Genomic DNA, 72,089 nt, shown 5'->3' with positions numbered 1-72,089 from the left:
TAACAAAGTTTGCCCAAAGGATAGTTTTTTTTAACTAAGGATTGATCAGCTAGTGGATGCCACTTCGAATCATAAACTCCTCAATTTTATGGATGCTTTCTCAGAATATAATCAGATCAGAATGGCTCTCAAAGATGAAGAAAATATGGCTTTTGTCACCAAAAGAGATTTGTACTGTTATAAAATGATGCCTTTTGATCTTAAAATATAGGTGCGACATACTAACATCTCGTCAACAAGATCTTCAAGCACCAGATCGATCAAAATATGAAGAATTATGTTGATGATATGCTGATGAAGAGCACCAAGAAAGATTGGCACATCACCGACCTGGAGGAAGCATTTGGAAAGCTCAGGATGTTGGGATGCGCAGGGGTTTCATGCATGCATTTCAAAAATTTTACAGTAAAAAATATTAGATTAAACTATTTAATCTATAAATATATGTATAAAATCTAATCTTAAAACTTCTACAAACAGATCTATGACATGAATTTATATGCATAAAAATTTGAATCTAAAATAACAAGCATGTGAACCAAAAACAGCATTTAACAATAGATCTAATCTACTACTATCAGGATTTCGAACCCAATATCTGAGCATAAGTAGTCGAACTCCATAATCGAGAATGTAAATCCGAAAGTCCTCTCTGATCACTCACAACCATACAAATATCCGAACTCTATGGATGGTCCACACGAAGCCCTCACGGGAGTGCTAGCTTGCGTAGTCAGCTTCTGATGGCGGATCTGACTTGAACTCTTTCAATCACCTCGGATCTTTTCGATGTTGAAGATGGATCAGAGGAGGATACTAGATGGTGGAGAAAAAGTAAATGAAGACTTTCTTCTCTTTAGTTTTCTCTCATCCAAAAATTCTAGAACAATTCTAAGTCTCTCACCCGAGAGGAGATCGGTCTCTTCCTTTGTTCATGCTAAAGAAGATAGAAGCTCACCCAAACCTCATACCCCATGAAAGGTATTCAGCCCTTCTTTCCCTCAGCAATCTCATGGTGAAAACCTCAGATTTTTTGACATACAAAAAAGAAGGCTTTTTATGGTTGTTGCACACATAGGATTAGATAAGATAAGGACTGGAGTTTGTTGTAATTCAAACTATTTTAAAATTCAATTTAACTCTAACATTTTCTCACTTTTATTTGAATTAAAGAGGGACCTACTAGAGGATTTTGGGCATGAAAAACATCTGGCAGCTCCTCCTTTTTGTCGCACAAAATAGGCTCCTTCATAAGGCATCGATGAGTGGGATGATAGGGATAGGTTTTAGAGTTTAAATTCAGACCTTTTGAATTCAATTTAAAATAAGTCTAATCCACTCCAAAGCGGGCAACAAAAAGGGTTTAGCTTCAAGTTTTCTCATGCATAAATTGATTTTATGCGATGAGAAAAAGGGTGTGTCTTTCTGGGTGGCGCAAGGGAGAGAGTCCCATTCATTTGGGACTCTAAGATTTAACCAATTAGATTTCTTTCAAACCCAATCCAATTAGATTCAAATAAAATATGATGAACCTAATCTAATTAGGCTCCAATAATCTCAATTAAATCTGATCAAATCAGTAAATTAATTGAGTCATAGATCCGATCAAATTAGGATCATTTCTCCCTTATCGATTAGGTCATCTCATAACCTAATGAGACCTGACCTAATTGAATCCAATTCAATGAGACTTGATCCAAACTTTAATGCTCAATTAAATTGAGTTAATTAATGATTTAATTATTAATTAATCTTTTATTAATGATAGAGTCTCAGTCCAGTAGAACTTTTCACCAGAGTCTCTGTCTAGTGGGACTCTTCCACAGAGTCCCCATCTAGTGGGACTCTTCATGAGAGTCTCAGTCCAGTGGAACTCTTCAGATTAGCTATATGATCGAAGAAAACTTTTTAATGTGTGTAATTTCATAAGTTCAAACCTAAGCTGGTAGCACAGGAATATATTTCTGTACCAATCAGAGCAACCATCTAGTAATGGTACCCGACGTTCGGATAGGCCGAATGTATGTAAAGCAACACTCAAGAACCTACTTGAATATAGTTACCATATAATTTATTTCTTTGACCCTTGATGCTAGGATGACTTAGAGTTTAAACTATCAACTTTTAATAGTACATCCATTATGTGTCTCAATCTAATAAATCCTGTAACTCCTCACAAGGATTGCCATGTCCATGGTTTTACTAAATTGAAACACAAAGCATTCTCTCCAATCTTTTGGAGTGATCAATTTTATTTTGACTCATACACCAACTTCATAAGTACTTGACTGTGCCCAAAAACCTTCCGATCCTAAATTAAAAATTTAGATAGTCTGGCACCAAAGCACAGTGAGTTGCTTGCAAATCACCGTGGTGATTTCAGGTCGGAGGGATATTTATACCCATATCCTTTCGGAGTGACTCTTGACAGCAGAGTACTTCAGAGTTGGTCATGTTCAGTGAAATATACTCTTATATTTCACTTGCATGCCATACCAGCATCTCCATACTCCTTGGTTAAGAGAACAACCAACCAATATGGCACATAACAACCTACACTTGATATGTCTATCATCCTAGTAATAGCATATCATTGGGACGTGAACTCATTTAAGGACTAAATGATAAAATCTCCTTTATTGATTTAAAATAGTCCTAAAGACTTTCATCATAACACAGAAGTTTGATATAGAAGATGTATAAGCTTATAATGAAAAATTATCAAATAAATATTTTATTAATTAATTCATATACAATTATATCAATTAGCACAACTATCAACAAACTGATAATTGATTTTGAAATATATTTTTTAACAACTCCCACTTTTACTAAAGCCAATCGGTACCGTATTGTATATCCATCTTTATTTTGTGATCTTCGAACTCCTTTATCATTAGGACTTTAGTGAATGGGTCGGTCAGATTCTCTTTTTCACTGATTTTCTGAAGGTCGACGTCACCTTGATCCACGATCTCTCAGACAAGGTGGTAGCGACACAGAATATGCTTCGTCCGCTGATGTAGGTGACGAAACGGAGATCCTGAGAAATAAGTATTTGTCTGCCTGATGCGGTACTCTACCAAATCGCCTTAAGGATGTTTGTATATTGGGCTTCAGGTTTGATTTTATCAAATTCGATTCAGACTCAATCATTGGTGTCGATTCTTCTACCTATCGAACTTCATTAAGCTTAACTTTAGAGGTACTTATTCCTTCACTAAGGAACTCTTTTTTTAAAAAGTGTGTCTTACTGCTAACAAATACTTTTTGTTCAACAGAAAGATAAAAGTAATATCTTCTCATTTTTTTGAGGTACCCTATAAAATTACACTTATCAGACCTAGGTCCAAGCTTGTCTGTTTGTAATCGTTTGACATAAGCCGAATACCCCCAAAAGATAAGTGAGGTTCCGCCTACGCCCTGACCATATCTCATATAGTGTTTTACTAACTAACTTGCTCGGAACATTATTGAGTACAAAACATACTGTCTCAAGTGCATATCCCTAAAAAAAGATCGATAGACTTACAAATCCCATTATGGATCGAATCATGTCCAACAAGATTCGATTCTTCTTTTCTGAGACACCATTATACTATGGTATCCCTAAAGGAGTCCATTGTGAAAGAATCCCATTCTCTCCAAGATATGTCAGAAATTCACTGAAAAGGTATTTACCTCCTCGATCAGATCGAAGAGTCTTAATACTTTTTTCAATTTGTTTCTCTACTTTATTACAAAATCGTTCGAATATTTCAAATGATTCGGACTTGTGTTTCATCAAATAGACATACACATACCTAGATAGGTCATCTATGAATGTAATGAAATAGCTATATTCTCTTCTAGCACCAATGTTCATAGGTCCATAAACATCACTATGTATTAGACCTAGAATTTTACTAGCTCGTTCATCTTTTTCAATAAAAGGTGACTTAGTCATCTTCCCAAGAAGATAAGACTCATAGGTTGGCAATGATTCACAGTCATTGATATTGAGGATACCCTCTTGTGCTAACATATTTATCTTGCTCTTATTAATATGACCAAGCCTGCAATATCAAAGGTAGGCATCTGTGACATTATCTAGCTTTGGATATTTATTTGGAGTGTACATTATACTCAGAGGCTGTGATAAAACATAAATGCTATTTCTTAATTGTCCTCGTATTATTGTAACAACATTCATAATGATATCATAATAATCATTATTTATTGATAAACTATAATCATCTTTGGACAAAAGGCCAACAGAGATTATATTCATCAAGAAAGATGGATAATAGTGACAATCACTCTAAATGATACTATTAGATTTGAAAACAAGCTCGATGACTCTTAAAGTCGGGATTGAAACTTGACTTCCATCTCACACATTCAAGAATCTCTCGCTGTTTTCAAATTTTTTACTAACTTGAAATTCTTACAATGAATTGCATATATAAACTGAACTTTCGATATCCAATATTAAGATAGTAGTGTCACATATAGAGAAATTACAAGATGTTATTATATTAGTATCTTGACCAGCAACTAATTGCTTATTTCTCTTTAGCCTATTTGGATTATAGTCTGCTTGACTCAGTTCAGTCCTAAACTTTTTAGCTAGATTGGGCTCATGACCAATGTTCAACTTCTGATACTGGCTATCAAAGTTGGGTCCAATAAGCTCATCACTATCAAATAGTGAGTGGAGCGACAAATTGCTAACCATTTCAGAAAAAAAAAGAAAAATACAGACCTAATTAATATATGAATTAAATAAGTCTAAAGACATAGACTTTAGTCTAAAGATTATTTCACTATTTTATACGAATTGTTAGTCTTTACCTTCAATTCGAGAAATTACTTTAATTCTTTAATGGGTACTAGAATCCACACAGACTGCATTTATGGATAAGTTCTCAACCAATTATTTCTCTAAATAATTTTTAGTAATTAATTTTATCTCAGATTTTATTTCAGCAGGTGATGGGCCTCCACTAAAAGTTCTGGTTAGGTTCAATTATTAACATGAATTTACTCAGTGATTCTAACTAATGAATAATCGGATCCGAGTATGGCTCGACCAATCCAACCATTCATCACATAATACAACAGAGTCATCATATGATGAATAATAATTTCATCATTCAGAGAAACACCAGACAGATGGTGCCTGTAATGTCAATCAGAAATGATGGATCTATTATCATTCATCTTAATGAGAGGTTATGATCTAGTTATCACCATAATTAGTTCATTTTATGGATCTAATAATTTAGAAGATTTGGTTAACATAATTTAACAGAATTAAATACATAGACCAGCTAATTTTAATCCTCCCACTGACTTCACTAAGTCAGATCAGAGTGGACTAAAAATAAATCGATCCAACTAACAAGTTATCAATCCTCCCACTGACTTCATCAAGTCATATCAAAGATAAAAATAAGTCAAACTAAGGGCATCTAAATCAGTCGAACTAATTTTCTAGTAAACATGGGTCAATCCTAATCATTAAGCGATCTGATCAAAACTTGATTCACTATGTTGGCCAGATAAGTGAGATTAGTGGGAGGAATATGCCATTAACTCGTCATAGACTCAATCTATGAGAGTAGCTCTCAATTAATGACCATCGATCAAGACTGTCAAACTTACCTTAGACACTAACTGATTAATTAGTTTCAATTAGATCTACTTATGGATTTAGGTTCGACCGCTGAACTCAAGATCAAAGTCCATTTGAGTCTAATCAAAGATATGGACTCGATCAACTACAGCTATTGTATTGGCTCTAAAAAAATTTTGATTTAATCTAATTTCTTTTCTTAGTCTATTTGATCTTTGATTCTAACCCTAGGTCTAACCCAATTAGGAGGACCTGATTAAGCAAACCCATAAACCCATCACCCATATTTTATGCGAATGATATTAGATCTTTAATTCATAATTTTAGATCTAATTTGTTCAACTTAATTCTCAATTAAGTTTGGGATTGTGGGTAGAGATTCGATGTTTGAAAATAATTTTAAATTTTATAAAATATTTTTATAATTAATTTTTATGCATGATTATTTAGATCTGAAACTTGAATCGGCTCATCTTGGATTGAGCTGACTCATCACAATAGATCGATTAAGTTTCGAGACTTAGTTAACTCATTGATGATGAATTATTAATCATAATTCTTAGTCTGTTTCATTGAGTCAACTCAACAGAAATTGAGCTGACTAACCAAGATCCTGAGTCAACCCAAATAATACTAAGTCGACTCAATAGGCGAACTACAATAATTATATTAATTTTAGATCAAAATAATTCTACATAAACAGTAATAAAATAAATCATAAATTATTTTAGAACTATTTTATTTATGATTATGGATTTTATTTGCAAAGATTAGATGCTAATACTTTCATACAATGTATTATATACACAATCTTAAGATTTTACAGAAAAGTATTCTTTTTGCATTCATTTTTATGGGATATAGTTACAATGACATCCTTACACATCATAAGAAGATCCAATTGAATAAAAAAAAAAGAGATCTAATCTCTATTATCTTCTATGATCGGACGGCTTGGTGACAAACCGATCCGATTACTTTGCTACTCAGATCATCTAATCTAAATAATTTAGATCTAACCTAAATTATTTCAGATCTGATTATTATATTTTGATTATATCAAAATTAGATAATAATCATCAAAAATAAATTTCACATGCTTCAATTTAAAATCAGATTCTATAAGGATCAGAATAAACTAGGACAATCTTTATACTGTAAAGGATAAATCTTATAGCAGGACAACCTTATATCAGTTTACGCAATCAGATCTATAACTAATTTTAGATCTAAATATCATATATCAGATTTAATCTAAATTAAATTATAGATCTAAATACATATAATATCATGTCATAACGAACCATGGCTCTGATACCACTGTTGGGATGCGTAGAAATTTCATACATGCATTTCAAAAATTTTACAATAAAAAATATTAGATTAAATATTTAATCTACAAATACATGCATAAGATCTAATCTTAATTTTTTTTATAAATAAATTTATGATATGAATTTATATGCATAAAAATCTGAATCTAAAATAACAAGCATGTGAACCAAAAATCAGCATTTAGTAATAGATCTAATCTACTACTATTAGGGTTTCGAACCCAATATCTCAGCATGGGTAGTCAAATTCCATGATCGAAAATGTGAATCTGATAATCCTCTCTGGTCGCTCGTAGTCGCACAAGTATTTGACTTCTACGGATGGTCCACACGAAGCCCTCGGACTGATCAACCCTTCGCGGGAGTGTTAGCTCGCGCAGTCGACTTCTGATGATGAATCTGACTTGAACTCTTTCTTCGATCACCTCAAATTTTTTCGATATCGAAGATGGATCAAAAGAGGATATTGAATGATGGAGAAAAAGTAGATGAAGACTCTTTTCTCTTTGATTTTTTTTCTTCCAAAAATCCTAGAATAATTCTAGGTCTCTCACCCGAGAGGAGATGGATCTCCTCCTTTGTTCACGTCAAAGAAGATAGAAACCCACCCAAACCTCACACCTCAAGAAAGATATTCAGCCCCTCTTTCCCTCAGCAATCTCATGGTGAAAACCTCAGATATTTTTGGTGCACAAAAAGGAAGGCTTTTTATGGTTGTCGCACATATGGGATTAGATAGGATAAGGGCTGGAGTTTGTTGTAATTCAAATCATTTTAAAATTTAATTTAACTCTAATTTTTTTTTATTTTTATTTGACTTAAAGAGAGACCTACTAGAAGATTTTGGGCATGGAAAACATATGGGAGCTTCTCCCTTTTGTTGCACAAAACAGGCTCCTTCATAAGGCACCGGCAAGTGGGATGATAGGGATAGGTCTTTGAGTTTAAATTCAAATCTTTTGAATTCATTTTAAAACAAACCTAATCTACTCCAAAGAGGGCAACAAAAAAGAGTTTAGCTTCAAATTTTCTCATACACAAACTGGTTTTGTGCGATGAGAAAAAGGATGAGTCTTTCTGGGTGGCGCAAGGAAGAGAGTCCCATTCATTTGGGACTTTAGGATTTAACTAATTGAATTTATTTCAAACCCAATCCAATTAGATTCAAATAAAATATAATAAATTTAATCTAATTAGGCTCCAATAATCTCAATTAAATTTGATCAAATCTATAAATTAATTGAGCCATAGATCCGATCAAATCAGGATCATTTCTTCCTTATTGATTAGGTCATCTCATAACCTAATGAGATCTGATCTGATTGAATCTAATTCAATCAGACTTGATTCAGATTTTAATGCTCAATCAAATTGAGTTAAATAGTGATCTAATCACTAATTAATCCTTCATTAATAATAGAGTCTCAGTTCAGTGAGACTCTTCATCAGAGTTCTCATCCAGTGGGATTCTTCACGAGAGTCCTAGTCCAGTGAGACTCTTCAGATTTGCCATCTGATTGGAGAGAAACTTCTAATGTGTGTGACCTTATAGGTTCGAACCTAAGTCGGTAGCACAGGAATAGATTTCTATACCAATTGAAGCAATCATCTAGCAATGGTACTCGACGTCTGGATAGGCCGAATGTATACAAAGCAATGCTCAAGAACCTACTTGGATATAGTTACCATATAATTTATCTCTTTGACCCTTGATGCTAGGATGACTTAGAGTTTAAACTGTCAACTCTTAATAGTACATCTATTATGTGTCTCAACCTAATAAATCTTGTGACTCCTCATAAAGATTGTCCTGACTAAGATCTTACTAAATTGAAATACAAAGCATTCTCTTCAATCCTTTGGAGTGGTCAATTCCATCTTGACTCACACACCAACTTTACAAATACTTGATTGTGCTCAAAAACCTTTCAATCTTGAATTAAAATTTTAGATAGTCTGGCATCAAAGCACAGTGAGTTACTTGTAAGTTACCGTGGTAATCTCAGATCGGAGGGACAGTTATACCCATATCCCTTCAAAGTGACTCTTAACAGCAGAGTACTCCAAAATTGATCATGTTCAGTGAAATATACTCTTACATTTTACTTGCATGCCATACCAGCATCTCCATGCTCTTTGGTTAAGAGGACAACCAATCTATATGGCACACAACGACCTATACTTGATATGTCTATCATCCTAGTAATAGCATATCATTTGGTCGTAAATTCATTTAAGGACTAAACGATAACTCCTCGTTTATCGATTTAAAATAGTCTTAAAGATTTTCATCATAACACAGAAGTTCGATATAGAAGATATACAATCTTATGATGAAAAATTATCAAATAAATATTTTATTAATTAATTTATATATAATTATATTAATTAGCACAACCATCAACAGGCTGACGATTGGCTTTGGGATATATTTTTCAACACAGAAAACACCAGATGAAGTTGAATCCGAACAAATGTGCTTTCGAAGTAACCTCGAATAATTTTTTTGATTTTCTTATAAATCAGAGAGGAATAGAAATCAATCTTGAGAAGATCCATGCATTATTAGAGATGAAATGTCTGACCACCATCAGAGAAATCTAACAGCTCATAGGATGAGTTGCAACCCTCAGTCGATTCATCTTTAGATCGGTTGAAAGGTATCTCACATTCTTCAAGACATTGAGGCAGATTGAAAATTTTAGCTGGACAGAAGAATGTCAAACTACCTTTGAAGATCTAAAAAAATATCTCAGCTCTGCACCATTTCTCTCAAAGTCGGTTGAAGGTGACGAGTTGTACATGTATATATCTATTTCATCAAATACTGTTTGCTCGATCCTCATCTAAGAAGATGGGTATTCGAAGGTTGATCTATTATACAAGCAAATTATTGCGGGATGTCGAGATCCGATACAAAAAAATTGAAAAGATGATATATGCTCTGATCATATCAGCTCGACGACTTCGTCTGTATTTTCAAGCTCATACAGTTATGGTGCTGACTGACTAGCCGTTGAGGTCGGTATTGCAGCGAGTCAATACATCAGGTCGGATTGCTAAATGGGCCATAGAGCACAGCGAGTTTGATATTCAGTACCAACCTCGATCTACAATAAAAGGCCAAGTGTTAGCTGATTTTATTGTGGAGTGCACTATTCCTGATGATGGATCAACTTCAAAAAATCTTAAAAATCTTGATGACAATGATTCGTTCTAGGTTCTACATGTGGATGGAGCTTCAAATTCTCAAGAAAATGGTGCTGAGTTGATTCTGACAAGTCCTGAGGGGTTTATTATCGAGCAAGTCTTGAGATTCAACTTCAACACTTTCAATGATGGTGCTGAATATGAAGCCCTAACTGTGGGGTTAAGGATGGCAAAAAAACTCGAAGTTAAAAAGTTAAAGATTTTTACCGACTCATAGCTTATGATCGGATAGGTACGAGATCAATTCGAAGCTAAAAACTCTGTGATGGCTCGATATTTGCAGAATATAAAGGAACTGTTGAAAAATTTTGAGGAGTTAGAAGTCCTATAAATTCTAAGATCAAAGAATGTTCGAGCTGATGCCTTATCACATGTTGCTATATCAAGATTTTCGAAACTTAATGAGAAAGTCCTGAATGAGTAGTTGGAGAAATCGAGTATTGAAGTCCTCCTTATTTTTTTGGTCGGCCATAAACCGAGCTGGATCGATCTACTTGTGGATTATATAACTAAAAAAATTTTATCTGAATGATCCCATCAAGGTCTGAAGCTTTAAAAGGCAAACTCCCGGTATGTTCTCCAAAGAGATCAAGTATACAAAAGATCTTATTCACTCTCTTTATTTCAGTGCCATCGAAAGCTGATTATGTACTTTGGAAGGCACATGAAGGAATATGTGAAAATCATCTGGGAGACATATTACTTGCTTATAAAGTGATTTGATAAGACTATTATTGGTCAACTATTCAAAAAGATGCAACCGACCTCATCAATAAATATGATCAGTGTCAAAGGTATGCTAATATCCAACATCTGTCTACTGTCGAACTCATTTTCATTACTGCACCATGGCTCTTTGCAATTTGGCAGATGGATATACTGGGACTTTTTCCAGTGGAAGCGAGTCAAAAAATTTTTTGATGGTTACTATTGATAACTTCGCTAAGTGGGTGGAGACAGAGCCTCTGGCTCAAATCATTGAGAGAAAGATGTAGGATTTCGCATAAAAATAAATAATATGCCGATTTGGTTTACTTTAGATAATTATTACTGATAATGATTGACAGTTTGATAATCTCAAGTTCAAAGAATTCTATTTCAAATTTCATATTGATCATCGGCTTACTTCTATTGGGCATCCACAGTCGAATAGTGAGGCTGAAGTCACGAATAGGACTATCCTTCAAGAGTTAAAGACTAGGCTTGCAGAGGCAAAGAGGTTATGAGCTGAAGAACTTTATAGTATTCTATGGGCTTACAGAACTATGTATCAAATTTCTATTGAAGAAACTCTTTTTAAACTCACTTACGGAGCCGAAGCTGTGATTCCAGTTGAGATTGGCCTATCATTCGATAGAGTCAGAAATTTTCATGAGACGATGAATTTTGATCGATTGAGAATCGATCTAGATCTTTTTAAATAGATAAGAAAGCAAGCCCATACCAGAATGGCAGCTTATAAGCAAAGAATTGTTAAGTACTATAATGCTCGAGTAAAACTGAAGTCATTTTGAAAAGGTGATTTCATCTTGAGAAAAGCTGAAGTTTCTAAGCCGGATAAACGAGGCAAGCTAGCTCCAAACTAAGAAGGACCTTATCAAATCTCTGATGTTATTCACCCAGAAGCCTATAGAATTGAAAATCTGGATGGATCTTGTATTTCTCGCACTTGAAATTCTGAAAATTTCAAGAAATACTATCAATAAAAATGCTCCAAGGAGCTCATCTTTGTATGTCATATGAGAATTGAAAATTCGATTTCCAAATCGATAAAGCCCTGAAGGGTCAGAAGGGAGATGAGATCTTTTGATCTATGAAAATTTGATCTCTGGATTGATAAAGTCCCAAAGAGTCGGGAAGAAGATGAGATCTCTCGATCTGTGAAAATCCGATCTCTGAATTGATAAAGTCCCGAAAGACCAGAAGGGAGATGAGATCTTCTGATCTGTGAAAATTCGATCTTTTGATTGATAAAGCCCCAAAGTGCCGGGAAGGAGATGAGATCTCTCGATCTGTGAAAATCCGATCTCCGAATTGGTAAAGTCCCGAAGGGTTGAGAAGAAGATGAGATCTTTCAATCTGTGAAAATCCGATCTCTAGATTGGTAAAGCCCCAAAGGGCCAGAAAGGAGATGAGATCTTTCAATCTATGAAAATTTAATCTCTAGATTGATAAAGCCCTGAAGGATCGGAAAGGAGATGAGATCTCCCGATCTACAAAAATTTGATCTCTAAATTGGTAAAGCTCCAAAGGATCGAGAAGGAGATAAGATCTCTCAATTTATGAAAATCCGATCTCCGGATTGATAAAGCCCCGAAGAGTTGAAAAGGAGATGAGATCTTTCGATCTATAAAAATTCAATCTCCAAATTGGTAAAGCCCCGAAAGATTGGAAAAGAGATAAGATCTCCCGATCTATGAAAATTCGATCTCTAGATTGGTAAAGCCCCGAAAGACCAAAAAGGGGAAAAGATCTCCCGATCTACAAAAAATTGATCTCTAGATCGATAAAGCCCCGAAGGGCCAAGAAAGAGATAAGATCTTTCAATCTATGAAAATTTGATCTCCGGATTGGTAAAACCCTAAAGGATCGAAAAAGGAAAGATCTCCCAATCTACAATAATCCGATCTCCAGATCCGTGAAGCTCTGAAAGGCTAGGAAGGAGATAAGATCTTCCGATCTATGAAAATCTGATCTCTGAATTATTAAAGTCCCAAAAGGCTGGAAAAGAGGATCTCCTGATCTATAAAAATCTGATCTCCAGATCGATAAAGCCCCAAAGGGTCGGAAAGGAGAAAAGATCTTCTGATCTATGAAAATCTGATCTCCGAACTAGTAAAGCCCTGAAGGGTCGAAAAAGAGGATCTCTTGATATACAAAAATCCAATCTTCGAATCAGTAAAGCCTCAAAGGGCCGGAAAGGAGTTAAGATCTTCTGATCTATGAAAATCCGATCTTCAGATCAGTAAAGCCCCGCAAGGCTGGATCGGAGACAAAATCTCCCGATCTATAAAAATCCAATCTCTAGTTCGAGGTTATCTTATAAAAAAATATCGATCTTAAGATCAAGACTTTCTTATTGAGAATATCGATCTTTGAATCAATGTTATCTTGGAATTCTATTAAGAAATCGATCTCCGAATCCAGATTATCTTGAACTTCTATTGAAAATCTACGGATCTCTAGATCTTATTACATTGAAAGTCTAACCTGTTTAACACTGCATTGGATAAAGCTACAATCTTGCAAGATATGTGTAGTTTTTTTGCCTTGAAAAGTTATGGAAATTGCTAAGTAATAGGAATGTACATATCGGACCATGACACATTGGGAAATATTTCCTTCATTACTATGAGAGAAGAATGTAAAAGAAAGGACCCACATCGGGTCATTACAGCTCAAAAAAGAAAAAAGACCCATAATGGGTCGTTGTTGACTAAAAGGACCCATACCAGGTCAATACATTCCAAAAAAGAAGTAAGTCACAAGATAACAATGGGAGCCTCAGAGCTCTTTGGATCTATTTCTTCTTTAGTTTGTTTCGGCTCCTTGATGACCTCAGTAGTTGTATGGGGCTCCACAGATACCACCTTGGTTATAGGGGCTTTGGCTAGAGGCACCGTAGTGATGGCTACTGCAACGATGATCTCGATATTCTTCACCATAGTCTCCTATCGATCTATCATCATGGTCGATTCCTTGAGTGTTTCAATAGGCAGTTCGGGCTCTCCTTGTATGCCCATATCAATAGCAATTTTTGGTGTCACCTTAGAGATATTGACTTTGGGATACAGCTTCTTGATCAGATTTCGGTATTGATAGAACCCGTAGTTGTACACCCCCTCAAAACTCTCGATTACCTCCTCCTTGAACTCTTTGGAGGCCTCATACAACTTCACTGCCTTCGTCACTTTATCCTGTTCCTTCTTAACCTATCTCTTCAGGGCTTCTATGACCTTTTCGTGAGCCTCATTGGCCTTAATTGTCTTCTGCAGCCTCGGCTTCAATTCTTTATTCTTTTTAACCCATATATGTAGGTCGAAGATTTTTATTTTTTGTTCATTAATCTTTCATTGAAGATTCAGGAGATTCTGGTTCTTTTCCTTCAATAATGTCAGCTTCTCTTCGAGCTGAATTTTGAGTCCTTCAGTGCGTTCAGATTCCTTCTCAGCTTTTTTTTTAGCAGCCTTCTTCTTCTCTTGGAGGATTATCAAGTTGGCATCCATGGCCTCCTTATTTTTTAGCAAATAGGCCATATTTTCATACATAACCTGAAAGTCGACAGTGACCTACAGGATGAAAATTTAGATCGGTCACTTATCGATGCAAAAAACAGAGAGAGAAGCAGAAGAAGAAAAAAAAAGGATACTTACATGCATAAGATGCTCTCAGTCATGATTTCTGATCTCCTCCAATTTGTTCTTTCGAGATGTTTCCAGATTGACTATCGGTAGCACTGAATCGAGAAGATCGTGACCTAACTGACATCGCTCTAGAAGTGACATCTGCCCCACAATATCTCCCTCAGCTGAGGTCGACAGGGCTACAACAATAGTTGCCTTGTGACCTGACTCCTTGGGAGGATGTGTAGGTCGAAAATCATCCTTTTTCCTCGCCTCGATTGGTTGGCAAGGTGGAGGCTTAATTGATAGACCCAGGGAGTACTCTGTGGACCCCAAAAAGTGTCGCTTCTCTCCAAGGTGGCGGGAGAAGGAGTGGCTGATGTAGATTAGAATGATACCTGGATAAGAGGATCTGCACCTTTAGCCTTCTTCGATGCAGAAGCAGCAGCAGATAGCTTTGGTTGTTTCTTCCTCTTCTGATCCTTCAATCTGCTTGGATTGAACCTCATTTCTGCATAAGACAGTTATATATTTCAGAAAAATAAAAATACAGGAGAAAAGAAAAAGCTGGAAGTAAAGTTCATCGGCCTTATCCCAATGAGAGTATAGGCTAATACCGATATCGTACAATGCCTAATCATTTACCAGCTTGGATAGCTTGGGCACCTTGATGGTAATTAGGGCTGAGTGAGCCTCCTCATCTCCGAGGAGGATTTCATAATTAGAGTTCCACTTGGTGTTTGGACACCCCCATGAAGTCCCAAAATCCCATGGAATGGGAGCTCGGACCAAAAAAAAAAAGACTTTTCCAACCATGAATGGAGGAAGGAAGGGTAGGGCCAACTTATAGTTTTTTTGTACTGAGAAGTACCACCAGCCCTTCTCACACAGGTATCTTTTCAAAACAACTAGCAATCTGAATAGAGAGATCCTAAGTTCTATGTGTTGGAGGCTACATATTATTATGAATATTACTATTATCCTAATGGCATTCGGGGTCACTTGAGTGGGATGAATCCTGCAAAAATCAAAAGCATTGCAGAAAAATGGGTGCAATGAAATCGAAATCTAGATTGGAGGGCTTCATCATAGAAGGCTATGCAACCTTCTGAAGGTTCGAAAACCCAACCTTCTGGGTCTGGCGCCAACATTTCGTGTTCATCGAGTATGTCGTATTTTTTTTGAAGATTCATTAGATTCTCTTCAGTCAAAATAGATCTCTCTGTTTTTGGACCAAGGTAATCCAGAAGACCATGTACATGTTTCAGACTTTCCTCATCTACAGGATTAGTATCAGGGTTTTTCTGAGGAAGATTTTCTAATTCAAAAGCTAATAAGGGCTGGGTCGATCAAATCTGTGTGTCATTTACGACCTCCTTTTCCTTTCTATCTCTAGCAGATATTTTTTTTCTAAAAGATTTTTTAAAAAAAAGATAAAAAGGAGGAATATGATGAGAACTAAAAAAGGGCTATTCGGAGGCTAAAAAAAAAATAGATGAGAAAAAGATCAATACCTAAAGCCAATGGATGAAATCTCTCCCAGAGATGAGAAATAAACTCTTCTTCTTTGTCTCCGATGAGCTTCCTACTTCTCCGACGGTCATTGAACATGGAAGAACTCTTAGAAACAATCCGACAGCACCTCCATAAAAAAGCAGCAAAAATGAACAGTTGCTAGGGGGCAAAAGTCTTTTGAAGGCGAATCAACGGTTCAAATGAACTGATCCCATTATTAATCTGTGACATTTGGCACCGATCCAACGATCTTGTCAGGAGGTGGTTCGATGCACCTTCACCAGATTTGGCTACATCAGATCGATGCACTATTATATTGATTGGCCAATCAGGTGCTGACAAATGGTGCACATCTATCCAATATTTTTTGAAATGATTTTTTAGGCAATCATGATGGAAAGATCTGGCGAATCATTTTCTAAAAGGTTAGGTCTCTTCATTTTCTGTCAAATAATTAATTTTGATATTATCGAGATAAGGTGCATTTATATCAGGCAGCAAGATCTCCAGATCGGTAAAGCCCCACCGATCTCCAAATTGGTAAAGCCTCAAAGGGAACAGGTAAAAATTCGATCTTCAGACTGGTAAAGCCCCGAAGGGCATAGGCAAAAATTTGATCTTCAAATCGATAAAGCCTTGAAGGGCACAAATAAAAATTCGATCTTTAGATCAATAAAGCCCCAAAGGAAACAGGCAAACATCCGATCTTCATATCGATAAAGACTCAAAGGGCACAGGTAAACTCCAATCTTCAGATCGGTAAAGCTCTTCAAGGCATAGATAAAAATTTGATCTTCAAATCAGACATTTTTACTTTCCATTTTCGATCTAATAACTACCACTTCAGATATAAAAAGTGGAAGATAAAGTGTTGGTGCACTAAACCGATCCTACGTCACGTGACATCATCGTATGAGTTCAAGAAATTATCGATCTCAAAGTATCGAATATCACAATATATTAAGTTCAAATTGCTAACAAGTGGTGAGGTCGGATTATTATCGACCTCGATCAAAGTACATCCGTGCTTCTTAAAATTGGGACATCAGGAGACTCAAGCGATAATAACCGATCTCCTTTATCTCACCTGGGTATTTAACTGAGGTCAACTGCTACAGTATTGATAGCAATCGTCCTATGGAAGTCTTCCGCGATCTCTACAACTAAGTTATAGCTGGCCACGACCTTATACATAGTTGGCCACAATCTCGTGTATAGTCGGCAAATACAACTAAGTATGGCTTCATTTCTAGTTAGTATGTACAACTGTACTCTAGCTCACATACAGATGGCTCTAATTGCCTAACAAATTCTTCTAACGGTCTAACAAACTTTGTAACAGTCTCATCAGCCTCTCTATAAATAGAAGGCCAGGGATCCTCTAGAAGTAAGTTTACAATTTCAAAATTCGGAGGAGACTCTACCGATAGAGAACTTTATTAGTTCTTGAATAAGAACTATAGTTCCTGCTTAGTCTCCTCTAGTTCCACCCTCTTCTTATGCTCTACTACTCTTTTCCACTTTTTGTTTTTGAGGCTCTATCGGAGGGTCAAGAACCAAAAGATCCCCATCCGATTTCTTGGCTTGTCTTGCAAGTTCTCTTGAAGGCACTTCAGGTTGGACTACGACCTACTCCAGCTCGATTTCTTCTGATCTACCCCATTCTTGAATTTTTGAGCCTCGCAGCAATAATGTGTTTATTAGTTTTTCTTTATGGCATGGATATTGTTAGTGCTAGATAAGCTCAAATGATTTTTGACTCCTCGCATTCTAAAAAGCTCCATGGTGATAATAGAAGTTGTATTATCATGCACCTATTAAATAAGAAGCAAAAGATCTGCATCTCATACACTATCTCTAGCCTCATGACCATCATCACGTCATAAAGCACCATAAAAATCAATCTATATGTATAATATATCAATCAAATGATCTAGTAGAGTTGCTTACCAAAAAAAAAAAAATGATCTAGTAGAGTCCAATGAGGATACCCAAAAAAAAGAAAAAATCAAGAAAATTAGAAAAGAAGTCTTGGGCACCTAACCAAAGTTCTCAATCTGCGCCACAGTAGTCCTTGCCGCACCTCAATAATAGATCCTCAATAATAGAGCTTCATGTAGCACAAATAATTTTCATCCTCAGAGAAATTTCTATGCACTTATCGACAAGAACCAGCTCACAAGTGTTAGCTAGATTCAAATTGCCAAAATAAGAAGAATAAATATTTTCTTCGAAAACCAAAAATATCCTGGTACGGGTTGGAAATCAACCATAAGATAGACGTAGCCGTGACCCAAACAGCACCTCGGCAGTTGACCCCCCCGTCCCTTCCAGATTTAGCAGAGGCAGCCTCATTTGGTGGGGAAGAAGGAAAGAAGAAAGCTATGTCACCAGTGGAAGCTTGGACGCATGGATCAGTACAGGAGGAAGAAAAGGTGGTACCACAGCACATGGCTGCCAGTTCTCCTTTACCTCTTTGTAGGGGGAGCAGCAGAATCCCAGGTCTTGATCACTTGCTTCCACACTTGGTGGTAATGAATTAGCACTACACCATTCCTCCCTTTCTATTTTCCCTCATTTGTTTCCCATTTGCATTCTCGTTCCTGTTTACTAAACTCGTCTTGAACGTCCCTAAGAACAGTTAGAATCTCCCATGAATTGCTTAGAGTAACGTCGTAAAAGGGTAGAGGAGATTGGGTGGTTTGATGAGATCATTTGCATGGGGAACCTAACACCTTGTCCTTCGTTTTGTTGCCGTTTTACGTCTAGTGCTCCCACATTCAGCACTTCATGCACATAATTGGGCCAGTTCTCAGTATAGTCATGCCTACTTTTGTACACAATATACCCATTTTATACATGCTTATGTATGGATTAGAGATTAAACATAAAACTTATAATCACTAAGAAAAGGGAAAATGAAATTCTTAGTCGTCAACAGGTTTATTGGAAAAAGAAAAAAGCAAGAAAAATTATTCAACAAGAATGAAACAATGATGGCCAATTCAACAAGAAGCTTCATTACATGGTTTAGTCTAGTTTTATTTTTTAATTAATTTCTGAAAGGAAAAAGAAATGAAAATATCACAAAAGGGGTCCCAAAGTTTTAAGGCCTCCTTTTATAACATATTCACGTAGAGAATATATGAGATCAATTATTGCCATATCTCCCACGTATCAACGTGGGGCCTATGGAGGCTTTCCCTCTCACATCTTATAGACAAGCATCCTTTACTTCAGTGTTGCTAGTAATGGCAAGAGGTTTTACGCATTTACCTCCCTTGTTTCCATTTGGCAAGGTGAGCTTGGCAGGTGCCAAAATGACCATTGCAAAGGAATAGATTAAGTTGTCTACAAATTGCTGCATTTCTTCTTTCTCCTCCTACTGACCAAGTTCCATTCTCGGCCAGTGGGTGGCAGACTCCACTCATGGAGGCTGCTGGGTCCCAGGCTACGGTGTTATCTGCATGGCCATTGTATGAATTCGATGCACATTCTACTGCACCAGCCGCCAATGTGTTTTTATCGTCATTCTTCCACCTCAATTCTATGTCCTCCCACTCCATTAGCAAGGATTTGGTTCTCGCTGCACCACGACAGCGGACGGGCTTCCATGGGTTCAACCAGGAGGAGGGTTCTTCTGGTCGAGGACGTCGAGATCAATAGGGTAAAAAGCACTAGAATCTTATGATTTTGTTTTGGATATTGTAGTCATGGAGATAAATTATATGTACATATCTAATGGATATATTGAATAAGAGAATGTGCGCAGCCTCTGCGTGCACTGATCTTCGGCTAAGCATTTTGCTAGAGGTCTTTTTCTTTAAAATTTTTAATTTGGTGTTAATTGTCAGGTAACAGCTCTTGCTGTTAGTTTGGGCTTTGGTATTTTGTGGGTTGGTACCATTTTGTTTTTTGGAACCTTAAATATTTTTGCATTTTCTGACTCTTTGTTCTATATAAGTATCTGAGGAGTAACATACATATTGTGAATCAAGTTCAGGTGGTGGTGAGGAGGCTCGTGAGTGAACTTAACGTGATGTTGGAGGAGGCAGAGAATGGCAAAATAGCAGTGGACTTCATCAAGCAAGGCAGAACATATGACCTTATCTTCATGGATAAGGAAATGCCTGTTATGAATGGCCTTGAGGTAATTTAGTTGATGCAAATTTCACAGACAAAATTTGCATTGCTAGTTTGTAAGTTTTTCATTGCTCCTTTCCAAGCATCCTTCTCCTTTTATGAAGTGTAGATAAACTATTTGCATGTGTATGTATACCTTTTAACTAGAAGGTGCTTATGTACTTATTTATCGCTCCAAAGTTTGAAATGCTGTTTTTATCCCTTTAAAAACCCTGATAAGCGCTAGTTCCCCTCTGTTAATCAGAAACATGCATAATTGTCTTGAAAATGTGAAGATTGCGTACTCCTATGATTCAATGACATCCACCGGATAAGAAATAGATTTACAATATAATTTATTACAGTCAAGCGTACATGGCTCAGTATCTATTCCCGTGTGAGGTATTGCCTGCTTTGACACATATCAGATGTCGCACGATTTTGTCCCATGTAAAAAATACCTTATTAAAGAAAGAGAAGGTCCTATCCTATATAAACCAGAATTTTTCTTTGGTCACAATTGATGTAGGACTAAAAGTACCATCCTCCCACAACAATAGCCCCTCCTCCCGGTCAAAGAGGACTCTATGTGCATGAGCAAAAAATAGTTATAATAGATAGCACCAATATTACAATCAAAGACTCAGATGGCTCAAATGGATCGGTCTTTGCTCTAGGCATTGTTTACTTTGACTCATATCAAATGCCACATGATTTTGTTCCATGTAAAAAGCACCTCACTAGGGAGAGATAAGGTCCCATTTCATATAAGCCAAAGTTCATTTTGACTCACAATCGATGTGTGACTAAAGATTTCATCCTCCCATAATATAATTTATTTAAAATTTTTTCCACGTGTGTAGTGTGTGCTCGTGCATGTGCACATGCTCATTCACTTTTTATTGTCTAATTGTATATCAATTGTCATTTTCTTTTGACAGTATGCTAATTGACTGGTTGAATGAACTTTAGCTAAGTTTAGGAATACAGAAGTTAAAGGAAAATGACCATAAAAGTGTGCAAGCAGATTTTAGACTTTTTAAGAGATGTGTAAAAAAAAGAGATGCCTACAGCATCAATATTTTCGAAGCTAAATAATATATGACAATTCCAACTTTTGTCTCAGCGTGCAGATCAAGCACAGTCACTCAATTTTTGCATCCCAATCCCCCTTCCCCTCAAAAAACGAAGGGAAACCAAAAAGCCACTGCATTGACTCAAGCAACAAAATATCTCTTGAACTCCTCTCGGCATGACTAGACATGTACACTTACCTATGCTTCAATTAGATTGGCTGCAACTAGGTCCAGTTGAAGTATAGGATACAGTTAATTTCAGGTATAGGATCTAGAACTGAACCCTTTAAAATGAAAGTTGAAGTATGAAGTACCTTTTTATGCCCTGTCTAAATTTTAGGAAGGAGTTTGATCTAAATCTCTCTCTCTATCTATCGATTCTCTCTCTATGTGTGTGTGGCAGATAGCTTACAACATGCTTTTAATTACAGGCAACAAAGCAGCTACGTTCACTGGGAGTGACCACACCAATCATTGCGTTATCTGGTGACTGTCTACCTTGTGATAGAGACCTCTTCATCCATGCAGGGGCTAATGCTTTCCAAGCCAAGGTATATGATATCCAAAATTGTTCATTAATGGATATAAGATGGATGCTTAATTATAACTTATCATTCTGCTAAAACATATTACTAACATATGTTTGCTGTTGGAGATGCTTTTCCATTTGATGATTAATATCTACCGGTTTTGCTGATGCAGCCGCTTTCGAAAATTGAACTGGTTCGGATTCTTACCGAGTATGGACTCAGCATCAGTCATGCTTAGCGATTGATCATTTTGATCAACTATGTGACATCTAGCTAGCTAGGTTCTTTTTCTCATAGCATGGCAGATATTTATTGTCTGTCACATGTAAATATATCTACAATTAGCTATATAACTTGACTAGTTGATGACTCCAAATTTCTAGCTCTTCCAAGGCCTCTTTTTTGGGATGTAAAACAGCAGGAAGATACCTCTGGGTGGATGTTGATATCCAGTTACATGGTACTAATACTGGCATCATCATTATGGATGGCTAGTATCTAGAGAGGGTGCTATGTGAGGTTATGGGTTCATCATTGGGGTTATTCTTCTGCTCAGACACAAAATTGCCTGCTTACTGCAGGACAAATGGACAAGTAACAAGCATGAACATAAATTGGGCTATAACTCCTTTTCTGCTGGAAATCTAAACTTGATGATTGCTTCCTGTTTACCTCGGTTTGTTTAGGATGAGTTGTTTGAATACATAAAGCATCTCATGGAAATATTTTTGACTGAGTTTGAAGGTGCATAGACACACTTCACAATTTATTTAATCTTGGATTGTAAAAGATTTTGATGTTGGATATGTTTGGCTAGTTAAAATCGTTAACTTATTCACTGGCTATATGAAGATGAATCAAGGTTTTGTGAGTTTTGAAGTGACCTAAAACATATCTGCTGCTGCTAGGAAATTAGCTAGAACTCTGTAAGTGTTTAGAGATAGATACGGAATGCGAAAGCAACCTGTAGGATCAATACAAGTGGACTAGGCAATTTCACAAACACCTTGTAGGCACAAAAACAAGTAAACCTCCATAAGGGTATAACAATAGAGCAAACAACAATAATCCAAGCAAATAATAATCTCACAAGATAAAGCCAAGCAAACCACACAAGAAGACAACAAAGTTACGTGAAAATCCCCACAAAATTGAGAAAAAAATCACAGGGCCAACCAACAAGGAATCCACTATATCAACAAGCAAATACAAGAGTTCTTCTCAAGTTTTGCCCCAAAGAAAAAAAAACTTGAGGTATCCATAAAATAGAAGAGATACAGAGATTACCTAACTAGGATGAAAAATCCTAGTTCCTTACCATATTAAGGCCTCCCAAAGGATACCCACTTGGAAGAGCACAAAGAGTAATCCCAATCTCCAGAACTGTGGTGGAGTACAAGAGAAAAGCAAGATCAGTAGTTTCTTCCTCTTCTTTTCTTCCTCTCTCTTCTCCTTTCTTTTTTTTTTTTTTTTTCTTTTTTGAAGCCTCAGCCCCTCCTCCGCTGCATGAGAAATCAAGGGGTAAAATCCCATCCATCGGCTGCCCCCTTTAGTTGGGCACGTGACTAGCACAAGCCCGAAGTTGGGCTAAAAGAAAACAAGGCCCAAATGGGCCTAAGACTAACAATCCCCTCCTCCAACCCAACAGGGAGATCGTCCACAATGACTCTTCACTTGGAGTCCAACCACTTCAAAACATTCATGCGACGGCAACTAATGATGTCTACTGAGAATCAACAACAGGAGATATTTAAAGATGTAGAAGTATATAAGATATTTTTTAAATAGTTTGATGAAAAAAGATCGGACATAGTCCGTTGCTTCGGGATAGGACCAACTCTCAGTTCACTGTGGGGCTCTAAAGTAATTAGGAGGTGTTTGGTTTGCAATCGAAATCGAAATAGGAATAAAAATCGAAATAGTTTGGAATCAGAATCAAAATGATCAAATCTTCCGAAGCTTTTGGTTCATGATCAGAATCGGAATTGGAATGAAAATTTAAATCCATAGAGGAGAATAAGGATTGAGTTCTATATAGATTGAGCTATTCCCATTCCACCCCAGAACCGGAATCGAAATGAGACTCCTCCCAATCTAATGGTTGGAATGAGAGTCATCCATTCTGATTCTGATTCCAAACCTCCACTCCCTCCAACCAAATACCTCCTTAATGAAGTTTAAAAAAAAAAAATAAGAGTCTACATAAAATGGTTCATGACTTGGCAGGTTAAGTCGGAACTTTTCGAGTCCAAGTAGCAAATATTTATGATCAAGTAGAATTATTATAATTTGTGATTCATGATCGAGCAGCATGTTGATAATATCAGGACAAGTAGAATCATTATAGATAGCCTGTTGCTAATCTGGATGTGTATCATATACATTTTTTTGTTGAAAAAGTTGGTATGATATTTGTGTTCTTTCTTAGAATCTTATTTTTTTATGTGACCAAAATTCAAACACCATGATCCCTTGGTTGATATCTAATGTGTCATAACTCTGATTTGGATATGAACATCTTTGAAAACGATCAGTGTTTGCTCTCTCTATCTCTCTCTTCCCCTTGTCCTCCCACCTTCTCTCTGTCACACCAATTAAGAGGCATGCTTTCTTGGATTTATTTAGGAAAGTGAAGTTGATTAATGTACGAGCTAAAGATTGCATAGTTGTTGAGGTTTGAAGGATAAGTGAAAACCTTGTTCATTAAATGAAGGGGAATATACTAAATGTTGCATGCTTTCTGCAAATTCAGAAAATGCTATTATATTTGCCTGATGAGATGACTTGTTTTTTGCCACAAGTGGAGACCAAGTTGGAAGAGCAGTGGGTTGATGGTAAAGTGCTTGGATGGGAAAACAAGGGGCTGAAAAATGGACCTATTTCATCACAAGAGTCTGTGATTGATCTTGATTATTATAGTACTGGAAGAATTTATGGAAGTGGTCCCTGAAAATTAAAAGAGGTTTCAGTTCTTTCCCCCACCTTGTTTACTGTTTAGAGCTTTCAGTACCAGTGAGTATCAGGCTAATAATGCGATGCATCAGATGTATAAGCCTTGATGTTACACCATGGTTTTAAAATAGGTGCCTTACTAGTTATTTGTTTATATTTTTTTATTATCTTAGACCTTTTATGGTCCTTTATTTTTTCTATTATGTTCATTGCTTGTACTGATAAAAAAAATTGTTTGCTAGGTCTTAGATGCTCATGGATTGAAAACTGGCAGCACACTTCAGCAGCATCAGAGCATATATTTCTGACAAAGGTAGTTATCCGTAGATTCTGTCAACTACTTGTATAAGAGAGACTTCATATCTAGGTGCATAGTTTTTTTTCCTCCTTTTCATTGAATGCATTGCCCCATCTTCATATGATTGTGTTATTTCATTTTGTTTAAAAATAACTTATTTGCAAGTTATTGTTATTATGATTAATAGTTTTTTTTTTCTTCCAATGTCTGACATTACTGATCTCCATTTAGTTACCCCTTTTCCCCTATCATAGTCTTTTATCAGTCTATTTCTGAAAAGCTCTTCAGCAGAAAAGATGCTAGAAGTTTATTATTGTACTACATAAATCTCACTATATTATTTAAGATGCAAAAAAAATGTTTCAAGTTGAACTACGGTAGGTCAAATTGTAGTAGCTGAAGAGGCATATATGTTGCACCCATAATAGCCGAAGTTGCTATAATTTTAGCTTACTGAAACTTAAATTACTTAACATTCATGGCTACCAGCAATAAAGCAAGTCCCTAAAATTTGATAATTCTTTTTACTACTAAAGTAGTTCATTGTTGATGCAAATTTTTAAAATTCTACTAAGGGTTAAGCATATGTTGGAGTTCACTTCTTAACTACATTGTCAAAAATGGCCTGACGTATTTAGTTTGCATAAATAAATCAAATCTTGTTAAATATGCTCTTCTTTTCCTTTCTGATGTTCTTCAACATATACCCTTGGAGCAATTAGACAAAATGTTTTGCTAAAGGTTCACATGGTTCAGAGCAAAATGGAGTTGCAAGACAGACCATTAAGAATGAGATTGCTTTGATGGAAGCAAGGATGCAATGGCATGCAAATTGCTAAAAGAGGTTTGTTTCTGATGTAGTTCGTGTAACTGTTAAGATGCATTAGTCATATTGCATTTGAATTATTTCCTTATGCATTGTGCATTGACAGATTTATGAGTCATGCTAATGCTTGTTGCTGTTAGAGCAAGCTTTCACTTGGTCTAGAACTGATTGAAAGATAATTTGAAAAATTATAGATTATATTTAGAATATGAAATGTTGATGCGCAAGAGTTTGAGAGATGTGTTTTGTGAAGTTTCTGTTTTTTATGCAATTGAGCCCAATGCTTCATTGCTTGTAAAGGATAAAAGTCGAGCTTTAATGAAACATACTGTGGATATTCATATTATTTGGTAGAAAGATTATATATATGTCTACATACATATATTTTTAATAGTAACTTAAACTCTAAAATGATATATATATATATATATATATATATATATATATATATATATATATGTGTGTGTGTGTGTGTGTGTGTGTGTGTGTGTGTGTGTGTGTTTTCTTTCTTTTGCAGATTCAGATCGGAGATATGATGGATAGTGCTAAGAAAAAATAGGGATTGTCTTGCTGATGGCTTCATAAGTTGATGAACTCTCAGATTTTACAAAATTAATTTTTTGGTATCATCAATTCAAATTTTCTTTAGTTTCTTTTGGTGTAACAAAAGTGAGCTTAGAACTTATATATAAAGTGCAGGAGATTAGTCGAAACTTGTTTATTTCATATTTTAAATTTTAGTATTTATTTTCTTTTATATTCAAAAATCTAATGGTGTGTAATCTTATTCTTTGGATTTTGATGAAACTAAAAAGGTTATTGAAATAATTTTTTTGAGACCATCATTATGTACGTTCAATTCTCTTTAATACAATAATGAAGATTATTTTATTTATAGTTATTTCATCTCTTTGAAGCTATTAATCTTCATATATTATTCAATAATACAAAATGCTTAAATAATTTATCAATGCATCATTTTTATTTTATTTATTATTACATATGATCCATATTTTGAAATTGAACAGAGCAATAACGTCTTAAAGTTGATTATATATTCACATTTTATTATTGATAGTAGAGATCCATTTATACCCATGCTTTGGTAACTTCCACGAATTTTGATTCGTGTATATTTAGTTATCCATATTTAATAAAGAAGGTGCACATTAGGTTTATATCCACGTACACACTCTCATCTATGTTAGATATTATGTAGATAAAGCATGGATACACATACGGAAAGAAATAACGTGGGTATAAGCTACACCCACATCGGACATACCCACGTTTAACTAAATGTGTGTACCAACGTGGGTGTAGATCTATCCCCACATTTTTTAAGCCTTTATCCATGTATCTTTCACGTGGGTGTATCGTAATTTTCTTATAGTGTAGGAACCGCTTTTGTCATCATATCAGATGAATTCTCTTGGTTTGAATCTTTTCTAACTTCACCTATTGCTCACTGATAGCATCACGCAACCAGTAGTATCTCAGACCAATATGCTTCGTTTGGGAGTGAAAGGCAGCATTCTTGCTTAAGTCCATGATGTTTTGACTATCACAGTAAACAATATAGTCATTCTATTTAAAACCCAATTCTAGCAAAAACCGTTTAAGAAAGACCATTTCTTTTCCTACCTAACAAGCTATGGTGTACTCTACCTCAGTAGTAGATAAAGCAATACACTTTTACAGTTTAAACTGCCAACTCACGGCTCCTCCTGCAATAGTAAACAAGAACCCTAAGGTAGACTTTCTATGATCAAGATCACCTACTAAGTCTGCATCTATGAAGCCTTTTAGAACTGGTGTTGTGCTGTTAAAGCATAAGCAAGCATTGGATGTACCTCTCAAGTACCTGAGTATCCATTTCACTGCATCCCAATGTTTCTTTCTCGGATTAGACAAAAAACTGCTAGTCACACCAATTGCATGTGTAATATCAGGTCGGGTGCATATCATAACATACATCAGACTTCCTACTGCAGATGAATAGGAAATGTGAGCCATCTCTTGCTTTTCTTGCTCAGTAGAAGGACATTGTTTCTTGCTCAGTTTGAAATGACCGATCAAGGGAGTATCAACTAGCTTTGCTCCCTTCATATTGAACCTGTCAAATACCCATTCAACATATTTTTTCTGTGACAACTACAGCCTCTTGGCTTTCCTGTCACGTGTGATTTCTATTCCCAATATCTGGCATGCTAGTCTCAAGTCTTTCATATTAAAAGACTTAAACAATTTCTTCTTCAGCTTGGCAATCAATTGAATATCTTTTTCAATAATCAGCATATCATCGATGTAAAGCAAGAAAATGATAAAACTATCACTTGAAAACCTCTTGAAGTACACATAATGATCTGCATCTGTCCTATGGTACCTTTGATTACCATGCAAGCATCAAACTTCTTACACCACTGCTTTGGTGCCTGCTTCAAGCGATATAAACTTCTCTTTAACCTGCAAACCATGTGTTCTTTGCCTCTTTCTTTAAAATCCTCAGGCTGTAGCATATAGATCTCTTCCTCCAGCTCACCATGAAGGAAGGCTATTTTCACATCTAACTGCTTAATTTCTAGGTCCAAGCTAGCTGCCAAGCTTAGCACAGTACGGATGGAAGTCATTTTTACCATAGGAGAGAATATATCATCAAAATCTATCCCCTATTTCTGTCCAAAGCCCTTTACCACAAGTCTAGCTTTGTATTTCACAGCATTGTCATTTCCATCCTTTTTCAACTTGCAAACCCATTTATTCTTTAAGGCTTTCCTGCCTTTCAGAAGACTAACTAGCTCATAAGTAGCATTTTTCTTCAATGAGCTTATCTCATCTTGCATTGTCTGCAGCCACTTATACTTATCTTGATGAGACTGTACTTCATCAAAATTTTCTGGCTCCCCATCTTCTGTAATCAAAAGCTACTCAGATTCAGAATATTTCTTGGACTTCTTCTGCTCTTTGGTAGACCCCCTAACCAAAGACTCTACAGGATCTATTTGCTGAGGTTGCTCCCTCTGCTTAGGAACCTCCTGCTCAGGATTGTCATCTGCATCTGCATCAGCATCTACCTCTGTCATATCATCATGACTGATATCATCCTATGCTTGCTCTACATCAACACTGCTGGACTGGAGAGGGAATAGATATAGAATCTTTGGTATCTGTAACCTGTTCAAACTGCTCAATCCTCTTTGTATCACTGTACAACTGGTCCTCAAACAAGATTACATCTCTGTATCTGATCATCTCCTTCTTTTCTGGATCCCAAAGTCTGAAGCTGAATTGCTCATCACCATATCCAAGAAATATGCATAGAGTAGACCTGTCATCAAGCTCTATCTTTGCTCCTTAGGGATATGTGCAAAGGTTTTACACTCAAACACCCCAAGATGAGAATAAGAAGCTGGCTTCTCTGTCCATACATTCCCTAGAGTCTCAAAATCTAGAGGAACTGATGGTGACCTGTTTATTAAGTAGCATGCAGTATTTACGGCCTCTACTTAGGTAGATTTGTAGTTTTTATCATGCATCTGACTCTTTCCATAATGGTTCTATTCATTCTTTCTACCACACCATTATGTTGTGGGGTACCAAGAATTGTCTTCTCATGCCGAATGCCAAAATCTACACAATAATTTCTAAACTCCTTGAAGATATACTCTCCTCTATTATCAGTATGAAGACACTTCAACATTTTTCCTATCTCCCTTTCAACTATGGTATAGGTATTGAAAATCTAGTCTTTTCTCTGCAAATGATAAGCCCACACTTTTCTAGATGCATCATCAATAAAAGCAATAAAAAATCTATTTTCATCCAAAAATTCAACATCCATGGGACCACAAACATCTGAGTCTATCAAATCAAGCATATTTACTTTTTTTCCAGATTGAATCTTAAATTGGAGCCTTTGTTACTTCCCAAGTAAGCAATATTCACATGCGTTAAGAGCTGTATCTTTAACATAAGATATAAGAGACATCTTTGCTAGCACCTGTAGCCCTTTCTCGCTATCTGCCCAAGTCGCCTGTGCCACAAATCTGGGGAATTGGAGTTTTCAACAACATTAACTCTATTAAAACAGAGCTTTACATTTATCCTGTATAAGGTGCAGCATGCCTTGCCTCTAGCCACAGCTAGCTGCCCTCTAGTGATCTTGCACTGTTCATCACCTGTGTGACAATGATAACCTTGTAAGTCTAAACCCCAGCTAGAAATAAGGTTTAAGCGAACGTCAGGAACATGCCTTACATCCTTCAATATCAAGGTGTAGCCAAGTCTGGTCTGGATACGGACATCACCAATCCCATAGATCTTTTTGCAAGTTTCGTTACCCATTGTTGCCATTCCAAAGTCACCAGCTTTGTAAGTGCAAAAGAAATCTGTGTTGGGAGTGATGTGATAGGAAGCTCCAGAATCTAACACCCACTCAGTACTATCACTAACATGTAAGCAATGTCCCTTTTCACAAGAAAGAATTCCCATGGCATCAGTAACAACTGCGGCTGTGTTATTATCATCCTTTGTTCTTTTTTGTTTTGCCTCAGCCTGTTCTCTCTTCAACCGTCTGCAAAATCTTTTAATGTGACCGGATCTCTGGCAGTGATAACAGATGATCCTATTTTGGACTTTGACCTGTTCTTTAACTTGCCTCTGTCCCCTGGAGCTCGGCTCTTGCTCCTCCCCCTGTCCTCAACAACAAGGGCATGTGTAGTAGATGTCTCACCTGAGCTGCATCTAGTCTCTTCATTCAGTAGGTTGTTGAATACCAAATCCATGGTCAGCTTTCCATCAGGAGCAGAGTTACTAACAGATACTACCAAGATTTTCCAACTCTCTAGCAAGGATCCCAAAAGTAAAAGAGCTTGCAGCTCATCATCAAGTGTCAAACTCATTGTGGCTAGCTGATTCACCAAGCTCTTGAATTCATTCAGGTGCTCTGAGATGCTGCTGTCCTCTTTAAACTTCAAGTTCACAAGCTTCTTAAGTAGAAAAGCCTTATTCCCTGCTGTCTTTCTCTCATACAAGGACTCAAGCTTGTTCCAAAGAGACTGGGCACTAATCTCATTGGCTATGTGGTGAAAGACAAACTCATCAACCCATCTTCGAATAAGACCCATACACTTTTTATTCAGCTTTTTTCGGTCATCATCTTTCATGTCTGTCGGTTTGCTTTTATCACCCTCAACTGGCTCATAGAGATCACTGTAGTACAAAAGATCCTCCATCTTTATCTTCCATGTAGGTCAGTTGGAGGCTTTCAATTTAATCATGTTGCTAACTCCTTCCATCTAGTCCAGACAACAAACCAAATGCTCTGATACCATTTGTAAGTGTTTGGAGATGGATACGGAATGCGAAAGCAATCTGTAGGATCAATATAAGCAGACTAGGCAATGTCACAAACACCTTATAGGCACAAAAATAAGTAAACCTTCACAAGGGCATAATAATGAAGCAAACAACCATAATCCAAGCAAGTAATAATCTCACAAGATAGAGCCAAGCAAATCACACAAGGAGATAACAAATTTATGTGGAAACCCCCACAAGATTGGGGAAAAAAACCAAGGGGCCAACCAACGAGGAATCCACTATATCAACAAGCAAATACCAGAGTTCTTCTCAAGTTTTGTCCAAAAGAAAAACTTGATAAAATAGAGGGAGATACAGAGATTACCTAACTAAGATGAAAAATTCTAGTCCCTCACCACATCAAGGCCTTCCAAAGGATACCCACTTGGAAGAGCATAAAGAGTAATCCCAATCTCCGGAACTATGGTGGAGCACAAGAGAAAGGCAAGACCAGCAGCTTCTTCCTCTTCTTTCCTTCCTTCCTCTTCTCTTTTCTTTTTTTTCTCTTTTGAAGCCTCAGCCCCTTCTCTGCTGTATGAGAAATTAAGGGGTAAAACCCCATCCATCGGCTGCCATCTTTAGTTGGGCACGTGACCAGCACAAGCCCAAAGTTGGGCTAGCTGGAAGAAAATAAGGCCCAAATGGGCCCAAGACCAACAAACTCTTTCCCCATCGCAAGGCATGCTAGGAAACTTCAAAGGGAATACCCAGCCTAAAAAGCTTAAGCTATTATTGTGGTAGCAAGGGCAACAAATAATATCGGAGCAGATTTTATATAAATGATTATTTTTAAGAAAGTTGTGTGGGAATTCTGAACTCTTTGCTTCCACCAATTTAATACAAGAATTTGGCATTACATTTGGAATATAATCAACAGATTGGTGGTGCCAAATATGTGAAAGAGGTTGAATAAAATAACACCAAGACAATGTTGGCCTTGCGAAGCTAGTTTATTTATAGACCATACGTGGAGTTGAATTAGAACTAACTTGTCATGATAGTGTCATAACTATAATGAATTAGGGGTGTGCTGATTTATGCTTAGAATTGAAATTGGAATGGATTAAAATAAGAAATGAAATGGTCACATTCTTTGATGTATTTGGTTCATAATTAAGAGAATGTTTAGTTCGTGATCAGAATCAAAATGGATCAGAATAAGAATCGGAATGATTATATGCTCTGAAGTGTTTGGTTCATGATCAAAATCTGAATTATAATGAAAATTTGAATTATTGAGAGAAAGTTGGGATTGGATTTTAGAAAGATTAGATCATTTTTAGGCTATCTCAGAATTAGAATCGGAGTGAAACTCCTTCCAATCAAATAGTTGGAATGAGGGCCACCCATTCCCATTTTAATTCCCATTTCAGGCCCCAACTCTGTACAACTAAACATCCCCTACAATTAGAATCGAAAAATCAATTAAACACAAGGCTATTTTTGAAAATCAATAAAATGGAGGGATATTTTTTTAAAATCAATTTTTTTAAGTAAATCTGGCAAAATGGAAATTACATACTAGAGAGAGAGAGAGACAGAGAGTTGGGATTGGATTTTGGATGATTGTGGTACTCCCATTTCTCCCTTTAGAATGAAAATTGGGATTGGACTCTCCTCAACCAAATAGATGGAGTGGAGTTACACATTTCATTCCAGGGTGCAATTTTTCCCAACTAATATGTCCTCGAACCTAATTGTCATGCTAGCATTATAATTACAAAGCATCTTGCTGGCTGGCATGGGCCTGGGCTGGTCTAAATTGGTCTTGGACTAGGAGTATATACATGAGCTGGGCTGAGGGCTAATCTATATGCCAAACAGAACATGCTCGAGTAGATAAGTTAACGGGACCTAAACTGCACCAATAAAACCCAAATCTTTTAGGGTGTACCACAGCTATCCATAATCTTCTGAAGTAGTTCTCGTTGATGAAGTCCATAATCGTCCATGGCAATAGTGTAGGTCGAGGAATCGGGAGCCAAATCCACGTAGCATACATATCCTAAAAAGAGAAATTCTTTGTGCACTGCTTGTGGTGTAGAAAATCTGATATGGAGCGCACCATTTTCAATACGAATTTAATGTTTATAGTCCTATTTTTTCGCTTAAAATTTTTAATGATGAAAGTGCACTTTCTCTTTCAAAAAAAATATCTAATATTATGATATCATGTATTAAAATTATGACTTTCTGCATAGGATGTCATCATTTTTTCATAAGATAATAAAAGGAGAAAGGGCATTTTTGTCATCAATTTTTCAATGAATTAATGACGAAAATATCCTTCTCTCTAGAGCTGTTAATGGATCGGGTCCAGACTCGAGATCAGTGGATATTTATCCAATGGATTCAGGTCTGATATTAGTATTAGACCCGTTTACTCGGACTCATATCCGAATCCGATAAATCATCATGTAAACGGATAGGATCTAGATATTTAATACCCAGACCCGATAGATTCAGAACCCGAATAATATATATATATATATTATAATTGTATGTTGTTATTATGATTGTATGTTGTTATGTTTTTGGATGTTTTAATTGAAGTTTTACTTGTTAAATTTGAATAACTTTTATACTTTTATTTGTATGATCATATGATTGTATAATTTTTAAGTATTTTTTTAGGTTATTGTATAATTTTTAGATTTTTTTTAGACTTTAAATATAAATTTTGGGTTTTGGAATCGAGTCCGGATATCCAGGACCCATTAGGGTCCGGATCTGGTACTTTAAGGCTAGACCTGTCGGGTATTCGGGTCTGGATTCGGTACAAGTAACTAAGATCGGGTTTGGATCTGAATATTCAGGTTCCGATCCAAACCCGACCCGTTGACAGGTCTACTTTCCTCTTTATGACATTCTGTGAAAAAATTATGACATCTTGTGCAAAAAGTCATAATTTCAATATAAGATGCTATAATACCAGCATAGGGTGTCATAATTTTTTTGGAAGAAGAGGGATATTTTCATCATTCAAAATTTCAAATAAAAATAAATAGAACTGTGGGTATTAAATGGACATTAAATGCACATTGAAAAGCGATGACATATGATTCAATATGACAAAGCGGTGTGCTTCACCTCATATTTTCTACACCACGAGCAGTATACAAAGAATTTTGCATCCTAAAAATGATGTGTTCTCCATTGGATATAGAAAATGAACACCTAATCCTCCCCAAACAACCACCAAAAATATGGTTTTATTACAAGGATATATACATTTTATTTTTCCATTGTAATCCTATAAAATAAATAATATTGCCACCCTATAATCATAGAACGCGTTCTAAGGATCTATTTGTGTGATGGATGCGTTACCAAATATAATGGATAGTAATTTTCTGTTTTTAGCTTAAATATAAAGAAATTTCTTCATGCAATCGCAGTTGTTCAAAGACAAATTTGGTTATGATCAATTATTGATTTCCCTCATAGTTTAGTAATGAGAATAACAACTGATTTTTTTGTACCAAAAAAAAAAAAATTGCAGGCTTCCAAGTTTTGAGTACCCACATCTTATTCCATAACAGTTCTGATCATCTTGATTTCGAAGATAAGGTAAGTGGACTTGTGGTTTAAGAAGAAGAAAGAAGAAGCAGAAGAAGAAGGGGGAAGAAAGCAGAAGAAATATTTAACATCCCAAGCATACCCAAGGCCCATGTATTAAATATCAACTATTTTTCCTCTTTTCTTTATTAATATTATCTCTTTTCTATATATATATTTATCATGCTTTACAAAGAGAATTATGAGGACTTGAAACCTCCTTCCAATTTCGTATATTTTTCTTTGATTTTTCCCGTAATGTTCCAAAATATGTGAGTTTTCGGCAATTTGAAATGATATATTTTTTTGGTTACAACAGTTTGAAATAATTTATATAATAGCCCAAATCTGATGAAGAAGCCCTTGTTTATGACTTTCTTTTCGAATATTGTCAAAAACAAGCAAGGGTGTATGCTATGACAATTCATTTGGATCGTTTGTTTATTTCTAAGTCCTCAAATTAAAACCGGACTCCACCACCTGTTGGTAGGTCTAATGGTAATCTATGTCTCTCCATGCGCAACATGCAATGCAGACCTATCTTGTCATGCATCTCAAGAGTATCAACCAAATTGTGCAGTACAAATTAAATCTACTATAATGCTTTTTTTTTTTTTTTGATATTAGAAATTTTTGAAACTTTGAAACAATAATTATGGATACCCATATATAAATTAACTCGAATGCAAACTAAATTTTAGATCTTTGATAAAATATTTAATGATCCTACAGTTAATGTGGAACATCAGACCTAAAGACACTCCCAATTTATTTTACCAGCTTTTGATAGAATGATCTAATTTTATTTTTTAAAAATTATTTTTTTAGATCTCTAACCAATGCAACAAGTGGGTTCAAAAATTGTCTATAAGGTGGACTTCTTTATACTCAAGGATATTGAGATCTTAATACTCGATGCAAAATCAATCATAATATTCTAAAATGACAATTCATACTATTGATAACATTCTAAAATATTTAAAATACCCATAAGTTGAGAATCATGTATTTTAAAAATCATTTACCTATATATCAAGTGGCTTGAAGATTGACAATTGTAATGACTTAATAAAAGGTTTTCAAGTGATTATGGTAAGTGCTCAAACATGCTGAATTATGGAAGACATTTGCGTGCTTTAGGTCATGTAGGTCATGACTAATGGATTGGATTTAATAGCTTTTTTGAAATCTGGTATAGATTTAATAATTTTGTGTTTTATCATATATTTATACAACGCATTTTGTATCCATTTGATCTATAAGTAAATAACTTTCAAAATTCATGATTTTTCATTTGTAGGCATCTTAAAATGCTTTATGTCATTATCAATAGTATTTATCATTGTTTTAGAACATTGATAGTCAATTTTACGCATAAATGCATACATCTGGGTTAAAGTTTGTCAATTCATTTCTTTATCTCACATGCATTAATTGTGCTAAATAAATATTAGTGTACTGTTATAAGCTTTTGAGATGAAAATGTGATTTGAAATATAATTGGAGCAAGTAATTAAAAAAAAAAAAAAAGAAATCTCCCTTTTCTTCATATTCCTAGTTATGATTTAGCTAGAGATCTTATATATTGGCATTACAATCAGTAATAGTATAAGAATATTTTCCATTGGAAAGACTCATCAAAATATACAGACACATTAAATAATATTACATAGGTAGTGTCAAATTAGTATAAACATTAATCTAATTTTAGGGTTGTAGATTAATGAATAAATAGGAAGGTTCAAGGTGGTGTAGCTCATGGAGGCATGTCTATGATATTGATCTCTAAATTATTTTGTCTTTCATGGTGTATAAGCATAAGATAGTGAACCTTGAATGAATGTTCTCCAAACATCCAAAAAATCAAAACTAACAAAAAGCAGAAAGTCAATAAAAAAACTAATATTTTAATTTTTACAATAAGAAATGAAAAAACAAGTCACCACCGCAAAAAACTTTTAGAAAAATTCTGACATGATAGGCATTTACTTCTGATTAGGAGGCCCATTTTATAGTTAGCAAAAGATGAACCAAACGTGTGCCATTTAAATAGACATTTGTTCACAAAGAGGCATTTAAAAATAATTAGAGAAGAACCAATGGTTAGTGGGTAAATTTTTTGAAATCAAATAAAATTATATTAATTTTTAACATGCTGGAAATCATCTTGTAAGTTCCAAGAATAATAATAAAATTCTGATTAATAAAAGAATTCATGGCGTTAGAGTTCTAACACATTTTACCGGTCAATATAAACTTCTCAGCTTTGATGTTTTACGTTACATCATTTTGATATTTGGCCAACTTGTCACCCAACCTCCTCCTAAAAAGAAAATAATAGAGGAAACCAATATGTATGTTGCAGCATAGTGTAAGTACGCCCTAAGACATTATTACATTCATTTAATTTTAATAGAATAAAATCACACAAAAACAAATCTTGGTACTCTTTTCAAAAACCTTTCACCCTTTTTTTTTGCGTTTCCAGAAAAACCTCTCTCTCTCTCGCGGCCAATCATATGGTGTAAAAGAAAACTTTGCCAATCTCATAATTCCCATCCCATGAACGATTCACCTTCCTTTGCACCCCTCCACCGTTCGATCATCCACCCCACAGATATCAAAGCATGCAGATCTTTGTCATTCATCAGCTGCACAGATCTCAAAGCAAGTATGCCGCCTACTGTTTTATAATTTGTTCTATATATACGTGTCCTCGTGCGTCCAGGATGCGGGCCACCTACTGTTTCGTTTTTCTCGGCACCATGGCCTTGGCCGAAGGAAATGGCCGTGGTTTCCCAAAGCGGAGTCCATTTTATCAGTAGCACCATGGATGCATGTGATCCCACCCTTTCCAGATGTTGTGCATCCACTCTATCCTTTCGACCTGCTTTATATATTATCTTATCTCTAGCATATATACACCGTCTCTTTTGTTAATTGCTAAACTAACGAGGGGAGAAGGAACAAGACAAGAGAGAGAGAATATTCTCCATTGGGAAACCTAAAAACCCAGTGGCACTAATGATATAGGGACAAGTACTATGAAAAGTTTCATCATGATTCTTGACAGGACTTGGCTTCATAAAGTGGTAGGGTCCAACGAGACTTAGCTGGCAGCCCAAGTGCCGTTTCCCATAATTGTTGTTTTCGTTTAAGTCAGGCAACTTAAGGAGAACCACTTTAACAACTCATATTCTTTACGAAATATATTCTATAGGAAAAGTTGACACTGACTAATGATCCTCGTACTAATAAGTAAACACAAACTACGGATGACAGCAAATAGTATTTAGTTTAATCTTGTTCCGAGGGAGGAAGAGAGAGGGCATTCATTAGTACTGAACATTGGATCAATCTCGAACACCAAATGGGATGGTGAATACACAATCCTCTTGTGGAATCATATTGTGTGCACATCCTCATAATGCTGTGCCATGTTGATGAATGTAATAGGCTTTCGCTTGAATACAATGTAGCATTCATTATTTAAGTATATGAAAAGGTTTTTTTAATGAAAATGGTATCCAAATCTTTCCATTTCGCATAAGATTAAAAGGAAGCCTTTCATTTGATCCCTCCACCTGTTGATATTCATGTTCTGGTAATTGCTGATGCGGCCATCTATGTTATATTCTTCTTACCTATTTGTATATAAAAAAAAAAAAAAGAAAAAGAATCTTCAGGAATAATAGTGCATAATTATCTTGTTTTTTTTAAAAAAATAGCATTATCACTTTACTCGAAGAAAGAAACAAAAAAGATTGCTATATAGATATTATCCAAGGAGATTTTCACCTTCATCTTTTTTTTATACAACTATAACAAATGCTTTGTGTTCAGATTAGCAATCTTTTGTTCTTTATGAATCATTGGGAGATAAAATGTGCCATCGAACCTTTCATGAACAACCCACTCCTTAATTTAGTTTGGTGGTTATCCAAATATGCTTAGGGACGACAATGGGTTGGATCAATCAATATCCATATCTGTTCTATAATTAAAAATCTAATATCCATGCTATCTCATATTCTTCTTGGATTGGGTTGGGATGGACTAAGTAGAAGTGTGGTTAGATTGAGTTAGATAGATAAAAGAGATTATATCAGATTGGATAAGAAATTCATCATATAAATATTATAAAATAATTTTAATTTTAAAAAATAAATTTAGATTAAGATTACATCGGATTAGATTCAGGACGGAGCTAGTATATTATTATTTGTGTCCAATCTGAATCTATTTTAGATTTTTTTTTTAAAATTTATATCCATTCTGTATTCTAATCGGATCGGATAAAAACTATTCTATTTGGATAATATCAAATTAAATATCTGATAAATCGATTAAAATTACTATCCCTAAATATATGGTACACCAAGCAGTATTTTACAACTATAGTTCCCCTGTTCATTGGCAACATCCAGCATAGCCAACCACATGCATATTCTCTCAATAAATCAAATCCCCAATGTATGTATTCATAGAGACCAGATACAATATCTATAAATTAATTCTGGATTTTTCCATAAAAAAACTCATTATATTATCATCCTTATCTCACCATTTAATTAGTATTCAGACTGTCCAAAACCCACTCTGTTTGTCCGGTCTGCTTTCCGCCCTTTATATCCATCCATCCCTCTCCACCACCTTCTCTCTATTCACATTTCCTGTCAGGTCCTCTTCTTCTTCGTTAACTCCGAAGGGAGATCCATGGCCGTCGCCAACTGCACCGGCAAGGCCTTCGTGGTGAGCTTCGGCGAGATGATCATCGACTTCGTGCCGACGGTGTCCGGCGTCTCGGTGGCCGAGGCCCCGGGGTTCGTGAAGGCCCCCGGCGGCGCCCCGGCCAACGCCGCCATCGCGGCGGCCAGGCTCGGCGGCCACGTGGCCTTCATCGGGAAGCTCGGCGCCGACGAGTTCGGGGTCATGCTGGCCGGGATTCTCAAGGATAACGGTGTCGATGATAAGGGCGTGGTTTTCGACGACACGGCGAGGACCGGTCTCTCCTTTGTGACGCTTGGGAAGGACGGCGAGCGTGACTTCATGTTCTACCGCAACCCGAGCGCCGACATGCTGCTTAGAGAGTCTGAGCTTAACCTGGATCTCATCAAAAGGGTGACTCGATCTCTCTTTATTTTATTTCCACAGCCGGTTGTTCTTTTGTTGGTTTCATGTTTATTACTCTTTTCAAGAAGCTTCTTTCTTTGTATGACGTTAATGTACATGAATTCATATTCTGTGATCGATGATTGATCATCTCCATAGATTTGTTGTTGAGAAGGGGATGGGATTAGGTTGCCACATATGGCGACTGTGACCAATGTTTATATAGATCAAAGGTGGCTGTAATCTGATTTCCTTTGTGTGCTGCATGGCTTTTCGAATATTACACAGAAAATGATGCAATATTTGGAAGTATCAGATCTGATCTGTACATGGATTTCTGTATATTTTATGGAAAATGATGCAATTTGGGGCATTTGATCCGATTGGGAATCTATCATCCATCAAAAATACCTACTGCCATCACTTGTAATGGTGATCTGAACTTTTGTTGGAACAAATGGATCTACATTTAGATGATTTTTCAAAGGTTATGGTTAGTTTTTTTTTTTTTAATATATTTTTGGATTGTGTTTTTGCTTAAGGTCTAAGGAAGATGCATCTTTTTCAATTTTTAATTTTTAATATAGAATATGTAAACAGATCTTTTAAAAAAATGTTTTGATCTTATTTTATTAATTTACTTTCTAGAATATTATGTTGTGCCGGCTTTTGTTTCTGCTATTACTATTTTATTTTTCTATGGATGTGTTTTCAGGCTACAATTTTTCACTTTGGATCAATAAGCCTAATTGAAGAGCCTTGCCGATCAACTCAGTTGGCAGCGATGGAGATAGCAAAAAAGGAAGGGGCATTGCTTTCTTTCGACCCAAATCTCCGTCTACGATTATGGGAGTCCCCGAAGGTTGCACAGGCCCTTATCATGGAGATTTGGAAGCAATCCAACATCATTAAGGTCAGTGATGCCGAGGTTGAGTTCCTAACCAACAAGGACACAGTCGAAGATGATGCTGTTATGAACCTGTGGCACCCAGAATTGAAGCTTTTGCTGGTGACTCTTGGGGGGAAGGGATGCAAATACTACACCAAGGTACATTAATTACGACAAATGATCAAGTGAATTGGAAGAAGAACAACAAACTTTAAGTTCTTATAGGATCTATTTCTTTGTGATATTTATACAGCATTTGATTCTTTGTTTATAGGACTTTCGAGGGACTGTCAATGGGATTGCTGTGAAGGCAATCGATACGACGGGGGCTGGCGATGCATTCGTCGGTGCGATGCTTAGAAAGATTGCTGATGACCAATCTGCATTGCAAGTGAGTTATGATAGTATTGGTGTTTAGCACTGCAAGGCACTTGAAATCAAACACGCTTGGTGAAATATAGAAGTTAGATATCAAGTGACATATCTTATATTGTGATCCTTGTGTCGGAATGCAGGATGAGGAGAAACTGAGGGAAGTGCTGAGATTTGCCAATGCTTGTGGAGCTATAACGACGACAAAGAGAGGAGCTATTCCTGCTTTGCCAGTGGAAGCTGAAGTCCTGGAGTTGCTGGAGAGAGCTTAAAACTCTCGAAGATTTCCTTTTTGTTTGTAAATGTCTCTTTGCTAAGCTTGCTGCAGTTTACTTAGCAGTTCTAAGAAGCCATCCCCTATCGTTGCTCCCTTTGTTCTCCTTGTACTCCCTTCTGCGGAAGAATATCTATTCTATATATTTATATATATCAGTTTGCTAATTAATTTGTAGTAAAATTTAAGTTGATGTTTGCGTCGTTGCAGAATTTGCTTGAAATTGCATGGTGAAGGATTAAAAGTTTTTCATGATATTTGCTATAACTTTGTTAAGATTTGTTTAAAGAGAGAGAAAAAAAAAAAAGCATTGGCTCGTGCGGCCACTTTCTTCTTCGAGTAGAATGGGAAGGATGGTACGTTGAATATATTTCAAAATACCGTTATTTTTTTGGTCAGGAAGTACCGTTAATGTGGTACGTATCATCATATGATTTTGTGGGTACACGCGGCGAACATGCAGGAGACCACCCTGTTATTTTTGGTCGTTTGAAGTGATGGATAAAATTTGCTTGAAGGGACTTGGAAAAGCTCATAGTGGAGAGGATGGAACTTGTAGCAGAGACAAACCGCAAAATAGGATTCACAAACCTAGCATCACTAGGATAAGTTTTGAAAAAAAAATCTATAGTCATCAACATCCAATTGCAGTGCATGGAATCATTGTTGAAAATAGATCATAAATATATATCAAAGAAATAGATCATAAATATATAGAAGATTGGAAGTTGAGTTATTCTGAAGTGAAAAGGATAGATGAATAAACTTAAAATTGGTCCACGTCAATATGAACCATATATAGTAGGCGTGGATATGACAGAATTGTCATCCTCAATACCTAATCAAAGCCTAAATTGATTTCACAATGCAAGAATCTGTAAAAATGGCATGCCTTGTTACATGCTATGCTACGCTAATGCGTGCTTTTATGCATGCCAATGAGTATATAAATAATACATGGAACATCAAAGTGTCAATGAGATGTTTACATATATATATATATATATATATATATATATATGTGTGTGTGTGTGTGTGTGTTGATTTATATGCAGACACACACATGCACAAATGCTAGCTCACAGCTAGATATGTGTACGTGTGAGGATGCTTTGGTCGTAATTCTCATTTTAAAGAAAAAAATAAAAAAAAAAGGATAATCCTTCTAGGAACAATTATAAAAAAAAAAAAAACTATTTGCCTCTTGCCACTCAAAAGAGAGGGATTGTTTTCTTGAACTCAATCCAACTTCGGAGGTCACTATACAAGATACAGAGCTTTGGTGTCATGTTCCTCTTGCTGTCAAAAAATATTTTGGATAGCTCTGAAGCCAGCTTGCATTGTGAAAAAGAGCAGCACTTTACAGGGAGCTTGCACGCTGGAATAAATTAAAGCAGAACGAAACAAGAAGCACTTGACTTGTCTTTGCTGTGTTGATGGTTTTGTGAGCTATGTATCTTTTTGTTTGGTTTCTGAAGGGTGTGCACCTCATGATCAAAGCACTTAGAAACAACCCTATGCATCAGTTGTGACCAGATCCATCAAGTCTGGAGGGAAATCCTCGAGTCCAGAAGACCACTCTAGATCAGAAAAACACCATGCTGCAAACAGCCGATCGGTCGGTTTGTGTCATGGAATACACTCATAACCATGATACTCACCTCCTGCTGCAAGTAGCCTCTTTGCATGACCACAAAATAGACAACCATATATCCAACTTTGTTCTGCTGCATTAAGCCATCAAAACTAATCTTCTTCAAAGTTCCTCTTCCTGCTTTACATGTGATCTTGAATATATTAATGCTGGTTTTCTCTTGGGCCTCCATGTTGCTAAACATCATCATCAATCTGGCAATAGATTCATCCTTGTATGATGTGCTCTTAGAAGTAGCCAGCAAATTTCCAGATGAACGATCTGACTACTTCTGAAGTCTTAAAACTTCCACGTACGCGGATTGTGTTCAACGTTTCCCTCTATTAGCTCCATTCTTTTTTAGCTCTAAATGCATCACCAATGGTCAACTAGTGGCCTGTAATTTTCTCCTCTATGGATTCTGAGAGCCTGTTGTTCCCCTCTTTTCTGATTTTAAATCACCTGTTGTTCTTGCTGTACATCGGCAAAGCTATTTTCCCTTTTCCCCTTACTCTGTATTACCTGATCTGTCACTAGTTCCTGCTTGATAATAGATGTTTTCTGCTCAACATGAGATATGCTTGGGAACAAACTTGGCACTTATCTTGGACCTTGTGTGAATTGTGGACAAGCACAGGAAACAATCGACCATATTTTTTCAACGTGCCACATCTTTTGCACCATTTGGAAACATCTTTGCTCTCAGCTCAATGCTCTTGATCCCCAGTCAACATTTGATCACCTCTGCACTGATTGGATCGAGCAAAACTTTCCTAAGAAGACCGGTCGCATCATCCTCATGCTTCTGGTGAGCTCGGCATGGTCCTGTTGGAAGGAAAGAAATGCTAGATTGTTTCTCAACAAGCACAAATCCCTCTCTTCATTTGCGACTGAAGCAATTCAATCTTTCCAAGAATGGTCTGTTCTTTGCTCATCAAATGAGCTGGCTGAATTTGGAATGGTATGGGCCAAAATCGAAAGGAACCACTCGGGCCTTCGGATAATTGACTCCTGAAGAAGACACTGAAAGTTGCTGCCCACTGACTGTGTTTCTTCTTCATTCCCCTGGATGTGCTCAGATCCACGTAATCCTTCTACAGGATCATGAAGAAGATTGTATCGTTTCCTCCTCCTCGTATCACCTGTTCTTTCTCTTACTTCTGAACTCACTGTAACCTAAACTCTCTTTTCCAATAAAGCTGGGTGGCTCCCTTATGAGCAGTTCCCCTCGCAAGCTGACCCAATAAGTTCAGTGTATGCATGTTACAGCCTCCATCAGCCTTGGATGGAAGAGATCAGAAAGTATAGCTATACCAGGGCCCTCATTCTCCTTGGATTCCATAATGCTCTGCCATGAGACCATGTGGATTATATGTCCTCTTAACTAGTAAGTTCCACATTGTCCCATGGATCCAGTATGTATATCAATCTTAAAGAGCATTGATATTAGATAATGGATGGATAGATCACCGTGGCAGCAAAGGGAGGTTTAATCAATGTAAATCCGAGGACCATTGACAAGGTATTCCATTTCCAAGCTATAGAAAGTCATGTGGTGCAAGAGACCAGAAGCATTTCAGACAAAACATATGTTAGCAAGGTCAGGGTGCAGGGGTGTTAGAGTATATACTCCTTGATTTGCTTACAAACACATCAACAAATGTAGAATGTGTATCAGTTTCTTGGCTTATTGCCAATATATTCAGTACTGCCAGGCTTTAACAAACTTTGAATCTGTAACCAAAAATAACTTCAAATCAGAGATAACAGAAGAACATCAGAAAATAGCCGTAGAATATGCACGTGACAATGAAACATCAGTACCGAGAGTTGGAAAGAAATATTCAATGCTGAAACAATAAAATGGACTCAGTCGAAGTTAATCTCTAACAAATTGGTTCGAGGTTTGATGTCTTTCAAAAGTTAAATTGATTTTCTGTGGTTCCAACGTGATCATGATTATGTGGGGATTATGAAATGAATATTGTAACAACCCTAGAGATTCCCCCATGTCAGCTGAAAAATCCTTTGCACGGCACCAGCGCTCTTGGCAGGTTCCAGTACATGGGCATATCATTAGCATTGGATAGCTGGAAAGAAGGCGAGATGAAAGGCTGATAGCATATATTCTATCATGATACCATATTCTCGAAAGAAGAAATAATAGGATATAGCTGGGGCTATGATTTTATGTTGTAGCTATGGATGAGCCAGAGAGGAACTAGATAACTAAAGTATGAGAATTCAAGCTTAAAATAAACATAAAGATAACAATAACAATGAGTTCTTGATCAGCCAAAGAGTTTTTTTTCTTCATATTACATCCCATTATTTATATAATGCAACTGTAAACTTTTCATACTTATAACCATCTACATTAGTTCACCATGATCTCCAACAGCTCTGCTAGTTATGTCCCATGTTTCTACATACTATATCAATATAAGCCAAAGATTTCAGTGATAATCATCATTGGAATGAATCCTATTGTTATTCAGCCGGTGTGGTATACCTCTTATTGTTATTTTTGGTCTGTTGTGATCAAGCTCTATTTGATTTGGCAAAAATCACGTGGCAACTTTGCTTCGCCCTATTTTGGTCCTTAACTTTGTCCATATGGCCTTCACTCGAAATAATTACATAAATTGTCATGATGAGATGTAAACACACCATTATTTTTTATTTTATTTTATTTTTTTTTTCAATTAAGGCCTATAAGCAATCAGAGCTCTATCAGATGTGATGAAATGGCAACCTAGAATATCATGATATTTGATGCAACGGCGGCCTAATAAATTGGATTGATACTTATCTCGCAATTAAAAACTCTATATCCATATCTATTTTGTATCCATCTTAGATTAGATTAGGTCAAGTAGATTCTAATCGAGATTGGATCGGGTCAAATAGATTTTAATCGAGTCGGATAAAATCTATCCCATTCGATCGGATCGAATTGGATATCTAATAGACTGTCTAAAATTATCATTCTAATCTAAAAGATTTTGATGTTTTTCTCGTAGTAAACTGTAATGATTAGAATGGATGGATTTCACAAACCATTTACTTACGAAGAATTTGGATCGGACAAGTAATTCACAGAGGCTATTTTTTATATGAAAAATTCTTTATATACCGTAGGTAATGTAGAATGCACGCGACGATTGATTAAACGTAGGTAATGTAAAATTCTTTATATACCATAGGTAATGTAAAATTTTTTATACATCATCCACGATGATTGATTTATACATGAAATTGAGATACAGTGCGTAAATTTTTTTTTTTTAATTTTATATATGATGATGTAAACGATTCTGAACCGTCTGTGGCACATAAAATATTTCTCTTTTTTACGCAACGGCGCATCGCGTCAGAAAAACCTCACAAGAACACAATTTTGGGAGTTACATTTGGACCCACGGAACCTCAGTCGGACCCAGCCCCCCACTGCCATAACCCGGTCCGACCATCCGGTCCGGTGAGCTCTAAGGAAGTTTTCGCCGCCGCCCTCAGTGGTGACCGGACTCCAAACACCATTAGGTCCATTACCCTCGCAACCAAAGACCCTTGTCCCCTGAAAACCCTAATCCATCGCCGTTTCGAATCGAAGAAGGGCGGGCTGATTGGAGCTTCTTCTTACCCAAATCAACGGATTTGCGTGCTTAGATCTTAGCGGAAGTGGATGGCGGACGCCGGGCTGCTCGACGAGAGCAAGTTCGAGTCTACGCTTCAGCTCTGGGCTCTTCGGATTCCCCGAGAGCTCTGCAAGTCCGTCAGCCGCGTTCTTCGCGGGTAGTTCTATCGTTCTTTTTTTCAGTGATGTTTAGTATCAAATAGCATCAATTATGCCCATCTAATCCTAGCTCCATGGTTTTCACTGTTGCGAATTGGTTTCTTGTACGAATAGATGAAAAAGGACGATGAACAAAATACTGCGATATTATTTGTTGGTTAGTTCTCCATGAAATTAGGGAAAAAGTCTCCTTTCTAATAATTTATTACCTCTTCATTTGTAATTTGATAAGAAAATGTTACTTCTAAAAGGTAGAGTCGAGCAGAAAACTTGTCTTGTGATTCTGGTATTGATGATTCAGAATTTCTTTTGAATTGTTTCCTTATGGCAGTGCCTGATTAATAATATAGAATGTTACCTCATCTCCATGGTAACTTGCAAAAGCTGAAGACTTCACAAGGTTTTATAACCCTCAAGAAAAGAAAAAGGACTAGAGGTTTTATCTGTGGGGAAAGAAAGTGCTTGGCCAATCATCTTTTGTTTAGCATGACAATGCAGAATAAGAGAGAATGAGATAAATCAACAACTGTGAAACGAGATGAGCTATCATATTACCTGATTAGTAATATAGTATATTACATTATGTTCAGGCTTGCATGCAAAAGCCAACGACTTTCAAAGGTTTATTGTGGGAAAAGGAAGTGCTTTTCACCACTCATAGTTTGTTTAGCTAGACAATTTAAAACTAGAGAGGATGAGATAAAGCAACAATCAAGGAACAAGATGAGGTGTCATAATGTAAAACAAGAAACATGACCTAGACATCAGTGTATAGTTTAAAGTCCCAATCTAGTGGACATATGGCCAACGAACAACATCACATATTGACCAATAAGCACAGGAATTGACATCGTGGTGTAGAACAATACTTATTTTGATAAATACCTACCATTGAATCCAGAGAATGAGAGCATATTAGGAGAAGAAATCAATCGACTTATAGATATTAAGATATGAAATCCTTAGAAAATCAAAAGCATAAGAAAACAATTAAGCATGTTACATTAAATATACTGCTAATTCATAAAATAATAAAGAATATTGCCAAAAATTGTTGAAGGACATTACTAAAGTAATGCTGTTCATACATATATAATTAGCCCAATCAGTGATATAATTTATATGTATTTTTGTCCCCTTCTAGAGGGATAGAACAGGAAGCTCGCACAAATTCATGGCAAGGACACATTCGAGGGATGAAATCTGAACTACAAATTTGTATCCGGGGATTTTGATTAGTTTTCTTTTTGCTACTTTCTTCCTTTTTGCTGATTAAAATGAAACAAAAACACATTTTCGTGTTTTGTGATTGATTATGGTGCACATGCCTACTGAAAAAGGTATGTTCCAGAAAGCTTGTGCTAACTTGTTTCATCAGCTTTCATGTATGACTTTTTCAGTTTACAGGCATTCTAAATACTTCTTGTCCTTGGCAGATATCTGCTAGACAAAGCTCGTGTCAAGCCCATTACTGAAGATCCAACTTCTGAGAAAAATCGCTTTGTTATTTTATCAGAAAGTATTCAAAACCCTGGTAAGCATATTATTTATGCACAAAGCCACAAGGTTAATTTACCCATCTACTTCAGCCAGCCCCTATTGTTTTGTCATACCAGTGTCCTATCGTAGCTCTAGATAGCTTTTGTCTATGTTGTGTATGAGATAAGGAACAAGGTTTACACAAGGTTAAGCTGCAAAGTTTTTGCAGTTGCCTTTTTGCCGTATCTGTTTTAATCACTTATTATTTGCTGTAAATTTTAACTTTTTAGATAAATCTTGAATATATAAGATGCATATTGTTAATTTTGATAGATCATTGGGTAGGCGATGAAGCATTTGATTTCTTTTGGATGACATAAGGAATTGAAGTATATGTTTTTGATTTTAGAAGATCACTGCCAGTAAGAGTTACATGCGACCAAGTTGCATAGTTGTCTTAGCTGCCTCTTATGCAATATCTTTTTAAATCACTATTGTCCACTTTAAATCTTAATTAACTTTCTGGACACAGGCATCTGAATGCATCGGATGCCTAGTACTAATTGTCCTACAATCTTGACAATCCCAAGCCAATTAAAAATTTGATATGCCAGAATAACGGTTTTTCTTTTTTTGGTGAGAATAATAATTGTATTACTTTGTAATTCGGCAACTAATATTGCTTGCTTTGCCAATGACTGGTACAAAATGATTGTCACAAAGAAAGGCACTACAAAAGCATCATGCTTGATCATGCTTCAGAAGCGTCTCGTTTTGTCTTCTTCTGTATATATTTTCAGTTTTGTTATTTGTATCTGTTTATTGCAAGGTTTGCCATCCCAGTGCAGGATCTTACCATGCTGGTACAGTGCTAGCACACCTGGTTCGGGGGTCATTTCAGCATATTGAGATTTTGTTGCAACCCATACTAAGTTTCTGTTCATACTGGTGCACTACGGTGTTTCCCTATATAGGGCGGTACATACTGGTATAGCAAACCTTGGTTGTGCTGTACTCTTGACATTAAGAAAGGATAGATACCAATCAAAGAGGGAAAAACAGGGAAATAAGAAACTTGATATTTTATCAATATGTTGTATCTGTCATTTGTGTATCTTATACTAGTAAACATTACAGTTCAGTTGGGTTTTCGCATTACATACATGGTTCACATTCTTCTCTTGTTTCCATTGTTACTGGTGAAGAATGTTTCAAATGGAACAGATTTATCTGAGATCCCAGATCAAGTACTGGATGCACTGAAGGAATTATGCAACATTGAAGTAGTGCCCTATTCGCTGACCCTTGGATATTCATATTGGGGTGCAGGTCAGCTGTAAACAAGACACCTCTTTTGCTCAACCACTTAAGTTATCTAATAATCATATGTCCAACAACTGTCTTTTTTTTTTGTATAATTATTTTCTTTGTTTATAGACCATATTCTGAAGCAAATATTGCCCCATGGAGTGGAGGTTCCTTCTTCTTTCGAAACAATAGTTAAGTATTCTTTAACTTTTCTTATGCTAAACTGTCCATTCTTTATCCCTTTTATGTATTATATTGTTAATGACCTAAATTGGCAGTTCACATTGTAAATAATAATCAATTTCTGATGTCTAAACTTATATGCCTTGTCAAATTAACATTACCTTACTATCTCCAGGTCATATTGCTCATTTGAATATTACCGACGACATGCTTCCCTACAAAGATGTCATAGCGAAGGTCATCTATGATGTATGTCTGCCTCCGCTTCATTCTTAATAGTTACCCAAATTATGTAGTTCCAGCATCAATGCTAGAATGAAGTAGGAGTTTTTGGTTTGCATCACATATGCACGAACACTTATATTATTCATCACAAAGAGATGCAAGCATGCACAGAGACATGCCTATAAGGCAGCCGATCATTTAAAAAAAAAAGGGTAGAGAAGATCAAGGTTGAGTGATCTTTGCTGGTGTTGCATACAACACAGGTGTCTAGGAAAAAAGATGCATAATATGGTAATGATCTTCTTAGCTTGCTTAAACATCATTTAAAAGTGAGATCTCTGATATACGGTGGAAGGATCCACTGTAAGACCACATAAGTAGGGTCAGGAACATGCTGTCAAGGCATATGCGAACATATCCTGGCAATTCAGTCTCCTGAACGGACAGGTACTTGTCCATCATGTATGCTGTAGCATGACTTATCCCAGTCTTTACATTCACATGTGCGTTCCAGGTCTTTTTATTTTTTTTTCTTCTTTTATTTGTCATGGGGTTCTTCCCCTGAACTAAGTTGTTTTCAGAAAGCATACATTGCATGTACATTTTATCTGTTTCAGGATTGCATTCCTCTTTCTTTTGCCATATTTATCCATTATGGTTCAAGAACAAAGTTGCTTGCATATAGGAACTTTTGCTTTTCTTGCTTGAAGTATGTTCTGCATTTTGTGTACTTTCCAGCGTCTAGTTTGCCTGTTACTAGAAAAAAGGTATTTAGTATCTTTTCTTTGTTTGTTATGCAGAAAAATCAACCAAGAATCAAAACTGTGGTGAATAAAGTTGGAACCATAACAAATGAGTTCCGAGTGCCAAATTTTGAAGTTCTAGTAGGAAAAGATGATATGGTCACTGAAGTGAAACAGTATGGTGCCATATTTAGACTCGATTACAGCTTGGTATACTGGAACTCAAGGCTTGAACATGAACACATTAGATTGGTTTCACAGTTCCAGACAGGAGATATTATTTGTGATATGTTTGCTGGTGTTGGCCCATTTTCAATTCCAGCAGCACAGAAAGGATGTGTTGTATATGCAAATGATTTAAATCCAGATAGTGTTCGTTATTTAAGGATTAATGCAAAGATCAACAAGGTGGAGGATTGTGTTTTTGCATATAACCTTGATGCAAGGGCATTTGTGCGCCAGTTGATGTCTGTGCCTGATTCAGAGATTAAACCTGAATCTCAGGACACTGTACTCAAAGAGTGTCAAACAAACAATTTGATAGCTAATAGAGAGGGAAGATCTGAACACGGAAAACTGGCTGGTATCATGTTGCCTAATTTGTGGATGGCTCATTTATTATCTTATAGGTTATACTCTTGCAGTAACTTTTTTTTTTAATATATTGCAGTCGATAATAAGGAAATTCTTGATGCTGGAAAAAATGTTCAAGATCATATGGATGATTCCTCAACAATAGCAAATGCTGCTGCTAAAAGGCGGTCTGAGATTTCTGATGAAGGTAAGTTGGTGGATTCTTCAAACAGTGGTACTAAAAGGATTATAATGTTATGAATGAAAGCTCAGTTCTTTCCTAGATAAGTATAAGCTGTGGTGGAAGACTAGCAATTACAATATTGACAGTGTGGAGATAGCATCCATGACAGTTAAGTAAAAGATGCACTGTTACCAAAAAAAAAAAAAGGTGAAAGATGCCCTCATTGGTAGGGGTTGAAAACAAAGATAAAGGAAAGACGAAGGTGGTTAGGTGACCTAATTATCTCTAAGGGTGGTCTTGAAAGATCTCAGGTATATGAAAATTAAACATGATTGCTGTTCCAGTCTGTTATGTATTACAAATACTTATGCACCTTTAAGACAGCTCTGAGTATCAAGTCAATAGGGGCTGAACTATGTCCACTAGTGCAGCTTTACCATCCTTACTAGTTATGGAAAGCAACCCTTTATGAATTTATTTCTACTACAGACCTTTTTGACTCTTAGAAAAGTGCATTTGGAGAGGGCATTTCTGTGTACCTGTGTTACAATGGAGCAATCTCACTATTGCACCAAGTCCTGGCCTCGACTTTTAAGAGTGTTTCATTTTTTTTAAAAAAAAAAAATATAGTAATGGCTTCTGTGATGGATCAAAACACTGAAAATGGTCTTATAATTGCAGCGAGTGTGATAAAAGGAAACACTAACAAGAGAATCAGGGGCTTCAAATTGTCCATTTCCAAGGCATACGAGCATGTTGATCACATTATAATGAATCTTCCTGCTTCTGCTTTGCAGTTTCTTGGTGAGTTTCGTTTTTACTGATATATTGGAATTTATAATTATAATTTTTTATTGCATTTTTGTGTATTGTCTTGCACAGAAGGAAGTGTTGTGAAATGCAATATTATTCTGGATATGCAGGGAATTCTTTTTCTTTTGTCGTAAATCCTAATGTTCCTACTATGTATTTGCTAATTCTTCTATAGGTAAACATTTGTACCTGCACGTGTGATTCTTAGAGTTGCACATACTGTAGATGATTTCAGAGGAAGATAGATGGAAGAATTCTTAATTTCAAATGCTATGGCTAAGTACACCTGTTATCAACCATTCTTTATCTTTGTTCTGTACTAAGCAGACTAAGAATCTGACAACAATGTTTTGACCAGATCTAGTGTAAGCACGTGAAACAAAGATTAGTTGTTGGACTGTTGTGTAAGCTGTGCTTTGAGAAGAATTAATGGAGAACAATGAAAGGAAGATGAAGAGATTGAAAGACTGTTAAAGAAGTGGAAAGTGAATGATGGGGAAGGAAGTGATCAGTTGACTGGTTTGTGACCATGACTATTCTCTTAATCTAGTAGAATCCCATACTGAGAGGTAGGATACAAGCACTCCATCCCAAAATGGTTGGGATATATATGACATTCTGTAATAAGCTTTATTTAATCAGATTACAACTTGAACAACCTAGTGACTTTGTAAACCCTTAGTCACCCATTTCATAAATGCATAGACCAATCAAACTGGCATCTACCTTGAAGATGATGCATATTACCAATTATGGCCATCTTGTTCATAATCTGGTAGATGCATCTTTGCACCATATTTAAACAAGGCCAACATTACGTCGAATTCTTTGCCTTTAAAAAAATATATATATATTAGGTTGGTGTTTAATAGCCACATTGATGGTCGCTTTTGAGATTATGAAATTCTGTCAAGAGAATTGTTGCTCTGTTTTGGCTGAGGATATGTGAAGTTTTGCCTACTGTGGCCATCTCTGCTGGTTCCAAAAGGTGTCAGGCAGTGACATGGAAATATTTGACCGACTGCGTTGCTGTGAGACATATTTCTTTTGCATGTGCACCATTTTTTATTACTTTCAGGAAGAATTATAGATATACATATTCTGAAGATTTGAGAAAAAAATTGAATTACCAAAGGGGTTATTTTCAGTAAAATGTGCATGCTATTATGAGAAACACATGGACATTTTCTAAAACTCCTTTTTGGATTTCTTTAAGCTCCATACCAGATACCCAAAAGATCCCAAAAGGAAACAAAAAAGAATGTATGGAATCCCTTGCTATCGCTCATAGCCATCATCAGTATCAACCATGTATCGCTCCATCTTACAGATACCATTGGTAATGACAGTAGTTCAATGATGTTTGTGGCCTGATGGTGCAGAATATATCCAAGAAACGCTTGATCATCTAGATTATCTAGCTAAAGCAATATGTTTTTTCAAGAATTCGGGGATAGAATGTTGGAACAGCAATATGAGCATGGCGATATCATCCTCTCTCACATGTTCCACTGTTTGTCTCCATGACTATCTGCATGTTCGCATCTTCACTTGCTGCATTATTTAAATTGGTGGATAACTATTTTGACAGATTATGTCCATCAGAACAACTCATCCTTCTCTCACATAACCAATGAATCAACCATACACCAAACTACCGAAGGGAAAATATCTTCTAGTATCTCAACCTAGCCATGCAAAGTATGGTTGCACCATTAGGTGTCTTCAAAGAGTTAACCACACCCAAAACTTTCTCATGATTATAATAGTCAGTCGCATTATATATCTAATATGTACTGGCGATCCTTTTTATTTTGTATATTTGTATGTAATTAGGTGAGGTTATTTTACTCTTTATCAAGTTGCCTGCTGTGATCTTTCTTGTTCAAGGTTTATTCTTACTGAATTACATGTTAAGTTCATAATATATAATTAATTTTCCTCTTATTTTCATGATTATTGGTAAATGACATAACAGATGTTTTCAAGGATCTTCTCCAGAGAAAATACTGGAAAGGACCTTTGCCCTGGATACACTGCTACTGCTTCATACGCTCAAGTGAAACCACAGAATCAATATTAGCTGTGAGTTCCTACAGGGACTTCATTGGTATATGTTACCTGATATTTCTCTTCTGCTTCTTCTAGGTTGCATGAAAAATGAACTTGTTGATCATCAAACTGATCATTTTCTTTCTTTTTCATAGTAACAATATAATAATCATTTGGTTGCTTTCCCATTTTTGTCAATGATATGAATCCAAGGCCCTGATATGATATGGATTTTAAATGGTGCAATGTTGTTTTTATTAGGCAAACTGAACAAAATTTAAGAAGTTTCTTTGCCAATTTAATGGATCCTTACAGTATGTTTTACGTTATCAGAATGAAAGTTTGGCATGCCATTTGTTTTTGATAAAAAACAACCATTATAGCAGGCAGGAGAGAGAAGGGCATTCAGTAGGAAGTAACAACCAAATGAGTTATTGAACTTATTAGATTGTCTGGCTTTTAGATTGTATAAACTTACCATCATTTAACTATCTACAATAGCTGTGCAACATCATTTGTGTTAAGTTGTATTGTGAACTAAAGCAAGCTGGTCCTCAATTTTTAAATTCATATTTTTCACTTATAAATGTGGATAAACCATCTTCAAGTATTTTGGAGTGGCTATCTTATCATTGCAAGGCAGAGTTTCCATTGAGCAAGCAGTTTGCAATTTGTTTGAGTGGTATCTTTCTCAGCAGCTTGATACACCCAAAAAACTTCCACAGTTTCTGCTCAAAGCCCAAAATTTTATCAATATTCTAGTTCCCAAATTTGTGGCCATTTCTATTCTTATTAATTTTAATTGTTTAGTGCTTCTGTTTCTCACTTTTAGAGGATCTGTGAAAAACCTAATTGAGGGTGTTTGCCTTGGGTTCCTATGTGTTTGTATGCAGTCTTCCTAGCTCACTTTCTCAAAGCCTGAGTTATAAAGGGATTGGGTATGCCAAAAATTACCATGGCTTTAGTCTGGATTCCTTCTTGCATTAGAAATAATTGCATACTGTGGTTGTCAGTTTCTCTCACAGATATGGCTGCAATCAGGTTTAATTGGATCATGGATCGCACACCCTTCATCCCATCCATATTTGAGTAGGACAGGAAATTGGAGCCGAGATACATACGTGATACATACATATTGAAGCTGAGCTGTTCCATATTTGAGTAGGTCAGGAATACATACATACATACATATTCGACTAGGACGAGAATACATAAAAATAAACCTATTGCATATATTATTTTAATAAAAATCATGTAAAATTTAATCAACAACACATTGATGATTAAGTGCACAAAAGTCAGTACTGCAAGCAAATTAGTTTGATTAAATTGAAGGAGCATTATGAAGACTATTGTGCATTAATTGTGGGTTTGTTAGGTTGGAATTAGGGTACTTAGCAAGTTCCATGGTACTGTTGCATACCATTCCAGACCTACCACTAACTAATTGATACTCGGTCTAGGGGGTCTACCGAGCGTCGGTAAGCTGAACTAACCTCTGTACCAGGCATCGTATATGGGATCTAGTACCGAGTTTGTGAACCTTGGTACTTAGTGAGCCATATAGAATCCAATTTGTAGAAATTCGATATGTATTGGATGTGGGTGTGTGTGTCTGTGTCTATGTGCACTTGCACATATGCTTGTACCTTTCTGTGTATTTATGAGTATTTACATATGGATATCTGTGTATATATGTATAATACTATTTTACAGTATTCAAAATCCATACTTCAATTATGATCATGGAAGGTGGATCAAATATAGCCTCCAGATGGAACTTATAGCTGCTGCCTTATTTGGTGCCGGCATAAGTGTTCTCATGGGAATCCACCTTAAGAATATGTCCTTTACTATCCAGGAACTCATTCAATGTGTCAATTGCTTTCACAATTATTGACATTATGTACCTTTAGCATAATATGTGCTAATTATCATTGCACTTTATATTAGCTGTAAACTCTTATGGAGTACGTTTAGCATGCAGCAGTCCTCCTTTTTGTAAGGTAAAAATATTTTGATGTCATAAAACCAGCTAAAACATACTTCTAATTTGAAACTGAAGCCAGCCTTTGGGGATCGTATCTGTCCTTTCATATGTGTCTGCCTAATTTAGGTTCCATGTCATCCTATATGTACAATCACTATCTGAAAGATTATCCTTTTCTTTTTCCCTGCAGGAGGCAGAGAAAGCTTTGAATGCTAAGATAGCAGAACCACTTTTTCACAGGGTTCGTGATGTTGCTCCTAACAAGGTACAAAATTGCTTGAACTCTTTTTGAAATTGAAAAATGTTGAAGGGCCTGAACCCCCAAAATATGCACTTCACAGCTGGCTTGCCATGAGGCATGTGCAGAATGACTTACTGCAATCCTTGTGAATCACACGAAATCCCTCTTTCCACGGGGCATGCCATCTTTCCAAAGAAAATACTTGGCGATATGGTTGGGCCAGTATCAATACTCTTTTAAATGATATGGTTTGTGTTAGAAGAATTCTACTTTCAAGGTAGAAATTTTGGATACAAGCTGAGCCTTGGTTGATCTGAGTAACAAAGATCATTATGGCTTGTTTGAAATTGATAATTCTGCTCTATTTGCACTATAAAGCTTCTTTGCTTGGTTTCCATCCATCATGTCCCCATCAATGTGCGCTATTTCAAATAATTGTGTCTATCCTGCCCAAAGTCAATTAAATTATAGTTGTATCTGTAAATGCTTCATAATGTGCTGTTCAAGTTGTACGATAAATAATGGAATCATGAGTAAGTCATTGTGTTAATTTTCATGCCAGACCTTTCTGCTGTGACCTTGCCAAAGGCTGGGATGCATTTATATTCCAGAACTGTTGTGATCTTTCAGAGAATTTATATTTTCCTTTCCCAAGTTGTCCATTTTTAGTGCATAAAATGCCACATTTATGTTCACAGAAACGTATTTAAATTGATTTTATATTTCAGATGATACTACATTCACAAAAATGCAGTAAACCACAGACACGTATTTAAATTGATTTTATGTTTCAGATAATACTACATTCACAAAAATGCAGTAAACCTATTGCATTTACTAATGTTGTTTTCCAACATCTTCAACTGAATGTTGTATAGGGAGGCATGGGATTGAAAAAGCAGTAGTAGTATTTAGTCTGACAATTTGTTTTTTAAAAAAAAAAATTATAGGATTCCAGGAAAACAACATACGTTAGATGCCTGTCTGAAGCACTGTGCAGTTTAAGCATTTGGGTGGGCACAGAAGTGATGGCCTAGATATTTTATTCTGTTAATTCACCATCTGACACCAGTTTAAAGTGGCAACTTTGGAGGCTACCTGAAACATGAGACAAGCCTATGACTAGGCTGTGCTCCCATGTAAATGATTGGTCTTCTGTGTCATAATTTTTCATTTTGTTAAGTCACTGTATCCATGAACTTTGCCATGGAAGGGAAAATATATGGGGTTTACTTGCAGATGGCAACTGCTATGAGAATAGGTAAAAAGATTAAGAATCCCTTATTAATTTATGGCTATCATTACAGTCAATTAGTGCCATGGATTTCATGTCTAAAATTTTATTATTCATTTCATTCACAGGCCTTAATTAATGTTCAAGAACTACCATTTTCTTGGAACCCCTATTTTTCAGTTTGCTGTTAATATATGTATCAAGAGTTCCTTAATAATTTATCCATGAGTCAGTGAAAACCCAAGCTGTCCTTTTTTTCTACACCTAATTTTGTGCCTCAATTCTGCGACCAATAAATATTATGATCATATCGATCTTTTGCCCTTGTGCTAGTTTCTAACCAAAAAAGTGCTTCCAACAAGCTCTTTGTGGCAGAACTACATTTTCTTGTTCCATCTGACATGGAATCAAGTTTGGTAGCATAACTTATGGTTTCTGCCATGGATTTTTGCTTATCACCGTTATTTTATATAGGTTTTGAATTTCAAAGGTCTAAGTGTACTGCAGATAATTTTAGTTTGCTTCGCAGGGTTTTACATCTTGTGCTACTTACACATTCTTTGTGCAATTTATTTATTTTTTCCCCTCTTTTTACAGGCAATGTATTGTTTAAGCTTCAGGCTGCCTGCAGAATCATGTTTCAAACATGTTGAAGATGCTTCCAAGCCTGAAGACTGTGAGTCATAGCCTTGTATGAAGGAAAACCAGTCTCTGAATGCGTTTTTCTCACCAACTAATGCTATAGAAAGACCTCCATTTTAACATGACCTGGAGGACTGCTGTTCCAAGTCCAGGTTGAGAGTGGCCTTCCTATATATAAATTAGCATTGCACAACATTTGTATCTTGCTTCTGTAACACACATACGTCAACTCGATAAACAGAAATTTTGTTATATTGATTTATCATACATTCTTTTTGTAATAAATACACTGACTAAATGTTTATACACTGATTCTGATTTCATTATATAGGTTTACAAATGTCATTGTGATCCTGAAGGTATTTCTGTAACAAGATAGGTATGGGACCGTGGGTGTTAGCATCCTGGTTTGCATCAGGATTGGAGCAGGAGCTCCATGATTTTATATTTTGCAACAATGGGGATGCCTTTGAATTTTAGTTAGTTTACATGTTGAGAGCAAGGGCGGTGAGATTTAAAATTTTGTAAAATAAATCTCTAGCCCTGTTTTTTTGGTACAATCTTTGGGAATAGGAAGCTGTAAGCACAAGTTTTTGTCTTGATGGGACTGTTACCTGAGAAAGCTACAGACTTCTGAAGTAGTGCAAGAAACACAGCATTGGCGTGTGAGCTATAAAGCTCAAGAAAACCAACTGGTAGACCTATTGGAGACGATTTTGACCAGCGCAAAAGAAGATACTGCAGAATGGAAATGGAATCAGAAGATCTTTACAGTTTACCACTGCTACAGGTTTTTACGTGATGGAGGGATAAGGCCGATATTTGGCAACATAAACTACTGGAAGTTACCACACCCAGAGAAGGTTAAGGTGTTCAATTGGCTAGCATACAATAATAAGACGCTAACAGTAGAAAATATGAGGAAAAAAAGCTGGCCAGCACCAGTGTGGAGAAAACGATGAAAACATAGACCACATCCTCTTAAGCTGAGAGTATACAAAAACAGTTTGGTTGCAGGTTGAACAGCAGACGAGTACTTTACCTAATTAATTAAAAAAAAAATTATTTATAAAAATAATTTAATATTTAATTTATTTATCGGATTGATGCAAAAGGGATGAAACATCATTTTGAATGGCGTTTTATCATCGCCACGTCACCCTTTTTTTTTCCATTTTTCACGTAGACGACGTCAAAAAAAAAAAAAAAATAAAAAATATCATATTATTTTGTGATTTTAATTTTTTCCAAAAATAAAGAGAAAAAATAGAAAAAAATGAAAAAAATTATAATTTTAAATTTATAAAAAAATAAAAATTATAATTTTGATAAAATAAAAATTATCATTTCAAATTAATACCCCAATTTCAAATTATTTTTTTAAAAAAATATCTGAAAAAAATTGTTGTAAAAAAAAATTAAAAATACCATAAAAAAAGAATTGAAAAGAAATAAAAATTATAATTTTAAATTTTAAGAAAATAATAATTTTAATTTTAATTCAAATAAAAATCATCATTTCAAATTATAATCTCCTTTTCAAATTAATTTTTTTAAAAAAATATCATAAAAGAAGAAAAAAATGAAAAAAAATAAAAATTATAATTTTGAATAAATTTTAAAAAATAAAAATTCAAATTTTAATTCAAATTAAAAAAATAATTTTAATTATTATTTTCTTCATTTAAAATTGATTTTTTAAAAAAATATCTAAAAAATATTAAAAAATTTGAAAAAAATACCATAAAAAAATGAGAAAGAAATGAGAAAAAAATAAAAATTATAATTTTAAATTTAAAAAATAAAAATTTTAATTCAAATAAAAAATATCATTTCAAATTACTTTCTCCATTTCAAATTAATTTTTTTTAAAAAAGATGTTCAAAAAAATAAAAAATTAAAAAAATAAAAGTGCCATAAAAAAGTTAAAAATTTAAAAAAATGAGAAAAATAAAAATTATAATTTTAAATTTAAAAAGAATAAAATTTTTAATTTTAATTAAAATAAAATACATCATTTAAAACTACTTTTTTCATTTCAAATTAATTTATTTAAAAAATATTCCAAACAAATGAAAAAAATACCAAAAAAAATTTCATAAGAACAGAAAAAATGGTAAAAATGGAAAAAAATAAAAATAAAATTTTAAATTATAAAAAAATTAAAATTTTAATTTGAATTCAAGAAAAATAAAAGAAAAAAATGCCATAAAAAAAGTGAAAAAAAGAAAAAAATGTGAAAAAAAAATTATAAATTAAAATTAAAAAAATAAAAATTTTAATTTTAATTCAAATAAAAAATATCATTTCAAATTACTTTCTCCATTTCAAATTATTTTTTTAAAAAAATATCTGAAAAAAAATTGGTGTAAAAAAAATAAAAAACACCATAAAAAAAGAAAAAAAGGGAAAAGCATTGAATTGAAAAAAATAGAAATTGTAATTCTAATTCAAAAAAATTATAATTTTAAATTTTAAAAAATAAAAATTTTAATTATAATTCAAATAAAAAATGATAAAAAAATAAAAATTATAATTATAAATTAAAAAAAATTAATTTTAATTCAAATAAAAAATTATCATTTCAAATTACTATCCCCCGCGGTGGGCCCTGGCCCTCCCCTTCCCTTAGCCAGCCCCCTCCTCTCCCTCTTCCTCTCTCTCCCTCTTCCTCTCTCTCTCCCTCTTTTTCCTTGGCCGTCGGCGACAGACGGCTAGCGACTGGCCCGCGCGCCCCGACGGCGGCCCCCCGCAGTGGGCCCCGACCCTCCCCTTCCCTTGGCCGGCCCCCTCTTCTCTCCTTCTTCCTCTCTTTCTCCCTCTTTTTCCTTGGCCGCCGGCCACATAGGGCCGGCGGCGGGCCCGCGCGCCCCAACAACGGCTCCAGGCGGCAGGCCTCAGCAGCTGGCCGCTGCGAGCCCCGACGGTGGGCCCGCGGCGGCCCTGCGGCGCCCTTCTATTTCGATCCACGGCGGCGGGCCCCGACGACGGCCCCCCGACAGCCGGTCCTGTGGGGGCCCGCTACCCTCGGGGCCCGACGGCCCCGCGGCGGCCCTTCGATGGTGGGCCCGTACGGTCCTGTGGCACCCTTCTATTTCGATCTTTTTAATTTTTATTTTTATCTCATTATTTTTTATTTTTTATTTTTATCTCATTAGATTCAGATTTATTTTAAAATTCGATTCGATCATAATTTAAAAATTTTAAAATATATTACATTTCATGAAAACGTAGACATGCCAATTGACCAATGTAAGATATTCTACGATATCCGTATAAAATATATATTTGATTATATATTTTTGTACGGGTATCGTAAAATATATACATTGGTCAATTGATTTTTGTACGGACAGCCTCGGTATGCAGTTTCCGGATACGAGGGCGAGAGTTCTGCTGTGCGTCTTTTCGTAAGATCACGAAATTAGTTTATGTTGTTTGTGTTATATTTTTGTTTTATATTTTACAGTATATTGACTATTTTATTTTTATTTTGTAGACTGATTCTATGTCGGGTCTTGTGTTGGACGCTCGTCGTACTTTATCTATGACTGATGAGGATGAATGGATTCGGATACTGCGTGAGATAGAGAGAACAAGTTCTGGAACATTGGTGGCGATTGGTGTTGATCCATATAGCTGTGCGCCTTGGTATGGAGTAGCCAATACGCCAGATATGAGATATATGCTGTCACCATATGTTCCACATATGCTATCACCACATATTCCGCACATGTCATCACTAGATGCTGTACAGATGTCACCGTCTTTTGATCCACAGATGACAGCGTCTTCTTCTTCCTACATCCTCCAGATGACATCACCGAGTACCAATTGGCCACATGAGTATGATACTTCTTTTCAGGCCTATTCGTGTATCCAGATGAGAGGGTTGAGCGGATCGCTCAGTCCGTAGATGATCCGACAGCATCAGTTATTCCTGAGCAACATGACCAGTAGACCTCCTCCACTAATATAGGGGAAGAGCCATCACAGCAGGAGCAGGAGCAGGAGCAGCCGTTGAGGACCTTCCTAAGAAGGTCCAAGCGATCACGGTCACCACGACATCCTTGTGGGACTTAGTCTTTTTTAGATTTGTACTTAGTATTTTTGAAACTTTTATTGTACTATTTTTTGTACGCTTGACATTTTTATTTTATTTAATATTATTAATTATTAATTTTATTTTATATTATTTAATTTCAAGTGATCAGATATTATGCTTTGTGGATATGGATACACATACTCTAATGTGTCTCAGAATATTAAGAGAGAAAAAGTTATGCTAAAAGGGCTATAAAAATTATGACGTAAATAATAATAATATATCGGATAATTTAATTATGAGATGAATCGGACCGCACTGGTACATCTCGATCTGGTACGGGCACGAACAGCTACGTACGGTGCGGTATGGAAAAAAATTAATTAATTTGAAATAGAGAAAGTAATTTGAAATGATATTTCTTATTTAAATTAAAATTAAAATTTTTATTTTTTTAAATTCAAAATTATAATTTTTATTTTTTTTCTCATTTTTTGTCATTTTTTTATAATATTTTTTATTTTTTTAATTTTTTAAGATTTTTTTGGGATATTTTTTTAAATAAATTAATTTTACATGGGAAAAATAATTTGAATTTATGTTTTTTATTTGAATTAACATTTAAATTTTTATTTTTTCTCATTTTTTACTTCTTTGTTTGGAATATTTTTTAAAAAAATAATTTAAAATGAGAAAAGTAATTTGAAATGATATTTTTTATTTTAATTAAAACTAAAAATTTTATTTTTTTAAATTAAAAGTTATAATTTTTATTTTTTTCTCATTTTTTTAAATATTTTGCTTTTTTATGATATTTTTTTTTAATTTTTTATTTTTTTGACATATTTTTTTAAAAAAATTAATTTGAAATGGGAAAAGTAATTTGAAATGATAGTTTTTATTTAAATTAAAATTAAAATTTTTATTTTTTAAATTCAAAATTATATTTTTTATTTTTTTCTCATTTCTTTCTCATTTTTTCTTTTTTATGGTATTTTTAATTTTTTTAATTTTTTAATATTTCTTTTTAAGATATTTTTTAAAAAAATTAATTTTAAATGGACAAAATAATTTAAAATTATCTTTTTTATTTTAATTAAAATTAAAATTTTTATTCTTTAAAATTCATTCAAAATTATAATTTTTATTTTTTTCTCATTTTATTCTTCTTTTATGATATTTTTTAAAAAAAATTAATTTGAAAAGGAGATTGTAATTTGAAATGATAATTTTTATTTGAATTAAAATTAAAATTTTTAATTTTTTAAAATTTAGAATTATAATTTCTATTTCCTTTCAATTCTTTTTTATGGTATTTTTATTTTTTTTTACACCAATTTTTTTTAGATATTTTTTAAAAAGATAATTTGAAATGGGAAAACTAATTTTAAATGATAATTTTTATTTTCATCAAAATTAAAATTTTTATTTTTTTATAAATTTAAAATTTTTATTTTTTTTCTAGTTTTTACCGTTTTTTTTCTTTTTTTTGGGGAAAAAATTAAAATCGCCAAATAATATAGCGTTTTTAAAATCGCCATATTATTTGATGTTTTTTATTTATATTTTTTTTTGACATCGTCTATGTGGAAAATGGGAGGTGACGTGGCGATGATAAAATATCATTCAAAATGACGTTTTATCATTTTTACATCAATTTGATAAATAAATTAAAAATTAAATTATTTATGTAAATAAATTTTTTTTTATATTAATTAGAAAAAGCATTCAACAGCAGACTCCTTTGCCATCAAACAATGAATATTGGACTTCCCGGGGATTATGTTTCAAAGATAAGTGGGTGAGAATGGCATGGCCTTGTCCATTTGTTGGAGCTTGTGGAAGGAACGAAATATTAGAATATTGAACTCCCAATTCTCTATCTATTCCAAAAAATTTGGAGGCAGTTGCAAGACTGGGCAGCAACCTCCAATGGGCGATCCAAAACTGAACTTACCAACTTGGGTAACCTACTGACTGATGGCGTTGGCAGTGAACAGCCTAGAGGCTAAAATTAGAGATTGCCCTCAGTGGGTTGCATGGGAAGAAGTATCACGTTGTTTACAGGTTCATTACTTCTCATTCCCCAAAGAGCCAAAACTAAGTTTTCGCTGCATATTTTATTAAAGTGTGGGACATGATGTAAATCCCTGTGCTTATACTTTTCCCCACCAGAATAGGCCGCAACTCAAGTGGCAGGCTGGTGGAAGTTGTAAATACACTTCTCTTAAATAAAACACAGGTGGGACCCCCCCCTCCCAACTTCATCCAAAAAAAAAAAAACTTGGAGGAGGAAATGATAAAACCTAATGCTTATAAAGAGGAAAAGAACATGTCTAAAACTAGGGGTTTCTATGTTCTTTAAGTTGCTTTGTCCGCTTATGCGGTACAAGCTGGCTTCTTTACCTGCCCCCAGCTGAAGCCTTGCGAATAAAATCTCAACCACTGCAGTAGGTGCAAGTAAAATCTCCCAAAAGCCAACACAAATATCACTTTGCACTCTTTGAGATATCTGTTCCAAAAATATTCCAAACCCAATTCAATTCCTTAAGCAGTAACATGTGAAGTTACAGTGAATACATTAGAAAAGCCAATTCAGTATTGATACAAGCCAATCTTACCAATAACAGCACTGAGGATATCAGTAATATTGCCACACTTAAAACCTTTTTCTACCCAAACATTTAAGATAACACGTAATACCATCTGCTGATATTTACCCATCCATGTATCCATCTGCTTTTCTGTAGAAATGTAGATAGATGCATAGATGTGTCTCTTTCTCTCTCTGTATGTATGCTATATGGAGATCACAATTGGACTAATACAGAGATTGGCGAGCTTCAGTTTATCCAAGATCAGGGACAGTGAAATACTCCTCATCATCAGAGAGCTCAATTCTAGGCTTCTTGGAGGAGATGTTACCGTATTTGTTTGGTCTGTAGAAGGCTGCATTGCTTGATTGTGAGTTTGGAAGCTCGGGTACTTCGGCTGCTGTCATCAAGGTTCCCTTGGGCATCTGGTCGTTGAAAAGACCGATGTCCGCAAACCATTCCAACTCTCCAAATCCAATAGAAGACTCCTTCTGCAACTGAATGAATCAAGAGTTTGAGAACCTCATGTCTACACGAATAAATGGAGAACTTTGACAGTCTCACCTTGTCACTGGATTCATAGTCTGACAGCTGGAGGAACTCATCAACAGCCCATGTTGAGGGTGTGAATGTTGATGGGGCTTGTTGTGTTGCTGGAACCTTTGGAGCAAGGTGCATGGAGCTGTTGTTTGATGGCTCCGATTGACCCTTCTCAGTGTCCTTCTTGCACATTGAACTCGGGGCAACCCGGATGCCGGTAGCTAGATAGCGCTGATGATCACCGGAAAGGGTACCAGCAACATGGATAGGTTCATCGCACTCCCGGCAGAAAAGGGCCCTATCCTCCACGCAGAAAATAAAAGCTGCCTTCTCCTACCAAAAATATCAAAACAAAGAGAATGGGAGGGAATAGTACATTACATTACCATTCTTCATTAGCCATGTGGCCTTGGACAACTAGTAACTAGTACAAGATAGAGCATATTGTTGAGTTTTGACGTATGACTATCTGTATACTTAAAGACTGTTTACATGCTTTGATCTACTGAAGTTCTATTTTTAATTTAGAAATCAGGATGTTCTCTATGATTAGTTTAAACACTTCCAATGTATGGGGTCTCATCATCTTCAGGTGAGTTTGCTCTAGATTGCACATGGTGAGAAATTCAGTTGTCTATATTCTGAGAGTAAACCTTCTAGACTGTCCCTAAAATTTTTTGGAAACCTTTAAAGACTATGAGATTATTAAAAGGATACAAATTACTAGCATTAATCCTGGATTTCCAAGGAATAAAATAATAGTATACTCCAAGAGCTGCTTTGATCGATGGAGGTAAAAACAATTGCTATGAATCTAATAAATTACATTACATATAACTTCTGCACCCAACTTCATAACTCAAACTTGATTGATTATTATAGCTGCATTATCATCTATTATATGAGTATCCAATTATCAGTAATCATCTGAAGTCCTTTCTGCTCCAATCATCATCTATTTTACTATTTTCTGCTTGCTCTAACCTTCAGAACTGCCATAAGGTACCCGTGTTCCTTTCTTTCTTTTTGGTTGTTAGTATTGTTTATATGAATGGTTTAACTCCAGATATAAGTTATATTATAAATTTATAATTTTGACTTTGTTTTAAGCCATGAATCCAGAATTCCCTACCTTTCCCCTCCCAGCCCAAAATTTTATGCTTTAAATCCAAGCCTTTGCACCACGAACTACGTTAGTTTGGTATACAAGAGGTTTTAAGATTTTCATAATAGACTAACCTAGATCTGCAACAATCGCCAAAAAGAATCAGAAAGTTGAGAAGAAAATTAACAAGTAAATATAACTATTTTTTCATTAGATGCTCATCCATGATCAAGCCAGTTCTTTCTCAGCTACTTCCTTTGTTTGAGATCCAAAAAGAGACTCATATGGAAGGGTAATATTCTCAATTTCAATAGTCTTTCTTCCTTAAAACTTCATGAAGATGATCGATTTTCCAAGAAAGTCTCCAGATTGTATTTGGTGCTGAACAAACAATTTTCAACCTAATGACAGATGCAGGTCTCTTCAAGATTCCATAATTTATTTATTATCCCATATTGTAGTTATTTTCACGAAGAAAGAAGCAACAGAGATTCTTTTCATATAGAGAAGTTATATGCTTGATGGTGGTTCCTCGCAATCTTCATGATTCATTCACTATAGTGATGTAATAATTCCAAAAATAGATGTTGCTAGACCTACATTTAGTGGACAAAGTTTGATAATTAACAGCCATATGATGCAGATGAAAGACATAGCATATATATTGTAACTCAATCTCAAAAGAGGAAATTATCTTTAACTAATTAATTGGGATATTATGTGAATGTAGTATATGTATAAGTGACTGGAGTCCAGTTTGAGCTCAAGAACAGGCTACTCTAATGAAGTTGAGGCGCAGGTGCAGTCGTAATGAAAGCGCAAATGGTCATAGTTTTCTGTTCCTTTCTTTTTCATAAAGGAAGGGAGACCCACCTGCACTACCTAATTGATTGACCAACCCAATATTAAAGAAATGATGGTTTATTTGTTCCTTTGTTCACTCAGAGGTGAAGATTGATTTATTAATTCCATCTACATGACATAGACTTTTGAACCACACAGTATCTACAGAGCAAACTTTTTTTCAGTCCTGAGTGTAGAAAGGGTCATCACCCTGTGACACCCTATACTACATAGATGTTAAGGTGGTAAAGTCTCTGTGTAGATACAAAAGACTTAGGTTTGATCCTACCCTCACCCTGATTTTGTTCCAGGCTTCCACCCATCTTAATTCTTTAACAAAGAAATAGAATTTTAAAAAAGCATGGATATTGACAGCAAAAAAAAAAAAAAATTATGTAGTTTTTAGCATGAGGGATGCATCAACTGCCATCGATCTGCACGCAATCATAAAAACCAGCTTAACAGATGTCTATACAATAACTAGTGAACATCCTTCATGATTGTTTTGCTTTCTAAATTCAAAAAACATTTACTCATATATTTAAAAGCAACATAGATGCTGGTTTTCTAGAAAACATCAACACCAGAAGAAACATGCAAGCTAAGTATTGACAGGGTAAAGATAGACAAGAAACAAGAGATGAAAGTGAGGATGGTGTAGTTAATTAAATTACTTGGCAGATGTCGCAGCGAGGGAGCTTGTTGGAGAGGCACTGGAGGAGAAGCCTCTGGTGCTTGCTCGCAAGCTTGTTCGCCGCATGGACCTCTATGTCACAGCTTGCACAGAGCGCTGCCTCGTCGGCGCAGCATATTAAGGTTGCCGGCGCCTTCTCACAGACATCACATTGGATCTTCATGTCTCCTTCTTCAACACTTCTTTCCTCTCAGTTAAACTCCCCTCCTTTCTATCTTCTTCTTCTTCTTTCTGCTCAGCTTTCTACTGATCTTTAGAAGACACCCATATGGTAGCTCCAGAGTAACAAGAAGGCTGTATTGATACAGAAAAGAAACAAAAACTTGTGTTGAGAGATGGACATGAACAAAATTTCCATGGATATTGGCTGTCTAGAAGAATAATGATGACCTACCTTGGAGAAGGAGGATGGTGGTTGGAGAGGAGGGAGGGAGAGAAGAGGATGGGAGGAGAGAAACGAAGCAATGGGGTCAATGGAATAGATAAGTCGCTTATAATTGTGATCCTCTGCATCCATGAGGTTGCTTTTGATGATGCTAGATTTTTTTAATGCTGGTCGGTTTGGGGCACTAGTGGCTGCGGTTGCTTTACGGAACTTGTGGCCCGGGGCTCTTTCTTCTTTATTACATTAAACAATAGTATCTTCTCTTCTCTGCTGCATTTTAAATTTTTTTTTGCTATATTTTAAATAATAAAATGAATTAAAAAAATATTTTTTTATTTTAATTCAATTATATTTAAATTTTTTATATTTTAAAAAATATTAAACTAATCCTTCTGATCATCGATATATTTCGATATAATCTAACCGTCTATGTCCGTTAATAAAATTTTTTAAAATAACAAAAATACCTATCTTCTTCCTCCTCCCTCCTCCTGCATGGCCAGTGTCTCTTTTTCTCTCATTTTTTTCTTTTTTTCTTTGTCTTCCTCTCCTTTCTTTTCATCCATTACTTCTTCTCCTCTTCCTCTTTTTCCCTCCTCCTTTTTTTCCCCTTTCCTTTCTCCATCCATTCTCCTCCTCCCCTTTCTCCTCCTCTTTCTCCACCCATTCTCCTCCTCTTCCTTCCTATCCACTTTTTCTTCCCATCTTTTTCTTCCAAATTGCCTATAAATTATTCTCCTACACAGCGGCCTCCTTCTCTAGCACATGAGAGAAAAAGAGAGAAAGCTAGTTTAAAAATAGTGATTATATCACTCTAATACTTTGGGACAAATATGGTCCAGTAGCAATACAATTTTAGTATCTGAAGCATGAGACAAGAGCTCTAATATCTAACACAAAATCATAGCTATCATCTAAGCTTTCCTGTTCGGCTGCTCCAAGCTTTCTTGAGGAAAGAGAAAAAATAGAGAAAAATTGAAAGAAAATAAAAAAAAAATTCAAAAAAAAACAAAAGAAAAACAAAAAAAAAATTGAAAGATAAGATTTTTTACCACATAGATTGATCATTACTTTTTTTCTTTTTGCCTTTTTTTTTTCATTTAATTCTCTTTTTCGAAGATCTGTGAGAAAAGAGAGCACCCGAGGGAGGAAGATTGGAGGGGTTTCTTAGGTTCTGGTTGGGTTTTTCTCGAGCATATGGGATTTTGTAAGAGTTTGATGCGGGACAATCCTAAAAAAAAAAAATCAATCTTAATAATCAAGCTCTCTTCTGTTCATCAACAACAAATCACATCCGATCAGGGGCTCATTATTCCCAGGACAGACAGTATAGTTGCCTATACTCTGCTCAGGAGGCGTGATTGATTGATACGAGATTAAAGCGAGATCAATCTAAATGATATAGACGAATGTCATTCGAGAGATCAGTAAACAATTAGTAATAGAAAATTTCATAAACAGATAGCAGAAATTAAACATGCTCACGAGTAAATGCAAAAAAAGAAATAAGAATGGAACGAGAGAAAATAAAACATTAAACCCGTGAGAAAATCCAAGAAGATGATAAGAATTCGGATCGTGATAGTTAAGAAACTACTCTGATTATGGCTCTTAATCTTTTAACCAAACAGATCCATCGATAAAGAACTAGGTCTTTACCAACATCGGATTAAAAAAAAATCAAAGATCAACTGTTAAGGAACGAAGGTCCTTGACAGCATATGATCTGTAGAATAAGAAATCATTCCTTCTCTCAGCACGACAGATGAAAATTCTGGAGGAGACAGATCTTCTCTTGATGGAATAGGCTTGCGTGGATAGATGGTGGAGTCGATCAGAGTCGCAGAAATACTGAATCTTACGTAGAAGGAATAGGACAGAAAGTGGGCCTCACACCCTCCCATTGTGGGGCGATTTTGGGTCTCACACCCTCTCCCTCTCGGAGCGATTGACACAAGTATTTGTGGAGTTTGTAAAATCATTCGTTATCTTTTTTTATGAAAGATACAAAGATTTATATAGGACTCTAAGGGTCCTGTTTGTTTAGGAATCTTTTATCTTTACAAGAAAGAAATCAACCCTCCACAAAAAAGTAAAGCATTATAATCTACCATAGGAAAGAAATCAGCCTTCAACAAAATAAGTAAGTAGCCAAAAACTCTTAAGGAATTCTAAGGAAGAAATGGAACTCCATGTGGGTGCTTGATGCTTGACACAACTTGGCATGAGCACGGCATATGCTGGCATGCATATTTCTTCTCTTGGCATGTGGAGAGTGGTGGCTCCAAAGGTGACGTGGATAAATCCAAGTATGGCCCTATGGACCCAAAGCCAAATGCATTAAAATTTATTGACTGAAAATAAATAACTGAAGTAGAATCAATTTAATGAGGCTTCTTCAATTCAAATCGAACTTAAATCATGTTGTCGATTTTTGATGGCTCTGGTGTCCGCACCAATTCTTCTGGGGTGGGAAAAACTCGACCCTGTCGAGTGTGGGTCGATTCCGCTCTGGTGACGCTCAAGTAGATCGGGATCAATGCATTGCAGCTCTTCTCGAGTGATGCAGATATCTTCAGACTCCGGTCGACCTCGCCATCTGACCAGATACCGCTGATAGCTTCGACTCCGGGTGGAAAGGATCTGCTCATCCAAAATTTTCTCAATCTGATCGTGTTTTGCTGACATTTTGGCTGGTGGACACTCAGGAATAGATTCGCTCTCAAAGGTTGGTTCAGGCTCAAATGGCTCACTAGGTATCCGAGTTGGTTTTTTTTTATAGGCGACAAGAGCTGTAATGTTAAAAGTAGAGCTAATTCCAAAATCAGAAGGTAGGTCCACAACATACGCATTTGATCCAATTTTTTTTATGATCTTAAATGGACCTGCTCCTCGGGCATGTAACTTCTTCACGGTTCCGAGGAAAAATCGTTCAAGCCTCAATCAAACCATCACATAGTCTCCCTCTGCAAACTCTTGAACACGTCGATGAGAATCTGCATTCTGTTTATAAACTTTATTACTCATACTAATTTTTTTACTGATCTCTTTATGCAGACTCTTGACATGCTGTGCAAATGACTCTGCAGATTTAGAAATCCTAGCATGCATGGGTAGTGGGATAAGGTCTATTGGTTTTCTAGGTTGATATCCATGAACTACTTCAAAAGGACTCAAACTCTCCCTCACAAATCTTTTTTTTATCAGCTCTCCAACTTGTCTTTGTAGCTCGGCATGCTCATTAGGGTTCAACCTATAGTGGGGCAAGTTGGATAGGGTAGATTCAGAAACTAAATCAATGGCATGTTGAATGTTTCTCATAGGCGGTAAGTAATCTGGAAGATCCTCAGGAAAGACATCATGAAACTCAGTAAGAAGGCTAGCTACTTTCTTAGGAT

General features: G+C 35.7%; 4 protein-coding genes across 7 annotated transcripts; 3 read left to right on the top strand and 1 right to left on the bottom strand.

The window, feature by feature from the left end:
* Positions 1 to 19,414: 19,414 nt before the first annotated feature.
* On the top strand, positions 19,415 to 21,985 carry LOC105051627 (two-component response regulator ORR41-like). Its single transcript, XM_019852798.3, has 4 exons — positions 19,415 to 19,686; positions 20,023 to 20,169; positions 21,649 to 21,768; positions 21,920 to 21,985. Exons 1-4 carry the CDS (start codon positions 19,498 to 19,500, stop codon positions 21,983 to 21,985), a joined length of 522 nt encoding a protein of 173 aa, XP_019708357.2. The 5' UTR covers positions 19,415 to 19,497.
* A 17,400-nt stretch (positions 21,986 to 39,385) lies between these two features.
* On the top strand, positions 39,386 to 41,612 carry LOC105051457 (fructokinase-1). The gene is made up of 4 exons (XM_010931916.2): positions 39,386 to 39,863; positions 40,570 to 40,902; positions 41,018 to 41,134; positions 41,259 to 41,612. The coding sequence occupies exons 1-4, from the start codon at positions 39,459 to 39,461 to the stop codon at positions 41,385 to 41,387; spliced, it is 984 nt and encodes a 327-aa protein (XP_010930218.1). The 5' UTR covers positions 39,386 to 39,458; the 3' UTR covers positions 41,388 to 41,612.
* A 4,819-nt stretch (positions 41,613 to 46,431) lies between these two features.
* On the top strand, positions 46,432 to 58,811 carry LOC105051458 (tRNA (guanine(37)-N(1))-methyltransferase 2). 4 transcript variants are annotated; one of them, XR_833239.4, is made up of 11 exons: positions 46,433 to 46,817; positions 48,255 to 48,352; positions 49,522 to 49,626; positions 49,735 to 49,797; positions 49,964 to 50,037; positions 50,814 to 51,339; positions 51,427 to 51,537; positions 52,195 to 52,317; positions 54,316 to 54,411; positions 56,559 to 56,633; positions 58,441 to 58,505. XR_833239.4 is itself a non-coding variant. In XM_073243372.1 (11 exons), exons 1-10 carry the CDS (start codon positions 46,708 to 46,710, stop codon positions 56,582 to 56,584), a joined length of 1,368 nt encoding a protein of 455 aa, XP_073099473.1. In that variant the 5' UTR covers positions 46,433 to 46,707; the 3' UTR covers positions 56,585 to 56,633; positions 58,441 to 58,811. The 4 variants fall into 4 exon arrangements, 3 of the variants coding, with proteins under 3 accessions (XP_073099474.1, XP_073099473.1, XP_010930219.1); XM_073243372.1 differs by having other exon boundaries at positions 54,305 to 54,436; positions 58,441 to 58,811; XM_010931917.4 differs by having other exon boundaries at positions 46,435 to 46,817; positions 54,305 to 54,411; positions 58,441 to 58,811.
* Positions 58,812 to 65,041: 6,230 nt separating this feature from the next.
* Positions 65,042 to 68,838, bottom strand: LOC105051460 (B-box zinc finger protein 24). Its single transcript, XM_073243118.1, has 4 exons — positions 68,701 to 68,838; positions 68,287 to 68,600; positions 65,689 to 65,997; positions 65,042 to 65,621 (listed from the first exon to the last, which is right to left on the bottom strand). The coding sequence occupies exons 2-4, from the start codon at positions 68,467 to 68,469 to the stop codon at positions 65,379 to 65,381; spliced, it is 735 nt and encodes a 244-aa protein (XP_073099219.1). The 5' UTR covers positions 68,470 to 68,600; positions 68,701 to 68,838; the 3' UTR covers positions 65,042 to 65,378.
* Positions 68,839 to 72,089: the final 3,251 nt, after the last annotated feature.

The sequence above is a fragment of the Elaeis guineensis genome, chromosome 9 (assembly GCF_000442705.2).
Source record: "Elaeis guineensis isolate ETL-2024a chromosome 9, EG11, whole genome shotgun sequence".
In the NCBI taxonomy this organism is placed as follows: domain Eukaryota; kingdom Viridiplantae; phylum Streptophyta; class Magnoliopsida; order Arecales; family Arecaceae; genus Elaeis; species Elaeis guineensis.
Note: the sequence above shows the minus strand (reverse complement) of the source record. Positions and strands in the feature narration are given on the sequence as shown.

Excerpts from the sequence above, each read along its gene's own strand:
- LOC105051627 (XM_019852798.3), top strand. The coding sequence starts at position 19,498 with ATGAATTCGATGCACATTCTACTGCACCAGCCGCCAATGTGTTTTTAT. Across the intron at positions 20,170-21,648 it reads CTGTTATGAATGGCCTTGAG|GCAACAAAGCAGCTACGTTC; the intron begins GTAATTTAGTTG and ends TTTTAATTACAG. Across the intron at positions 21,769-21,919 it reads CTAATGCTTTCCAAGCCAAG|CCGCTTTCGAAAATTGAACT; the intron begins GTATATGATATC and ends TTGCTGATGCAG.
- LOC105051457 (XM_010931916.2), top strand. The coding sequence starts at position 39,459 with ATGGCCGTCGCCAACTGCACCGGCAAGGCCTTCGTGGTGAGCTTCGGC. Across the intron at positions 39,864-40,569 it reads ACCTGGATCTCATCAAAAGG|GCTACAATTTTTCACTTTGG; the intron begins GTGACTCGATCT and ends ATGTGTTTTCAG. Across the intron at positions 40,903-41,017 it reads GATGCAAATACTACACCAAG|GACTTTCGAGGGACTGTCAA; the intron begins GTACATTAATTA and ends CTTTGTTTATAG.
- LOC105051458 (XM_010931917.4), top strand. The coding sequence starts at position 46,708 with ATGGCGGACGCCGGGCTGCTCGACGAGAGCAAGTTCGAGTCTACGCTT. Across the intron at positions 46,818-48,254 it reads GTCAGCCGCGTTCTTCGCGG|ATATCTGCTAGACAAAGCTC; the intron begins GTAGTTCTATCG and ends TGTCCTTGGCAG. Across the intron at positions 49,627-49,734 it reads ATATTCATATTGGGGTGCAG|ACCATATTCTGAAGCAAATA; the intron begins GTCAGCTGTAAA and ends CTTTGTTTATAG.
- LOC105051460 (XM_073243118.1), bottom strand. The coding sequence starts at position 68,469 with ATGAAGATCCAATGTGATGTCTGTGAGAAGGCGCCGGCAACCTTAATA. Across the intron at positions 65,998-68,286 it reads CTCGCTGCGACATCTGCCAA|GAGAAGGCAGCTTTTATTTT; the intron begins GTAATTTAATTA and ends TATTTTTGGTAG. Across the intron at positions 65,622-65,688 it reads ACTATGAATCCAGTGACAAG|TTGCAGAAGGAGTCTTCTAT; the intron begins GTGAGACTGTCA and ends TGATTCATTCAG.